The sequence below is a fragment of the Triticum urartu genome, chromosome 5A (genome assembly GCF_056163025.1).
Source record: "Triticum urartu cultivar PI428250 chromosome 5A, HENAU_Tu73, whole genome shotgun sequence".
In the NCBI taxonomy this organism is placed as follows: domain Eukaryota; kingdom Viridiplantae; phylum Streptophyta; class Magnoliopsida; order Poales; family Poaceae; genus Triticum; species Triticum urartu.
In genome coordinates, this window is record NC_141877.1 from 382,264,022 (window position 1) to 382,335,624 (window position 71,603).

At 45.0% G+C, this 71,603-nt stretch overlaps 5 protein-coding genes and 1 long non-coding RNA gene across 9 annotated transcripts; 2 read left to right on the forward strand and 4 right to left on the reverse strand.

Moving 5' to 3' along the window:
• Window positions 1–10,715: 10,715 nt before the first annotated feature.
• On the reverse strand, window positions 10,716–10,971 carry LOC147971479 (uncharacterized). The gene is made up of 2 exons (XR_015604689.1): window positions 10,836–10,971; window positions 10,716–10,805 (listed from the first exon to the last, which is right to left on the reverse strand). It is a non-coding gene; the product is annotated as an uncharacterized LOC147971479 (long non-coding RNA).
• A 29-nt stretch (window positions 10,972–11,000) lies between these two features.
• LOC125509105 (uncharacterized) lies at window positions 11,001–13,143 on the forward strand. Its single transcript, XM_048673985.2, has 3 exons — window positions 11,001–11,436; window positions 11,552–11,683; window positions 12,247–13,143. The coding sequence occupies exons 1-3, from the start codon at window positions 11,135–11,137 to the stop codon at window positions 12,860–12,862; spliced, it is 1,050 nt and encodes a 349-aa protein (XP_048529942.2). The 5' UTR covers window positions 11,001–11,134; the 3' UTR covers window positions 12,863–13,143.
• A 420-nt stretch (window positions 13,144–13,563) lies between these two features.
• Window positions 13,564–16,531, reverse strand: CB5LP (cytochrome B5-like protein). Of its 3 annotated transcripts, XM_048673987.2 has the most exons (6): window positions 16,224–16,524; window positions 15,438–15,565; window positions 15,322–15,359; window positions 14,978–15,055; window positions 14,784–14,875; window positions 13,564–13,927 (listed from the first exon to the last, which is right to left on the reverse strand). In XM_048673987.2, exons 2-6 carry the CDS (start codon window positions 15,517–15,519, stop codon window positions 13,861–13,863), a joined length of 357 nt encoding a protein of 118 aa, XP_048529944.1. In that variant the 5' UTR covers window positions 15,520–15,565; window positions 16,224–16,524; the 3' UTR covers window positions 13,564–13,860. The 3 variants fall into 3 exon arrangements, with proteins under 3 accessions (XP_048529944.1, XP_087382259.1, XP_048529945.2); XM_087526133.1 differs by lacking the exon at window positions 13,564–13,927 and having other exon boundaries at window positions 14,526–14,875; window positions 16,224–16,531; XM_048673988.2 differs by lacking the exons at window positions 13,564–13,927; window positions 16,224–16,524 and adding an exon at window positions 15,872–16,208 and having other exon boundaries at window positions 14,526–14,875.
• Window positions 16,532–19,280: 2,749 nt separating this feature from the next.
• LOC125509108 (L-type lectin-domain containing receptor kinase IX.1) lies at window positions 19,281–23,690 on the reverse strand. 2 transcript variants are annotated; one of them, XM_087526135.1, is made up of 3 exons: window positions 23,301–23,690; window positions 21,069–22,358; window positions 19,281–20,204 (listed from the first exon to the last, which is right to left on the reverse strand). In XM_087526135.1, exons 1-3 carry the CDS (start codon window positions 23,357–23,359, stop codon window positions 19,535–19,537), a joined length of 2,019 nt encoding a protein of 672 aa, XP_087382261.1. In that variant the 5' UTR covers window positions 23,360–23,690; the 3' UTR covers window positions 19,281–19,534. The 2 variants fall into 2 exon arrangements, with proteins under 2 accessions (XP_087382261.1, XP_048529946.2); XM_048673989.2 differs by having other exon boundaries at window positions 21,069–23,689.
• Window positions 23,691–26,131: 2,441 nt separating this feature from the next.
• NFS1 (nitrogen fixation S (NIFS)-like 1) lies at window positions 26,132–30,147 on the forward strand. Its single transcript, XM_048673991.2, has 2 exons — window positions 26,132–27,702; window positions 29,854–30,147. The coding sequence occupies exon 1, from the start codon at window positions 26,260–26,262 to the stop codon at window positions 27,637–27,639; it is 1,380 nt and encodes a 459-aa protein (XP_048529948.1). The 5' UTR covers window positions 26,132–26,259; the 3' UTR covers window positions 27,640–27,702; window positions 29,854–30,147.
• A 1,337-nt stretch (window positions 30,148–31,484) lies between these two features.
• On the reverse strand, window positions 31,485–33,122 carry LOC125509110 (BTB/POZ and MATH domain-containing protein 1). The gene has a single exon (XM_048673992.2). The coding sequence runs from the start codon at window positions 32,806–32,808 to the stop codon at window positions 31,741–31,743; it is 1,068 nt and encodes a 355-aa protein (XP_048529949.1). The 5' UTR covers window positions 32,809–33,122; the 3' UTR covers window positions 31,485–31,740.
• Window positions 33,123–71,603: the final 38,481 nt, after the last annotated feature.

Here is a 71,603-nt window from a genome sequence, read left to right on the forward strand (position 1 = left end):
TATAGTAGTGATTTATTATTCTTATACTAACGGATCCCGCGAAGGTTTTGTTGAGTTTTATGTGAGTGAAATTTTCAAGTTTTGGGTTATCTTACGATGGATGAAGGAATAAGGAGTAGAAGAGCCTATGCTTGGGGATGCCCTGGCATCCCAAGCTATTATCCAAAAATGAGCAACCAACTAAGCTAGGGGATGCCCCCGAGTGGCATCCCCTCTTTCTTCTAACAACCATCGGTATTTTACTCGAAGCTATATTTTTATTCATCACATACTATGTGTTTTGCTTGGAGCATCTTGTATGATATGAGTATTTGCTTGTTTTACTTTGTTTTTTAAGTCTTGATCCCTTGCTGGACACGCCTATTTGAGAGAGCCAACATTATGTCATGACTTGTTAGAATTTCTCTCTATGCTTCACTAAATTTTTTTATGAGCCATGGACTTGCTCTAGTGCTTCACTTATATCTTTTTGGGCACAGTGTGCTTTAGTATTTTTGAAGAAATGCTCTCTTGCTTCACTTAGATTTGTTTGAGAGTTAGTAAAATTTTCAAGAAATTCTCTCTTGCTTCACTTAAATTAATTTGAGAGAAAGAAAAATTATGCTCATGATCTTCACTTATATTTGTTTGAGCTTGTTAAAAGCAACACTTGAAAATTAGTCCCAAAGTGATAGATATCCAAGAAAGATATAATAAAAACTTTCATGAAGATCATTGGACAAAATAAACTTGATTCTTAGTAATAGTTTTGAGATATGATGATGTGATATGTGAGTCATCTTGATGAGTAATTATGCTTTAGTAAGAATATTGGTGTTAAGGTTTGTGATTCCCTATGCAAGCATGAAAGTCAACAATTATGCAACGAAATTATATCCTACTTATGGTGCATTATTCGGTGTTAGTTATGCTTAATGCTCGCTTATGAGATTATTCATTTCTTGGTTGGTCGCTTCTCAATATTTTACTAGCCTTCATTTTGCACTAAGTATGATCACTACTTGTGCATCCAAAAAACTTTAAACCAATTTTGCCACATGAGTCCATTATATCTACCTATATGCGGTATTATTTTGCCGTTCTAAGCAAATTTGCATGCGCCATCTCTAATTTTCAAAAATAAACTTCTCTTTTGTGTGTTTGTTTCGCTCGCGGGGCGGTGAGGGGTGGCTAATATTATCCATGCTAGATGTGTTATTCTCAAGATGAGTTTTTATTCACTTGTCATTGCACAAGAGTAAGGCAAAGTTATTAGGGATGCCCAGTCCCGAAATGAAAAATGAATTTACTTTATGTTGTCAAATAATAAATTCCTTGAAAAGTGTTGGTATGGAGGGCAACCGTGGATACGGCTAGCCATGGAAAGTGAAAGTATGATGGAAAAAGGAATAAACTTTATTTTCTGTTTGGGAACCGCCTATGATATATCTAAGCATGGAAAGTATTGGGAACTCTAAGTCATTTTCATTGGTGGGATGGATACACCTCCCAAAATGTTTTTATCTCTAAGTTTTTTGCTTTGAGCTCTGACACCTCTACAAATCCCTACTTCCCTCTGCGAAGGGCATTTCTTTTACTTTATGCAATTTTTATTTTTGAATTTGAGTCTCCGTCTTCTCTTATAAAAGCACCAACTAGGAGGCAATATGATCGTACTTGAGTATTGGATGTAGCTAATATGCGAGTGTGTTTCATGAATGGATCAATGGTTGAGCATGATGGGTTAGGGATAGCTTATTTTAGCGTTGATATTTTGAAAGACATGGTTGCTTGTTGATATGCTTGAGTATTTAAATTATCATGTCAAAACTAGACTATTGCTTTGAACAATAGAAAAGTCCAAATGTCCATGCTATAAAGAAATAAATATGATATGACATGTTAGGCAGCATTTCACATCAAAAATTATGTTTTTATCACTTCCCTACTCGAGGACGAGTAGGAGTTAAGCTTGGGGATGCTGATACGTCTCCAACGTATCTATAATTTTTTTATTGGTCCATGTTGTTGTATTATCAATCTTGGATGTTTTATAATCATTTTATAGTCATTTTATATCATTTTTTGGTACTAACCTATTGACATAGTGTCAAGTGCCAGTTGCTATTTTTTCATGTTTTTTACATCACAGAAATCAATATGAAATAGAGTCCAAATGCCACAAAACTTTATGGATAATTTTTATGGGCCAAAAAGAACACAACGGGCCCTGGCTGTGCTTGGGGGTGCCCCGAGGGGAGCACAACCCACCAGGGCACGCTAGGAGGCCCAGGCGCGCCCTGGTGGGTTGTGCCCACCTCGGGTGCCCCCCGGACCGCCTCTTTGCTCTATAAATACCCCAATATTCCCAAAACCCTAGGGGAGTCGACGAAATATTGATCCAGCCGCCGCAGAGTCCAGAACCACCGGATCCAATCTAGACACCATCTCGAATGGGGTTCACCACCTCCATTGGTGCCTCTCCGATGATGCGTGAGTAGTTCTCTGTAGACCTTCGGGTACGTAGTTAGTAACTAGATGGCTTCCTCTCTTTCTTGATTCACAATACAATGGTCTCTTGGAGATCCATATGATGTAACTCTTTTGCGGTGTGTTTGTTGGGATCGATGAACTTTGAGTTTATGATCAGATCTATCTTTTTATATTCATGAAAGTATTTTAGTTTTTTTGATCTCTTTTATGCATGATTGCTTATAGCCTTGTATTTCTTCTCCCGATATTTAGGTTTTGTTTGGCCAACTTGATCTATTTGTCTTGCAATGGGAAGATGCGCTTTGTAGTGGGTTCAATCTTACGGTGCTTGATCCCGGTGACAGAAGGGGAACCGACACGTATGTATCGTTGCTACTAAGGATAAAACGATGGGGTCTATCTCTACATAGATAGATCTTGTCTACATCATGTCGTCATTCTTATTGCATTACTTCGTTTCTCCATGAACTTAATACACTAGACGCATGCTGGATAGCGGTCGATGTGTGAAGTAATAGTAGTAGATGCAGGCAGGAGTCGGTCTACTAATCTTGGACGTGATGCCTATGTAATGATCATTGCTGGATATCGTCATGAGTATTTGAGGTTCTATCAATTGCCCAACAGTAATTTGTTCACCCACCGTTTGTTATTTTTCTCGAGAGAAGCCACTAGTGAAACCTACAGCCCCCGGGTCTCTTTCTCATATTATTTGCCTTTGCGATCTATTTTTCTTTGCGTTTATTTTTAGATCTATTAATCCAAAAACCCAAAAATACTTTGCTGCAATTTATTGTCATTTATTTATTTGGCGTTCGATCTATCAATCTACTACAAATTTATCTCACATTCGTTTGCCTATCTTGAGGCGCCATACCCCGGAAGGGATTGACAATCCCTTTAACACGTCGGGTTGCGAGAAGTTGTTATTTGTGTGCAGGTGATGTTTACGTTGTGTTGCTTGGTTCTCCTACTGGTTCGATAATCTTGGTTTCATATCTAAGGGAAATACCTACCACCGTTGTGCTACATCATCCCTTCCTTTTTGCGAAAGTACCGACGTAGCTTCAAGCGACATCACCTATTAAGATTCTTTAGCACAGAAACATGATTATGCAGAGGTTCGCACACATCAATCAACACTCTTGCTCAATTGAGATTGCTAGAAAACTCATTTGAGTCCACATCACCAGATTCTACTATGCCTAACCATCAAACTAAACCCGCCTGGTAGATCATGGATATGAATCCAAATTTGAATTTAGACGGTTCAATTGTTGATGGCTTTGTAAAACCATCGTAATGAGCCAATATCACGGGGCAACCGCGAAAGGTCCACGACCCTCCATCCACCACTTTATCTCAGTTCCCAAGACATGAAAATTGAGCAGTATAGAGATTTGAACCAAGTGATCTAACTTAACCTCTTTAGCACAATCCCAATCAGTTATCATATTTTTGTAAAACCAGTACTCACTATTTTTTTTTCTCCATGTGCAAACGTAGAAACACAAGCAAGCGAGTGAATTCTGTCGGCAAAGGTTCCCCCTCTTCAAGGCCGACATTGTCAAGGTCTTTCTCCCTGATCCCTAGTCTACTCATCGTCTCTTCTACACCATGCTTCTGAGGTTCTTCTGATCCTGTTGCAGAAGAACTCACCACACCAAAACCCTAGCTTGTTGTGGCGACAAGACCAGGGAGAGACGCGACCGTCCACAACCTCGCACGAGCCCTACCAAGGCCGGTCAGCGATGGCAGCAGCAGAACGGGGACAGGGAAGGAAGGCTTGGTGCCGCGAGGGTAAAACCCTAACGAGAGGGGAATATGTCAGGACTATGCATGCACGTAATTAAAAAGGAGGATGGAGGCGTTCGGTAATGTTACTAAAAACATAACGCTTGACAGTTAGTGCAGTCCTATAAATAATGATAATTATATTTTGGATACACCGATTATGTAAAATCTAATGATGCAATTTGGCTATTACTCCGCAGTGAATGTCACTACCTTTTCTTCTTGTTGTTCAGGGTAATGTTTAGCACCTTCTTAACTACTACTTCCGATCCATAATAAGTGTCGTAATTTTAAACGTCGACCTAACCTTGGTTCAAAACCTCGGCACTTCTTTTGGATCGGAGGGAACAGTAAATATCATATTGCTAGACATACGAGGTGCAGTCGAACAGGTAGTTGAAACACCCGCATAACTGTCAAGCAGTTACCGCTTGAGCTTGGTTCGTTGTTAACAGAAAGGCCAATCATATCGTACCATTTCCTTTTCTTTTTTGAGAATATCGTACCATTTCCTGCCATGCTACACCCGAAGGGAAAGCTCCAAGAGAAGAGAAAGAAAGAGCGCGCGACAGACGGCACATGCACGGGCAAAGGCAACGCGGAGGAAGAAGACGGCGTCGGGCCGGGCGGGGCGCCATTTTCCATCGTCTACCCTACGCGGTTCCCGCCGGGTACGTCCCTGCCCCCACATGCACTTGGGGAAATTGAGGAGTTCAGAGAATCACACGCACGCGGCCGGGCGCCCGCGTCTGCCCGATGCACGATGCATGCACCCGTACGCGGTAACTAGCTTTTGAATTGTTAATCAATCAGCTAAACCTCCAACCGATAGCGCATCCAAAACCTGGGGCCGGTTAGGTTTGGTGAGAGTCTCCTCGGATGCGATCGATCGGTCGAAAGGCCCTCTCGGTTTGCTCCATCATTGCGGTAGGCATTCAAGGGCCCGATGGAGTATACTACTACTCCCCGTAGCAGCCTGACAGCAAGTTGGCGCTTGCATGTTGCCGCCAATGGGAGAGAGCAGCAGTACAGTAGTATATGTCTTAGCGCACATGTGATACATCTGCAGCTCGGTGCACCTAGCTAGTATGTATATATACGTTACTACGGTCGATTCCAACCGCCGTATGGATCGGAGTACATTGCTTAGTACTTTTTGTGTTAACTAGGGCGTACTCTACCACCACATTGTTCAAATCATACAATACGCTGATTCATTGGTCGATGGTCCCGGCGGGTGAGGGTGAGAGACGCCGTGGAAACCGATGATATTTCATGTGAGATAGATGGTCCTGCCATTCCAATGTACTTATAGTAGTAGAACCGTACACATACAACCAATGAATGAGTTGGAGGAGGCAGGTGTGCTACGACAAGTATTCCTGCGGTTCTATACATATACAGCCAATGAATGAGTTGGAGGAGGCAGGTGTGCTACGACTAGTATATACTTATAAAGCATTGCTCACCAGCAGTATGTATGCTGAGAACAACATAGTGCACATTGCCGCTATCATGTAAAGCGTGCAAGTGCTTACTAATTCGCGAGCTAGCACCTTTTGCCAGCACACGTTTTGGCCCCATTCACGAAAGCAAGAGTAGTGAGACGCTTTAGAATGAAAAATGCCTTTCTTGGCCTCCCGCTTTAGAAAAATGCCGGTCTTGGAACCTCATCAGCAAATTAGACCTGTTCTCGCTGTCTCTTAAAGAAAAAGGATCAAAGGAGATAGGAGTAGCTCTTTGATTCCTGAGCTACTACTACTAGCAAAGACAAGAGAAGAAACCCGCGTTGATGTAGCCAGTGCACCTTCCAGTGACGGGGCTGTGCCGGGGAAACATAGGTAGTTAGGGCTTAGGGCAGGGCAGGGCGGGCTACTTATTGTTTTTGGCAGTTTGCCCCCACCCACTCATCGCATCAGCGACGCTCTGTCATTGTCGTGCTGAGAGGCCATGGGTTCAAATTACTTTTGTTTTATGTGTTGCACATGTGGTTTCAGCTGAGCTTATCCTATCCCGTACCTAGCCCCGCCTGATAGTCTACCTCCCATCATCATGTGTGTTAGGGCGTTTCTGTTACTTAGGAGGGTGGAGGTACTACTACCAAGTTCTCTAGGATATTGCGCGCTAGTATCACCTATCATCCTTCCAATAGAATTTATGTTCGCCTCTCAAGCTACTAGAGTAACAAAATCATATACTGCTACAATATACGTATTCTTCAATCAATAGTTTTTTGTGCTTTCACTCCAGTTCCCAGGAAGTTTCTACATGCCAAACAAAATCCAAGATAGTAGCATGAACTCTACATCAAATGCCTTCAAAATCTAATCAAACCCAAGGTAAACACACACACACACACACACACACACACACACACACACACACACACACACACACACACACGTATCTTGTGAGGATCTAGCTAGCCATGCATAGCCACGAATGAATGATGCGACCGATGGGCACGGCCGGGCTTTCTCTCTCCCCTCCCCTCTCCGACGTCACGGGCGTGACGCTAACGCGCCTGAGGCTTGAAGATTCCTCCGTCCGGTCAGCTTCGAGGTTGCTTCGCCGATGGGGATTACGGGATGCTAACTCTGACTTCTCCCCTCATCATCAAAGCCCCAAATTCTTTTTAGTCCCACTAGACTAGAGACGGGCGCGCGCTTTACGACCAAAGACGTTAACCTTTTCTTTCCATTTCTAATATGCATGATCACAGATTAAGCTGACATAAGTTGCCATGTGTCATGACGCAAAACGGAAACTTTCTCCGCCCAGTTGAACATCTGCACCACGTACTCGCTCTGAATTGACAAGATCATGATCCGTATGATCTGTACGTACACGCTTCCAAGAACTCATCTTGTTAGTGACAGTGCCAGTTTTCCATTCCGCCGGAACTAACTAGCCTACGCGCGCGGAGAGCACTACTACAATTGAAGAATAAATATGCTGACGAAATTAAGATAGTGCAGAATAATGAATGAATTCAAGCTGGACCTGAAAGAGCCCAAGGGACCGGACCTGAATAACGGCGGAAGAAATGCTTGAGCGCACATGACCACCCAGCATAACATGGTTGAAGATTACGGTATCAACAGCAACATAAGAATATTGACGAAGAAACAACGCATTTTTTTAGATGAAGATAAACAATAGCAGTACACATAAACTAATTCCCCATGGCTAACGACCACTCTGGGGTTACGATATTGATCTGCGGTTCTGGTAGTACTTTATAGTTTCCGTATCTATAAAGATATCGTCCATTGGATCGATATGGTATATGATTGTAATGCGGTTCCTGGTTGAGGCATGCAAAGGGGCAACATTGAACTGGTCAGCATCATCGGCAACCGAGCTTAATATTCCACATCTCCTTCTCCTCCCTGGCCTAAGATTGTTGCGGCGTTGGCGGGCCATGTGAGCGGGTTGATGGCTACCACTCACCAATTATGTTCGACCGACCCGTTAGGAGATGATGGATGGGATTGTTACATTCAAGCTCAGGAGCACCGTTTTATTGATTAACACTGTCGTAAGTAATAGAAATAGAACAGATAATTACTGGAGTACATACCATTAATCAGTGTACCCGAGGAGTTGTGAAGGAGTCATATTATTGAAATCATATGTGTGAAAAAGTCATATGAAATCACCATATAAGACCAGTAATACAAGATTACGTGTAGGAACATCACACTGATCGGAGTGGAGTGTAGTGCCCCGCAAAAAGAAAAAAGAGAAAAAGAGTGGAGTGTAGTGTAGTGGAGTGCTGTCAAAGAGTCATACGAAACAACTTAATTAAGACCATGTCGATATTCCTTTCAGAACGTAGGTAGATTCACCTATCCTCAAATTCTCAACGTTCGAATATAATACCATTCATGAACGTAGCGCTGCCAGCCAGTGAAAACAGCAGGTGTATTGTAAAAGAGACAGAATATATAGACATAGACCATTTTAATGACCCATATGAGCTTGGTACACGCTTCCAAGAACTGATCTTGTTAGTAACAGTGCTAATTTCCATTATGCGGGAAGGAATTAATTAGCCTACGCGCGCTCGGAAGCACTGCTTCCATTGAAGAATATGCGACAAAATTAAGATAATGCAGATTAATGAATTCAAGCTAGATCTAGAAAGACCTCAAGGGATCGGACCTGAATAACGGCGGAAGAAATGCTTGAACGCACAGGACCACATAGCATAACATGGTTCAAGATTACAGTATCAAAAGCAACATAAGAATATTTATATGTATGTAGACCTATATGAAGAAACAACGCATTTTTTAGATGAAGATATTAATCCGATCCCCATGGCTAACAACAACTCTTGGATTACAATATTAATCCGTGGTTCCGGTAGTCCTTTATGGTTTCCGTCTCTATAAAGATATCGCCCACTGGATCGATATATAGTACTGTATATGATTGTAGGAGCAACTGCTAATGCGGTTCCTGGTTCAGGCATGCAAAGGGACAACATTGAATTGGTCAGCATCATCGGCAACTGAGCTTAATATTCCACATCTCTCTCTCCTTCCCCTGTCTGGCCTAAGATTGTTGTGGATGCCTATACTCGCCAAGCCAATCGTGTTCGACCCGTTAGGAGATGAAGATGATGATGGGGTTGTTACATTCAAGCTTAGGCCCTGTTCGGCACTGCCCCAGCTCCGCAGAATACAAGGATCTGCGGAGTACCTCTTTGCCCATTCCATAATTTTCAACTATAGCTCCGGCCGCTCCGGGAGGGAGTCGTGGAGTGGAGAGCCTCCGAACGGGCTTTTAGTAGCAACATTTCCTGATTAACACCGGCACATACACACATACTGTAACAGACAATCACTATTTATTACCAGTGTACTGGATATAGAATTTGTTATGGAAGCCTTCTACCCTCTCGCCAGAGGGCCGCATGGTATTATCCCATGTTGCGCATACAATTCTTGGAGTACGACGGATGGAGGAGATAGAGATGATCTTAACAGAATACAAAGCTATCTTTGCTCTATAACAAACTAGCAACAACTCTTATATGCGCCGGCCTAACAGCCATCCGTGAATATCTTCAACACCCGGAGGGGTTGCCAAGAAGTCATATATTTTTTTAAAAAAAGAGGAGGACCCCCGGCCTCTGCATCTGGGCGATGCATCCGGCCACTTTATTAATTATTCTCAAAAGACCTTACAAAATCATACAACAGTAAGACTAAAGCCACCGTCTAAGTAACAATTTTATTAGTAAGGAATCATATGAAATCACTGTATAAGACCAGTAATACTACAAGATTTTGTACCAACATGACATTGATCAGTGAGTCAGGGTGGAGTGTAGTGGGGTGCTGTCGAGGAGTCGTACGAAACAACTTAATTAAGACCCTCTCGATATTCCGTTCCCAAAGGAAAGTGGATTTTACCTACCCTCTGCACGCTGGGAACAAACTCTCAACAGCCGATCGAAGATATACTATGTTGTATGTACTACCATGAACGTAGCAGTGCCAGAGAAAACAGCTGGCGTAAAAGAGACAGAATATACTGCTGGAAGAAGAGATATCAGCTGCCATGCATATTTTCCCTGGCTGATCTTGTTGAGATATCAGCCGCATCATCGACGGCATTGCTGTCAGTGTGGAACTGAGCGAAAAAGCGGGCTCACGGTCTCGCCACAAGATCACAAATTCACAACCAAAAGTGTCGGCCAAGAAGCATCGCCGAGCGCGCGGGAAAGCGACGGTTGGAACCAACCTTGCATGCATGCGTCCATGCCATGCACCATTCGGCCCATCATATCCCCGGTATGAACAAGACAAGGCCACCACGTCACATATGCCTGCCTTGAGCGTGTATGGGTGCCTATCAGCCTATCACGGCGATTTACTTTGCATGTATGTGGCCTCTAGGAGTGGCAAAGGAAAGAAGACATATGTATGCATGCGTACGCGTCCATCCACGTACAGTCATGCATGTAGCCGCCGTGGTTTGCAACATGAAGTCGGGGCTTTTCACAAGGCGCGCCGTCTTGTTTCGGAAAGCCGGGCATCAACAACGTCTGCCGTTGCTATTAAGAAGAATCCAAACGCGTGTATAGCCAATAGGTCTCGAGATTGAATTGCCTGTCCCATTCTTATTTCCTTTTGATGATGTCGTGGCTTTGCGGTTTTTAGAACACTAAAACACACGAAAGCATGAATATAGCCCGTAAGATTCTATATGAGAATTTTACAGAAAATTTAAGAGAAAGACAGTCCATGGCATGGGACCACCTCTTGTTGGAAATCCTTGGGGCAGTGCATATAAATTTGGGGGATTACTCCTCTGTTATCCATAAGAAAATTGGGTGGTTTCCCGCCTCCCCCAGGAAAGATTCCAGTCATGAATTAAATTTCTCTGAAATAGTATCTATGAAAATCCCTGACTCTACTGTGAAAACAAAGCCAAAGGGAAATTTCTTTTGCTATTCAACATTTTTGCTGCTGTGGTGCAGGTGCAGTTGGCCCAAACTAATAAACCATTGTCCATTGTCCAAGCTCCTGCAGGGCCCGGGCTTTGCTAGCAACCGTCTATCTAGGAATCCATTAACTCCGGCCCGGTTGGGCATGCCACTGGCCAATCAGATCACTCCCTACTAAGCTCGCCGCGGTCACTGTCCTCTTGTTTCTGCTCCCGGACGCGGTTCCTCCCCCCATTAAATACACCTCCTCCCTTCTCCCCGATCACATCCTCATTTCGCCTCTCCTCCGCTCTCTCCACACACACACACGCACACACTCACACACACCCTTCCGATCTTGCATTTGCTCTGAGAAATCGGAGAGGAATCCTACACCGGCGAGAAAGAAGCTCCGAGCAGAGAGAGATGGAGGCCGTGCATGAGGGCAATGGAGGAGGGAGCGGCCTGGTGGTGACGGAGCTGAGCCACATCAAGGAGCTGGTGAAGCAGCTGGACGTGCACCTGGGGGGCTCACCCGACCTCTGCAAGCTGCTCGCCCAGCAGATCTTCGCCGTCACCGAGCGGTCCATCGGCATGATCAGGTCCGGCCACTTCAACGGCCCCAAGCGCTCGGCCGCCGGCGCCGGCCTCGACTCGCCGCCGCTCTCCGCCACGCCCAGCCCCCTCAGCGGCGTCTCCAACACGCCCTTCAAGCCCAACAAGAAGAGGTGAGCCAAAACCCCTTGCAGCTGCAGAGAAATTGTTTCAGGATTCATCAATCATAATCTTTCCTTCTTTTTTTTGCTGGATTATTGAGTGATTGGTTTGTTCTTGGATTCGCAGGAAGACGTCGGAGAAAGGGGGGCGTCAGATCAGGGTGAGCTCGGCCGGAGAAGGGGCGGACGCCCCGGTCGACGACGGCCGCAGCTGGAGGAAGTACGGCCAGAAGGAGATCCTCGGAGCCCAGCACCCGAGGTTGGTCTCGCCGCATTTCGGCCAAAGTTCATCTCTCATTTCAAATAGTAATCCGCACCTGTTTTCCGAAGTGGCAACGCAATCATGGAGATCTCTCCTTTGGATTTGGAACACTGTTCCCGAATTCATGGCGTCCACATGTCAGATACGAATGGGAGTACCTAGAACTCATCTAGATGAGACGTAATTTGGTCTCATTCACCTGGAAAACACGAACGGATACAACCCACGTCAGCACACACGCATCTTATAGCACCATATCCAATGGCTATAAAAGATGAATGAGATCAAATTAAATCTCATCTAGATGAGTTCTAGCAAAACTGATAGGAATAGGGTAGCGAGCGCACGGCGTCCGGTTGGATATGTTCCGAAAGGAGCTGCTCCTATTGGACGAGTGATGGCGTGATGATAGTACTTTGCGCTAGTAGTAATTTTGTTCTGGCTTCAGAATCGCAAACTTTTCTGAGAAAAGGAAAAGAGTTCAGGGCTGAGAACTGGACGTGCCGCCATGGTGTTCTTTTTTGCGCCGTGCCTGACCTGGATCGTGCACAATTTTGCAGGGCATACTACCGTTGCACGTACCAGAAGACCCAGGGATGCGCGGCGACGAAGCAGGTGCAGCGCGCCGACGACGACCCGGCGCTCTTCGACGTGATCTACCACGGCGAGCACACCTGCGTTCACAAGACGGCGGCGGCGGCGGCGGGCATGGTGCAGCCGGCCGGCAAGAACCCGGATGCGGAAAGCCTTCTGCAGAGCCTGAGCTCGAACCTGACGGTGAAGACGGAGGGGCTCACGGCGGCGGGAGCGCAGGGCTGGAGCGCCACCACGCCCTTCAGCTTCTCCTCGCCGGCCGTGAGCGGCATGACGCCGCCGGAGCAGCAGCACCACCCGTTCTCCACGCCGTCGACGCCGGAGAACTGCTTCGTGTCGATGCCCACGTCGCTCGAACCCTCGCCGGCGACCTCGGGCTCGAACCACATGTGCATGACCCCGTTCCATGCGCAGTCCGAGCTCCAAACAATGGTGTCTGCGCTCGTGGAGGCGACGAGCATGCCGCCGGCCGACACGGAGGAGGCCGCCTTCTCCTACTGGGGCTTCGACGACTCTGCCTTGGACGTTAACATCCTCGACGAGGACGTTGACAACTTCGATATTTCTGCCTTCTTCGCATGAGATGTTTGCAAAGAGAGAACGCAAACAAAGAAACAGAGAAGATGAGCAGTGGTAGAGATTAGAGAAGCAGCTGGAGGTGACTGACCACCCTCTGAGAGACAGAGGAGGGAAGAACACGCCAGTTCTTCCTCAGTTCAAGTTTAAAATTTAGGACATAAGATTAGTGCTCCCCCTCCTTCACCCCCATTCTTTTTTCCCCATTTCCTTTTTGCCACCAGGGCGTTGCATTGTATTATATTGTTATGTCAAGGAAAATAAAAATCTGTCGTTGGTGTTCTGCATCTCGTACAATTCACCATCTCTTGGGAATCAGTAAGACAGTAACTGTAATTTCGATAGAGATATTGGACATAGAATGCCACTCTATTATATAGAAGTTAAAAAGGAGTAATCAGTTGTAACACGAAATAAAACGAACACTTTTGTTACGCTTGTCTTGCACGATCTCACAAAAAAGCCAGCAAAATGAATGATCACCTCTTACTAATTACTACTGTGTTCATCAAGATGAATTCATGGAGGCATGGACACCATGAGCCACATGAAAATTCATACGTGCCCCCTTAAGCCCAACAGTGTGAAATTCTTTGACAGCTGAGGCAAGACCAGAGGAAAACTTGACTGAGCAAAAGCTTTCTTTGAATGGAGTAAAGCCTCTCACTGTCATGCAAGGAATCAATACGAAAAGTTGGCCCGGTTCCTTGTCTGCCCTGAGAAAGTTCCATAAATAAGTATAAGAAATCGTATCATCTCAAATGAAGAGATAAATCTCGGAAAACATTCAGGACACAGAAATAGTCCATGGTCGGGTCACACACTGCTACTAGTATGAATAAGCAGGAGGTCAAACATGAAACCAGAACCACACAGCTGGGGGCCCTGGAGCAGTCATGATCACGATTAGGAAACGGTTCCGTTCGTCGTCGTCATCTTCAGAAAATTGCAGACGAGCGCATGGGTTCACACTTGGGAGCTTTTACGGCCTCTCCTCCCCATCATCAGTCTTCCAATTTGCCGATGCAGAAATCCTCGATGATGTCGAAGACTCGTGTGCCATGCTGCGGGCTGAAAGCGCGTCGGGTTAGTATAGTTATGTGGAATACAGTTCTTAATACAATGATGTGCGAGCTTCACGCGCTCCTGAAAAGTAGTATAACGGAATAGAAATAGAAGTAGGAAAATCAGATGTAGCTCTCCTTGACAAAGCTAGCGAATAAGAAACGTTCCCATCAGGATAAGAAGCATCCACATCAGTGTTGTTGTTTGAACTTAATTTTCTCCTTTGGACCATCCACCATCTAGATCTATTAATTTACTTGTGCAAATATCTTTTGTCTTGCTTTGGATAACAACATCCACATGTTCTCAGATATCATGGGTATGGACCAAGAAAGGTTTTTTTAGAGGACTACACACACAGTTTCAGTGATAACAAAAGAAATACATGGGCACTATTCAAGGTAACAAAATCATTGCACCATAACTTGGAATATGCGAGCAACAGCAAATCATGGAAGGGAAGAATGAGAGCAAAATTGCCTTTGCATGCTGTTGCAACTGGGAAACCAGAAATACCCTTTATATGCATTTATTAAGTTGGGCCAATTAAGCAATTTAAAATGTGATATACATTCAAAAATTTAAATGGGGGTAAAAAGATCCATAAGTGAATGTGATATACATTCAAAAATTTAAATGGGGTAAAAAGATCCATAAGTGTAACCCTGTCACTTACTGAATTACCATCCATACAAAAATATCACTAAATTACTAATGATCTTCAATAAGTTTAACCTCGAAAGGTGCAGTAAATGAACACCCGAGCAGTCAGGTGATACATCAGTAACATCAACGTGAATCATCATTTAAGAACAATGTTGACAGGATATGATGTAAACAATATTTATGAGATGTTACAAACCCGAAAAATCCCTCTGTCGAATCGCCACCAGCATTGTTTAGAATGGCATCACCACCTGGATGTTCCTCCACGTATGGAGTTACATCGTAAACCTGGATCATGGCAAATATGAGAACATAAATTTCCCAATTTCAAACTAGATGGTAAAGCGAGATGATGGCAGTTGGTAAACTAGTAGAATGTTTTGTTCCAACCTTGTCCTTGATTATGATCCAACAATCCTTCCTTGTGTTGTGTGTTGACACCTCTTTCTTTGAATAGCTCGTAGATGTCTGAATATGAAATATCAGTAAGCAAATACAGAAAATGCCATGCATTTTGGATTAACCTAGAGCAAACTTGTCATTAGATTAGCAACCATAAGCAACACTCTAAAGCATAAAGGCATACGTTCAAGACAAAACTGCATGTTAAAGCAAGTGCATTTTGGATTAATCAACGGCAATCTTGTCAGCGCAGATAAACAAACGTAACTGGCAATTCCAGGAAAAAGTTGCTTGTTAAACTACAGTATTCAAATACGAAGGATGAAATTCACCGTTCCATTTCCGGCTGAACGTGCATCCTTTCCTTCACCTGCATTGCAACATTTACTCAGCGCCAATAAAGTGAAGTCGCCTTCGCTTAAGATTACGAGTCAGGCCCCCCTTTTACCTTTGTTTTTGGATCTTGGGATAACAAAGAGTGCTCCCAGTACAAGAAGCACAACAAGTGAGATGAGGATGATAATTTCCATGGTGCACCTCAGGAACTACTGAACAATGTATTACTGAGGAAGTGTTCTGCAGAGCAAAAAATCAGCCTCAATCCCTGACCAAAGATTACAGCAAACATGGCAACACTGACAGGAAGTAATAATACCACGAACAGAATCTTTATCATCCGAATAGCAAAATGAAAGAGAGACAGTGTTACAAACTCACTTTTCTAGGTCTAGATTGTTCAGGGTTACTGACAGGGAGTAATACTACTGCTAGGCGGTAGCTGCGGCCTAGACTGCTTGCTGCCTTTGCTACTGCCATGCCACAGTGTGCTACAGAAGAGCTAAAAAATGGTATCATTGCATCTACCCAGATCTCGTGTCCTACCTCAGACGATCAGGCCCAGGCTTCCAAAGCCGGGCGCTTCCATCAAGGAATCCAGTATTTCTTCTGCGCTGAATACTCAAAGTCGAAGTTTCCTCACTAGTATTTCCATTCCGAATAGGCGGATCTGACGAACTCGGGCTATTTGATAAAACGAAATGCCCCACTTTCCATTTGCCCTATAAGGCTCTTCTCACAGTAATCTCCCCTTTGCCCCATGCTCTCTCTCTCTCTCTCCCTCCTTTCTCTCCCTCTTACTCTCACGGCTGATGGATAAGAGAGGGAAAAAACAGAGGAGAAGGTGGATTGATGGAGAACCAGGAGAAGAGATAACTAATCTGTGGAAAAGACTCACCTTGTGGCGCTGCCGCTGTCCTTGGTCGTCGCTGACGTCGCCTGAGATCCGGCGGACAGAGGGGTGCCTACGGGCCTCGATCGCGGAAGGGGAGAGGGGTGCAGCCGGGGACGGAGAGGAACACGGGCTAGGCGGGATAGGGGTGAGGAAAGGGGTGCGTCGACTGCGCCTTGGCCGTATGTCGAGCCGGCGGCCGGCGTTGATGCTGGTTCTGCGCTGCTGGACTGTAGTACCGGATAGGCTGGAGACGATCAGGCGAACAGAGAGACGTCTGTTGTTTCGATCTATCAACTCCACGGGCAAAAAAGTAAAAACAGGCAGTACTCCCTTCCTCCGAAAAAACTTATCCCTTTAATAGATGTATTTAGCACTAAGAGCATCTTCACTCGACCCCCCAACAGGCCTCTCGAGACCCCTTTTTATCGCCGGCTCGAAAAAATCGGCTCAGTCACGCTCCCAAAAGCCTAAATTTCGTCGGTTAGGACCGAAATTGACGCCGACGAATTCAGGCCAAATTCGGTGCGCTAGGGGGCGTCCAGTGGCGCCGGGGGAAACAATTTTGACGCGAAAACTAGTGGACTCGCCAAGTCAGCGACGCCGAGAACCCCGGCACCCCGACGCCGCTCGTCGCCGTCAAGGCCGAGCCTCAAGAGAAGACGCAACGGCAGCCTCGTCATAAATGAGGGTCGTCGCCGCCAACCTTCTCCTCCTCCCCGCTCCCATCTTCGCCTAGTCAGGCCGAAGAAGGAGCCGGCGACGCCGTCTGTCGTCGTCAAACAGGAGCACATCGACATGGCCGCCGACCTCGAGACCGGCCTCAAGTGGGCTCGGGACAACTACATCCGAGAGAAAATGGAGCGCTAGCGCCGTACCTTTGAGGAGATCGCCGCCTGTCGCCGCAGCCGGGAAAAGGACGACGTCGTCATCCTCGACGACAGTGACGAGGAGGCGCCATCCAACCCCGTCTGCCTCGGTGACCCAGGACAGGGCTGCAGCAAGGACGACGGCATCCAAGAAGGAGGCAGCAGCGACGACGACGACGACGACGACAACAACAATGACTGCGACGACTACACCGTATTATGCCGCCTCCTCGGCATGCAATACGCTCGAGGTGGCGGCGGCGGCATAGTTTTTTTTTAGTTTTATGCCTTTTAAATTTGTACAGCTGAATGAAAACCGCTTGAATTTGGTCCTATTTCGTGACATTTTCGTCAAAATTTAGCCAAATTTTAATTTCAAATAACGGCGTCTGGGGCGAACTTGGGGAGGCAGCTGGGAACCCCCCCCCCCCCCATGGCGAATTTACCGCCGGTTGGCCCCCAAGCGGCTCTATTTCAAGCCCCTGGGGGGCCGAACGGCTGGAGATGCTCTAATTATCCCTCAAATGAATGTATCTAGCACTAAGTTAGTGCTAGTTAGTGCTAGATATATTCATTTGAGGGAGACAAGTTTTTTGGATGAAAGGAGTATGAATTTAGTTTAACTACCCCTCCATCCCATAATATAAGAACGTTTTTGGTCAAAAACACTCTTATATTATGGGAAAGAGGGAAGATGATACCCATGTGTTGGACAGAGGTAGTATTACTACTTCTAAAAGTTTACAGAGGTGCTAATCCATTATATCAAATATAAATATTTGGATCAATAATATGAAAAATATCAATAAACACACATATGCTTTATGGTATTTAATTATTTATGTGAGCTTTTTCACATGCATGTTTACCTGTTGAAGTGAGTTTTTTCATGCATGTTTACATGATGCTAAGGGTGGCATATGTGCACATGATGCTGAGGGTGGCATATGTGCGCGTTAAAGATTCCCCGGAAGCTCAAAGTCTTCGCTTGGCTGCTCTTCAAAGACCGCCTCAACACCAGGATCAACCTTGCACACAAACATATAATCGCCTCAGATATACTCCCTCCGATCCTTTTTAGTTCACATATAAGATTTGTCTGAAGTCAAGCCTCGTAAACTTTGACCAACTTTATAGAAAAGAATATCAACATTCACAATGTGAAATCAATACCAGTAGATGCGTCATGACTTAAAGTTTCATATTGTATAACTTTAGCATGGTAGGTGCTGATATTTTTTTCTTATAAATATGGTCAAACTTTGTGAAGTTTGACTTCAGACAATTCTTATATGCAGAGTAAAAAGGACCGGAGGGAGTATGCCCTCGGTGTGCGAGCCTGCCAAAAGACTCCAACCACCTGTTTATCACATGTCCTCTCGCCAATAGGATCTGGCAACGTCTTGGCCTTCTGCCCCAGTCTGACGATATCACAGACCTCTAGGATGTCACTACCCCTCCTCACCTCCCCGCCTCCACATGGCCCTCGATCCTCCTAACCCTGCTGTGGATGATCTGGTCTACTCGCAATGACATGGTATTTAGGACGATTGATCAAAGTTCTGTAATAACTCTTAGAAACCTTATTTTCGTCCTGGATCTCTGGTCTCATCGTCTTGTGCTCCCACAGGACAGGAGGACGTCTTCTCATGACGCTCCTACCTCTCTACACGGTACACCGTGCCTATGTAATGTTGTACTTACTGCCTCGGCAGTCCTTTGAGTAATATATTCAGGTGGGGGAGCTCCCCCCCCCCCCCCCCCCCCCCGCCGGTGATTCTCAAAAAAAAAGGGCGCGTTAAGAGAAATATCTAACTGAAGATTGACTATTTAGATATTGAATATTAGCAGTAAACCAAGTAAATTGGGCGTCTTATCAAATTAACAAAGTAAAGTACAGACATGTTATCCATATCATTTTTAATGAAATGCAGGGCCACTGCTTCCATTGCGAGTAGGAGTAACGTTTACAGATTAAAAGAAGAGGAGAGAGTAGAGCATGAAATTTAAATTACAACATGCAGTAATCTTAGTCTAGAAATGATTTTATATCATTTAAAAATGCTAAACCACTTCTAACAATTCTGAGAAAAAACCTAAAATTCAAGCATATGAAATTGGGCTTAATAAAATTATTTCAACCTAGCTTGACTCTGAAAATGATGAAATCTTTTAAAAACCCTTTTCTAGGTGATTAATCAAGATCTCCATCCTGCAGCCTTAAACGGAAAACATTCTAGTCACATATTACATATGAAACCATGAGAAACTAAGTGTAATAATACTAGTGGGAAGCTATGTGAATTCAATCACTCCTAGACAAAGAGAGCAGATTTTCCAACTGAGCGTGATTGTTTAAATGTTACACATTGATTCTGTTTCGTGTCTACCTAGAAAGCATCAACTTCACAATGAGAACCCAGTCTGGAGGTAGCATCAGTTACTCGGTTATGCATCAGAACCAACTGCAGTGCAGCCACTGGAGGACGTCCACACCGACAGATCGGTGTAACCATGTTCCAAGTCCAACATGGCAAGAACAGGCTCAGCCCTGTACATCTGCGGCCGAAGCTCCGGCAGCTTGGCATCCTCGGACTGCAGGACATGCATCGCCTGTGCCATAGACGGCCGCTCGCTCCGGTCGGGGTGAGCGCACCAGAGCCCGACGACCAGCACGCGCTCCATCTGCCGCTCGTCCATCTCAGCACCACCCCTCAGTCTCTTGTCCACCACTTCAAGTATAGTGTTCTTGCTGTGCAGGTCCCAGACCCATCTCAGCAGCACAAAGAACTTGTCCTCTGACTCCGCCACAGGGTGCCGGCCAGACACCACCTCCAGGAGGACGATGCCGAAGCTGTACACATCCGACCCAGTGCTCGGCCTTCTTGTGTTGACAAGCTCAGGATCGATGTATCCGGCGGTTCCCATCACGACTTTGGTTGTCTCGGACTTGGCTCCATGGTCCACGAGCCTTGCCAAGCCAAAGTCCCCCAGCTTGGTGTTGTATGATGCGTCGAGCATGATGTTGCTTGGCTTGATGTCGCCGTGCACGATGCTCTGCTCCCACTCTGAATGGAGATAGCGCAGAGCAGAGCCGAGGCCAATGATGATATTGTACCTGTCAATGGAAGGTTATCGTTAACCAAGTGAAGTACTTAATTTCAGTTGGTTAGACTTTACAATGTTGACCTGAAAATAAGCCAATATACCCCTTCATAATAAAAAGGTCAGTCAAGTGTAACATCAGGGAAGCCATAGAGTGGCAGGGAGTAATTGTTGGTAATGGACTAATGAGTCCTTACCGTCGTAGCTTAGTGCTCTGATGAATACTATTGAAATAATCTTAATACCAATTTATTGTCCTCTTGGTATCGAGGTTAAAGCTGTTGGTTCCTTTTTTTTTTGCAAATGGTTCACTTTCTCTTTTGGGTTCTCACATGTTTCTGTTGGTTTTCATCTAGCCTAACCTAACTATAGCTTGGGATGAAAATTGTTGTTGGCAAATGGTTCCCTTCTCAAGATGCCAATAGGTAGAGGCGTAGAGTGCTATCTGTTATGTAAGCCCTATACAGAATAATCTGATGCTGAGGCCTACAGCAAAACAACTATGTGCTAAATTAGATAGCATATTCAAAGTTTAACTTGACAGTAGCATTGATATGGATGGAAACATTGATCTGCAGACTAATAAGTACTCCCTCTGTCCGAAAATAGTTGTCATCAAAATGGATAAAAAAAGATGTATCTAGAACTAAAATACGTCTAGATACATCCTCTTTTGTTTATTTTGATGACAAGTATTTCCGGACGGAGGGAGTAGGATTTATGTGCATTTTCATCACTGGACTCCAATTATCATTTTGGAAAGAATTTATGGTCTTAGACTTCAATTAGTTCTTCTACGAACTGATCAATTAATCTCAAGTACAATTATGCTTATGAATATAAGAAATTCTGCAAGAAACCAGATAATTCCTCATACCTTTCAGGCCATTTTAGCAGCCCGCCTCTATTATATATATGCTTGTCAAGACTTCCTTCGGATACCAGCTCATAGACAATCAAGAGCCCCTTGCAACTGTCACACCACCCAATTAACTGGACAAGGTTCCGATGCCTGAGCCGACTTATGATCTTGATCTCAGCCTCAAACTCCTTCCTCCCTTGAACAGATGATTCAGAAGAGAGCTTCTTTATCGCAACATGGCGATCCTTGTCATCAATCCGCAGGCAGCCCTGGTAAACATGGCCGAATCCACCTCTCCCTAGCTTCTTTTCTTCTGCAAAGTTGCCTGTCGCAGCAGCAAGCTCACTATAATGGTACCTCCTAGGGCCAACCCCTTTCTCGAATTCAGCCTTATCATTTTCATCTTCAAACTCACCATCGGAGGTTTGATTTGCTTTCTTCCACACTCGCTGCTTCCGTAGAAGAAAACCCATGAAAGAACACACCAACACAGAAAATATTGCAACTGAAAATGCTATAGTAGCCTGTACTTTTCCTTGTGATTTGGAGCTCACAGTTTCAGGAGCTGCTCCTGGTAGCAATGTTGACGAACTCTTACCTGCTAGGGTTGAGTTGAATGACCATGATAGAACCCGGTGTACCTCGATGGAGCTACCAGTAGACGCTGAGAAGCCAATTGCCACCTCCTCTGGCAAGCATAGTTTCATGTCAATACTTGTGTTGATTCGGTATGAGGTTTCACTGATCCAGAGAATAACTGACAATTTCTCTGTGCTATTCTCATAGCTGATCTCCGCGGTCATTGTGGTACCTAGTGTAAGTTTCTTATCAGGTGAGGTCGACACAACCGAAACAATGGAGTTGACATCGATACCAACATGGTTGTCATCGTCGTCCACTCGCAGGTTCCTGAAGGTGTCAAACTCGACCGCCACAATACGGTCACTACCGGTTGCATTCTTGTTGTTCCTGCCATTGAAAAGTCCCAGATTCCCACCATAGCTCCCCAGAGGGATGCCCGACGGGTAGTGCCCAAGGAAGAAGGCCATCCCATCGGCGCTGTAATCCGTGTTGACCGGCCTAATTTGGAAGGAGAAAGAAGTGTTAAAGCTGGCCACCTCACCGGTGGCCTTGTCCCAGAGCGGCATCGGCTGCGCGTACCATACGCGACCGATGCTGTGGTTGTTGCCTTCACTGATATCGTTCATGGTCAGCTCCATGAAAGGGGCGTGGAAGAAGGCATCGCCAGCGCAGGCAATATCCGCATCTGGGGCGCAGTAGGAGCCAGGATCGGAGAAGTTGAAGCTGAAGGAGAGTGAGGTAGCAAAAGGGACATGAATGGAAAACAGTAAGGAGCAGAAGCTAAACACCATGATTACAAAGTGGTGAGAACTCATTGCTGCTGCCACTGTTGGTGTTTGGGAGGACAACTACATTTGGTAGGAGAATTGAACAGAACGAAACCAAAAGCTTTTGCAATGGAGCCGGCCAGCAAGGCCTTGTTTTCTACATGGTAGCCTGGACCTTTTCAAACCACCCAAAGCTTGCAACAATGTTCCAGCTGGTCCATTTGGCAGGTTTAGAAACTGCAAAGACGTAAAGTAATACTAATAACCTGATCGTGCAATGCAGCTGAGCACCCAAACAAGCCATACAAAAACTACAAACAAACAAATAAAAAAACATGGGCAGTGCAGTGTAGAGGTGGGAGAAAATTCGCCATTTGGGAGTACTTCCTGCATTAGTGCTTAACCCCGTTTTTCCATGGACAAACGTTCGCTGGCTTGTTAACTTGCAACCAACTTTTGTTAAAACCTGATGAATGAAAAGAATTTTCCGACGCCTTATAAAGAACAGAACATAGTGATCTCAGAAGCAAAAACTAAACATCTGTTTTAGGATTTTTGATCTCTTCAGACTACATTTACACCCAAATTTTATTCCCCCCTTAACATGAAACAATTTCTCGATGCAGGTCCGGCCATGTTGAGCAAGGTCCCTTTCATATACTAGTATAGTACCACAAATATATGTTCCACCATACCGCGTCCTTGATGTGTTTATTACTGATATATAATCCCTTTCCCTCTGCTAAGTGAATCAGCAAAAAATGGCTAATTGTGAACATAAATAACGAACTTGTTTAACAGCAATAAATCAAGAAATCCCCCAGCACTTGGTACGAAGGGGAGATTGAGTATCGTCTTCTGAAGTTCATGGTTTGGCCGGTGGTTGACCTTAGCGTACCTGGCAATCAGCGACGGGAAGCGTCCGCAGGCGCTGGTTGCGCGCGTCCATGAGACCATAACCAGGCCGGGACCGCGCCGGAGTAGAGGTCATCCCTCTCCAGCCGCCACCCGGCCCTCGCTTGCTTCTTGCTGGCGTAGTGGCGTGCGCCGCCGCCGCCGCGGCCTCGCCGGTAAACCATCCCACGCCGCCGCCATCGGTGCTACTGCAGCACTGTGGTGACACCGCCTATGGGCCCTTGCACACAGTTGGGCTGAGATTTTGTATCGAGTTCGATTGGGCTCAGATTAATAGATGGATTGGCCGAGAATCATATCTGAAAATTGGTTGGCCGCGTCTGTAATATTTTCTTGAGAAAAGGCCTCGTACCAGGATTCCTGTGCATGGGCAGCCCGACCCGATGACCCAGGCTCGGCCCTTCATTTGCAGCCCCAGAGTTGTCTCAAAAAAAAAAAAAATTGCAGCCCCACAGAATTTGGGTTGAGGCTCAGGCTTCGATATTTAGCCCAAAGTAAGCCCGGCCGGCCCGAACAACATTCGTTGTGAGATCTGAAACACGCTTGACCCCGAGCAAACTCCCGTGAACTACGGCCGTACAAACAACCTTTCAATCATTCCCACCCTCTCCTCCTAACTTGGGTTACTCCGGGGGCCGTACAAAACTCTAGCAACACTTTCTCTAAGCCCGCCTCTTCTTCATCTGCGGCCCTTTCACTCCATGCCTCCATCACTTTCTTACCCCAGACAATCGTCACCATGCACAGCAGTGCTCATTATGGCATCAGCCACGAGTCGACGACGTCCTTCCACATGAGATCCAGGCGAGGAGGAGGCGCACACCCGCACCAGATCCAGCGAGGATGTGCTCTCGCATTCAGCATCCCCACTACGACGCTCCTGCAACCTCCTTCCTCGTGACGGCGACCTCATAATAGCATGCGCTAGGCGCTGCCCCGACCCTCATGGTGCTCCATGCACATACGAGTTCGCCTGAGACGTGCTCCTAAGACATTCAGCCTTTCCTTGCGGTGCTCCATCGACAACGTTCACCTTGGTCGACCGCATACAGGAGGTCACCGTCGCTGCCCATCACCAACGTCAGCTGGCCTAGTAATTTTGTCGTGCACCATTGATGTCTCATAGAAAACAACAGCGCAAGATCTATTCATGCGTCCTCAACACATCCAACACACGCATGTGCAGTTCTTAGTTTTCGTTGAATCTGATGCGTATATGCCAAACCGGTTTTTTATTATAGATAAATTCCCCTAACTTGCATTCGTGACAATTGCTATTTTTAAAAATTTAGTTGATAGAAAATGTGTTTTGTGTCTGTATTGAGATAATTTTGACTTCTTAGTTCATTGTTAATTGCTCAATGTGCATTGTATCTCAGGCTTCCGCGTTGGGCTCGATCTCCGGGTTTTTTTGCCAGGCCGGGTTCGGGCTTAAGGGATGAGTTGCCTTCATGCTTCGGGCGAGGCTCGTGCTTGTATTTTGACTTTTGAAGGTCAGGCTTTTGCAAGCCTGACCCGGCCCGACAAATGCCCATATTTACCTAGGTACCTCTATTTCTCGCATGCTGTGAGTGGAGCTTTGCCTTATACACGGGGCACATGGGGCAGCCCAACAACATAGTACTGAGTGTGACGTTTGTTGATTCCGCTGGTTTGCTTTGTTTCTTTTCTCTTTTGGGGTTTTTACTTCCTTTATATTTTAAAATGTTTTAAATATAACTATATTTCATGAATTGCTTTGATTTTTAAAAAATATACTCCATGAATTAAAATTATTCATAAAATGCAAAAATTGTCCGTGCAGTTTTAAAAACTTTATACCATTCAAAAATATGTTCACGTCATTTCATAAATATTCATGACATGTAAAAATTTGTTTGTGTAGTTATATTGAAATGCTCACAAGTTTATAAATATGTTTACTACGAGAATTTATAAATATGTTCATGAATTTACCGTAAAATTATTGAAATGCAAATTTTAGTTTACTTAATTGTTAAAAAGCTTAATACCATTCGAAAAGGTGCTCATGACATTTATAAAATGTTTACACATTTAAATGTACGGTTGTCCTTTGTGGCGTTGAACGTGGCATCACGCATAGACTTTCGCCTACCACCGGTGCCAAATCAACGACTAACTCTACAAGATCGAGCTGGCCAAGCCCAACCGCACCACCTGTTCCCTCGCGCGAAAAGGGCAATGGGCGGGCGGCGTGGGCCGGAGTCCACGCCCAACCGTTGCTGCTAGCTGGATGTAGTCGATCGTCTACAAAAGGGAAACGATTGCCGCGCAAGCACACAACGACGGGCAATCAGGGCTACCACAACCACTGGATGACGAAGGTGCCAACGACCTTGGAGGCCATGCCTATGAGGTCACCGTCAGGTACCTCATTTAGTTTAGTTTAGATTTAAATTTCATTATTTGGTTGTAAATACATCAAAATTTACAAACACAAGCATATCATCTTGAGATTTTATGAAGTTATTGTAGACGTCCCGTAGTTGACGAAAATGTGCGACACTGAGACTTATCCTGATGTGCCAAGGTCTTTCTAACCATTCAACTATAGACTGGTTCGTGTGTTTTTTCTGGTTTAAAAGGTTGATGCATAGTGAAGATGCCCTAGAGTTTTTTGATTTTCTTTGAGGCAAGATGCCCTGGATAGGGGGGTTTGCCCAGAACACGCCCACCGCAATGAAACCTGGGCCGAACCGGCAGCGAAGGGCTGCTCATCAGGATGTGATTCGTCGGCTCGTTGCGTGCCCAATTTCCCTAGCCCAGCCTCCACCGCCTATCCACCACCACGTCGACGCTCCCCCAACCCCAAGGCCGCAAACCCTCCCCGTCTCGTCTCCGCAGAGCCATTCTCCCCAAATCGCCCCTCCGCAGAAACGGGAGCAGCGCGGCGGCACCCCTGAACCCTACCTCTCCCCACCATGGCCCTCCCCCGCCGCCTCCTCCCCCTCTTCCTCCGCCGCGGCGGCCGCCTCCCCTCCTCCCCCGCCCCCACCCCCGCCCGCGCCCTCTCCACGGCCGCCCTGCCGGCCGACGCCCCCGCCGCGGAGGAGGATGCCGACGCCATCACCATCAAGGGCGTGCGCATCTCCGGCCGCCCGCTCTACCTGGACATGCAGGCGACCACGCCCGTCGACCCGCGGGTGCTCGACGCCATGCTCCCCTTCTACCTCTCCCGCTACGGCAACCCGCACTCCCGCACCCACCTCTACGGCTGGGAGTCGGACGCCGCCGTCGAGGAGGCCCGCGCGCGCGTCGCCAGGCTCATCGGCGCCGACCCCAGGGAGATCTTCTTCACCTCGGGCGCCACCGAGTGCAACAACATCGCCGTCAAGGGCGTCATGCACTTCTACCGCGACCGCCGCCGCCACGTCATCACCACCCAGACCGAGCACAAGTGCGTCCTCGACTCCTGCAGGTACCTCCAGCAGGAGGGGTTCGAGGTCACCTACCTCCCCGTTCGCCCCGACGGCCTCATTGACGTCGGGCAGCTCGCCGATGCCATCCGCCCCGACACCGGGCTCGTCTCCGTCATGGCCGTCAACAACGAGATCGGCGTTGTCCAGCCGCTCGAGGAGATTGGCCGCATCTGCCGCGAGAAGGGCGTGCCCTTCCACACAGACGCGGCGCAGGCTCTCGGGAAGATCCCAATTGATGTCAACCAGATGGGGATTGGACTCATGTCGCTGTCTGCTCACAAGATTTATGGGCCCAAGGGTGTCGGTGCGCTCTACCTGCGCCGCCGCCCTCGCATTCGCGTGGAGCCACAGATGAGTGGGGGTGGCCAGGAACGTGGCATCCGCAGTGGCACGGTGCCCACGCCAATTGTTGTTGGATTTGGTGCTGCCTGTGAAATTGCAGCCAAAGAGATGGACTACGACGAGAGGCGAGTTAGTGCTCTGCAGCAGCGTCTGCTTGATGGCATCCGTTCCAAGGTTGATGATGTTGTCATCAATGGTAGCATGGAGCACCGGTACGCGGGCAACCTGAACTTGTCATTTGCATATGTCGAGGGCGAGAGCTTGCTGATGGGGCTGAAGGAGGTGGCTGTGTCAAGTGGCAGCGCATGCACCAGTGCTAGTTTGGAGCCTTCCTATGTGCTCCGGGCGCTTGGTGTGGATGAGGACATGGCACACACCTCCATTCGATTTGGCATTGGCCGCTTCACCACCGAGGAAGAGGTCGACAGAGCAACTGAGCTCACTGTCCATCAGGTGCTTAAGCTCCGGGAGATGAGTCCACTCTATGAGATGGCTAAGGCAGGCATCGACATCAAGAGCATCCAGTGGTCGCAGCACTGAGACTCTTATCACAATGCTGTTCGCTGGACTGCTTTAGATGTGCTCGGATGGACACATACATAGGTATATGGCCTTTAGCTGTTCTTTTTATATCCTGTTTTTTTTATAAGGGAATATGTACTATACCTGCTAGTGGAAGTGTGTGACCTTGAACACTCGTTGAATCCGGTAGGCCACTGCTGGCCAAGTTTTGAGAATGTTACCGTGTGTGCAATGTTTTCTCAGTAATAAGCTACAATCATTTGTTTGTGGCAGTTTGTTTTCTATGCAAAGTTACTGCAGATTACTTTGAGAACCTGATTAATAGAACATAGTATGCAATGATGGTTAAATTGCAAGGTTAAGTGCAGCAGAACGTGAAATCTTTGGTTGTAGATCCTTTCATTGCCATATTATTTCTACATTGGGATGTTGCAAATTTTGTGCTGATAAAGAAATGGACAAGACAATGTCTTGCTTGAAGGATATCTCTAAATGACAAAAGTTATCTCCAATCTGAACATCTGAAATCAATATGTTGTTCACTTGATGACTTGATGTCTTAGTTTGTTTGCTTTGCAACAAGTCATTGTGAACTTCAAGGGCATGCTTACTTTGCAGACTGATTTTGTAGAGCACCGTACACCAAAATGACCTGATCATATGACAATATGACATTGTAACTGAACTGGATTTCGCCAATATAACTCAAATGTGACATGGTTTTCTGTGTTTTATAGATTTGTCTGTTTATTTGTCCCATTCATCCTTTGTTCTGTATGCTCTTTATGCTTCTGTCTGATTTTTGCATATCCATTTTAGTTCTTCGGTTTCCTTCTCAACTCTTTATTTATTTATTTCAAATTGAGTTTTAGATAGGTACTCCCTCCGTTCCAAAATAGATGACCCAACTTTGTACTAAGCTTTGTACTAAAGTTAGTACAAAGTTGAGTCATCTATTTTGGAACGGAGGGAGTAAGTTTATAACTACCAATATCATACTTACTCCCTCCGTCTGGGTTTATTAGGCCACATCTTATTTTGTGCTAAATTTTGACCTGCAAATTTAACTCACAAAATGTATACTATATGTCACAAAAATTATATTGCTGGGAAGCTCTTTCAAATACAAATCCAATGGTGTACTTTTTGTATCATACTAATATCAGTATGAATTCATCAATATACTAAAAATTATATTGCTGGAAAGCCTTACATTATGGGACGAAGGGAGTATATTTTATATATTTTTTGCAATATAGATGATCAAAATCTGACACAAAATACAAGGGGCCTAATAAACCCGGAAGGAGGTAGTACATTCTATGTTCCTTCCAGTCTGGTGTTTTGCTTCTCACATATTATTGCTATTCGCATCAATGAAACTAATCTTAATAATACTAAGAGCATGGCTTCATACTAATTTACCATATGAATTCATCTAGACAAATTCTGTGTGTATATGTTGTTCTCCTGTTCCTTGGGTTGTACTCCCTCCGTCCGGAAATACTCGTCATCAAAATGGATAGAAGGGGATGTATCTAGATGTATTTTAGTTCTAGATACATCTCTTTTTATCCATTTTGATGACAAGTATTTTCGGATGGAGGGAGTATACTTGTGTATTCTCCAATTTTAATCATACTCTTGGTTGTGTTCTTCACCAATGTTCTGGTGCATCCAGTATCCTTATCTCTTTCTGCATCAGCGTTTTCTCTACCTTTGGTACATTTTTGGTGCCGTTTTGTTGTAGAAAATTCTAGGCTTAGCAAGGTAGTACATAATTCTCATGTTCACATATTGTAACTGTTCTTTCAATGATCTACTCCCTCCGTTCCTAAATATAAGTCTTTGTAGAGATTCAACTAGATGGACTACATACGGAGCAAAATGAATGAATCTACACTTAAAATGCATCTATATACATCCGTATATGATTCATAGTGAAATCTTTACAAAGACTTATATTTAGGAACAGAGGGAGTACATCAAAATGGTATGTTCAGAGTATATAACCATGACTTGGCCAGTTGGTCTCGTAACTGGATCAGTGTTGCAGGTATTTCTGCAATACTAAGATCAGTTTTCAGTAGTTATGGTTGTATGGAAGGCATTCTTAAAAAGAAAACTCATGCTTCAGTAATTTCTACTGTTTAGTACTGGGAAGATCTACAGTTGCCATATACTCTGATTCTGTACAACTGTCTAATACAGTACATGGTTGAATTATTTCAGGCACGTTTGGTAGTTGAAGATAGTGTTGGCATCCTAATCATAATGATAGATCTGCGAAGATGATCGATGAGTATTATGTAAGGAGGCATGTTTGGCAGCACTCAAAACAATCTGGCGAGAGTTAGATTTGTTCTCTAGCTGGAATGTATCAAAACACGAAATAATGATATTTGCTGTTGTATCTTTTGAAGGACAGTTTGAACTAGTTACAGCGCTGTGTATGTATTATTGCTGCAGATATGGTTTTGGTATTCTCTCAGTTTGTTATGACAAGAGATATGTACTCTTTGGTTCTGATTTTTTGTTATTCTGGTAACATCTCAATAATCCGGTGGGGGCAACGTTCAACTTGTGTTGTGGGTGGCTTCGAGCTTGAGTTGCCATATCATTTGATCCGTTCCATTCCATTCACTGCATCTATTGTGAATACTAGTAGAAGCCAATAGTTTTCATCTATACTACTCGCATCCAAATGAAACTGTGTAGGCCTAATGAAGTAGTCGTGATTTCAGTTCAGAATAAGTAATGTACGTGGTCGGTGTCTGGAGTATTTAAGGAAAAAAACGAAGGGAATTTGGCAGATGTCCAGTCGAGAGGATCCTTTCTGAAATAGTTTCAGAAATACTGTATTTCAGTTGTGTGGAAATTTCAGAGTAAACCACCTACCCAGGCCACTTATGATGTTATTACTCTGTTTTATGGTCCGTATACAGCACATAGGAATTCTATAACATGAGTAATTTAGCGAATACCAAGCGGGGCTCGTCTGAAGTGCGCTCTAGGGCGCGCGGATTGCATCAGCGTTCACATATTTGGTATTTCTCTCTTTGGGACCTCTGTCTCACTGTTCGTTCCGCAGCTTCTGCTACCCATAGACAATCAGCGTTCATTCCTCTCCGCCGACGAAGATGTGCTGCAGTCCGAACATCAAGCTTGGCAGCAAGATTGTCGCACCTTTTGTCCTAACCAAGGACTGGATATGCTGGCAACTAAATGTCATTGCTCGGCTTGCTCTATACACTGTCAAGGCAGGCCAACCAGGGCATGTGATTTTCCTCAAAAGTAGTATTATTGAACATGTTCATAGAGAAGCTCATGAACTTGCAAGAATGGCCAGATGCCCTGTATTGCTTCAGGATGTAACTGTAGTTACAATCTAATAAAGAGGTCACTATGATTTAAAAACAAGGGCACATCTTTGAAATATCAGTCATTTCCAGTGGTAAGAGACACAAGAGAAGTGAGAATATTGGAGGAAGGACACTGGTATATGAACATGTGCTGTTTCTCCCAAGCACTCAATAGCTTGCTGCCAGTTGCATTAACAGCCAAACTAACTTCTATCAAAAAACTGGACAGCCAAACTTAACAGCTGCTGACTGTATAAATAAGAGAATTACAAGTTGCTCCATGCACTGGAATCATTGTAAACTGTTCCCACTTGCCCCCAACAATAGAGTAGTGCTAGGCGCCCGGTGGTTTTTTCACGACGACACTAGTTAACAACCACCATGTATCAAATTACTACTTGAAAAATGAGACACAGGGTCACAATGAGGTTGGACGTAAAAGGTCGTGTCCAGAGAAATTCCGCCAATAATACGACAAATGTAGCATAATTTTCATTTCAACTTGCCACTGTTGCTTAAACTAAAAGGCTAGATATAAACAGGCACAGAAGAACAGCATACAACTGGGATACAATTGTTGGCATGTCTTCTCTAGAAATCGAACGGTAACCTGAAGCCATGATAGCTACGTTAGGACTACTCTACTGCAAAATAGTACTAAGCACAAAGGATAGTCAACGAAGGGAATGCCAATATAACAGGCTTGGAATAACCAAACATTTCTGTATCACCATTCCATTATCATGCCTAATATACTCTAGTTTACTCTAGCTTTCTTGTGTGAACCAGGTTCGACGATGGTCGGTTTTCCATGCTCTATCTTGAACCTATTCCGCGCTTCCACCAAGAGAGTCGGAAAATTCTGCATCAAATGGAGGTACTCACTTGACGTCGCGACCATCTTGAAATTGTCACCATCAGTGAGGAAATCAAAGCACCTAGCTTTGAGTTTGGGGCAGACATGGGCCTCCGCAAGTTCCAACATTGAAACCACAGTGTCCGTCGTGATACCATTGCAACATAGTTTGTCCTCACAGATCTTCTTTAGCCCCTCCACCCCATACCTATCAGCGGCTACAAGCAGATGCTGGTACTGTGCCATGGGGGAAGAAATATCTGTCTTGCCAGCATCAGGAAGCGAACTATGATATATGTAATGGAGCATTGATCTGAAGGTCGAGGCCTCCATGTCATGAATAGTGATAGATGCCATCTTGCTCTCAGCCATCACACCATAGAGCTCAGCTCTGAAGACTGGCGATCGGGTAGCAAGCACGAGGCGATGTGCACTGAAGCTCTCCCCACCAACATCGAAGGAAACATCGGTGAGATCTTGTTTATCCCACATCATGGCAAGATCATGACCCAAACTCGGGAGCTCCTGCTTCAGCGATGAAGTTGGAGATGTCCAGTTGATGTCAACAGAGCACAACACCACAAAGTAGTTGTCGACCACACAGTTCGCCTTAACCTTATCTCTCCTTGCTATCAGATTGTAACATCCAATCAACCCAGGGATAGAGCCGCCTATGTTCGTCGGCGTTCCCGTCCCCATGGAAGGCGCTGGTGAGCCGGTCTTGTCAAGTAAAACCATGCGTGCAGACACCTTGGGATCGCCTTCCAGATCGGGGTTAGGCCGCACTGTGATAAGGACTAGGATTTCGGGGCTCGACTGTAGAAGCATGTAAACAGCTTCGCATTTGCACCCAGCAACGACGGTGCTCGCGTGTACATGACGATGATCCTCGGGCGACGAGAGTCTTACCCGGAAATGGAAGATGCGACTGTCTCTTGTTGGGAGTATTTCGCAATCTGATGGGGCCATGATGAACCCTCGAGGATTTGACCTCGATCGATTCTAATGGGGGAACCGGCAGCGATATGCAAATCCGGGAGGCAGCGGCGTCGGCGTCGGCGACTTTACATGGATCTTCGCAGGCTGCTGCCGGCGGGGATTGTGGGTGGCGGCAGGAAGGGAGATGGATCCTCTAACATCACAAGGGATGTCACATAGCTACAGTGTAATCTCAGTGCAAAATAAAGAAGGAATATCATGGGCACTGTAGCAAAGATACTGCGTGCAATTACTGTTCATAAAAAATAAAATCTGAAATTAATTTTATTATACCGTAATTTTGTTTGTATGTAATTTTTGTAAATGTATATAGTAGATTTGGAATTTGCAAATTAATTCAAGTCATTTTAGGCTTAATCATATGGATGTGAAGAAGGGATGTTAGGGTATTGTAGCTTCCCTAACATCCCTTCGTGATGTTAGAGGATCTCGTTCCGGCAGGAAGAGGGGTGCGATGGGGACCGGGGAGAGGAACTGAGAGTGGTGGAGTGCGGCTAGGGTTGGGAATGGTGGTATTCGAGCGTTGTGCGGGAGTGGCTGCGTGTTGAGCAGACCTGTCCATACGGGTCGGCCCGGCGCCGCATGGCCCGGCCGTAAAAGGGCCTGGCACGGGACGGGCTGTGTCGACCCTTTTATAAAAAGGGTAAGGCACATTCCATTCATGGGTTCATCACAAGCTTTCTTGAGGATCTAAGGCACATTAACGCACGAGAACCACAACGGACCGGTGTGAAAGCCCCAAGGCCAACCCAGTGGCAGGCTCCGGCCACGGGATGTGTGAAGATCAATGTAGATGCTGCGGCACCAAGGCATGCTAGGTTTGGGGCCGTGGGGGCGATTTACAGAAGCCCGGATGGAATATTTTTGGGAGCTTCAGCATTGGTTATGAGGCACATCGGGGATCCGGAGACGCTAGAAGCAATGGCGATCAGAGAAGGACTAGCACTTGCGGAGGACCTTTACCAAAGGCATATTCATGTTGCATCTGATTGCAAGAAGGTAGTCGACTCTCTGAAGAAGGAGGACGCTTCTCCATAGGTGCTATTGTGCATGAAATAATAAGCCACTCTTTAGAATTTGATATGTGTAAGGTTAGCCATGAATTTAGGAGCTCAAGTTATGAAGCTCACAACTTAGCGAAGAATGCTCTATCTCTCGGGGATGGACGTCGTGTGTGGCTAGGCCACCCCGGAGATCTTCCCTTCATCCCTGTAAACATTGTGACGAACTAATAAAAAGCTTCGTGAGTTGTCTCAAAAAAGGGGTAAAGATTCTAAAAAAAACTTCAAACCGCCCCTCCTAACAGAAATCAAACTTCGCTCTTTGGATTTTAATTGTAATTTTGTTTTTGAAAGTTGTTCTTCAAACGGTGAAGCTCATAGTTTAGCTAAGCATGCACTCTCTCGATGCGGGGCGTCACGTTTGGTTGGTTAACCCTTACAATCCGAATTGTATCCCACTCCATGTGGATTATGATCAATAAAGCTTAGCTATGCCCTAAAAAAAGTATCCTGCATCGATCCATGGACCAGTCTGGACGTCCGTTTTCCTGCAAACCAAAAGCAAGCTAGGGGGCTTGGCCGGAGTTCGGGCATCATCCACGTAGGACTCCGACACCCCTGGCCCACCAAAAAACCCACCCAAAATCCCGCGTCGCCATCCTTCCCTCTTTCTCTGCATCCGTTTTCTTTCCAATCGACGCTGACGCTCTACCATCCCGGTGTTGGGGAACGTAGTAATTTCAAAAAATTTCCTACGCACACGCAAGATCATGGTGATGCATAGCAACGAGAGGGGAGAGTATTGTCTACGTACCCTCATAGACCGAAAGCGGAAGCGTTATATCAACGCGGTTGATGTAGTCGTACGTCTTCGCGATCCGACCGATCCAAGCACCGAAACTACGGCACCTCCGAGTTTCAGCACACGTTCAGCTCGATGACGATCCCCGGACTCCGATCCAGCAAAGTGTCGGGGAAGAGTTCCGTCAGCACGACGGCGTGGTGACGATCTTGATGTTCAACTGTCGCAGGGCTTCGCCTAAGCACCACTACAATATTATCGAGGATTATGATGGAAGGGGGCACCGCACACGGCTAAGAAAACGATCACATGGATCAACTTGTGTGTCTATGGGGTGCCCCCTGCCCCCGTATATAAAGGAGTGGAGGAGGGGAGGGCCGGCCCTCTCTATGGCGCGCCCTAGGGGAGTCCTACTCCCACCGGGAGTAGGATTCCCCTTTTCCTAGTCCAACTAGGAGTCCTTCCATGTAGTAGGAGTAGGAGACAAGGAAGGGGAAGAGGGAAGAGAAGGAAGGAGGGGGCGCAGCCCCTCCCCTTAGTCCAATTCGGACTAGGCCTTGGGGGGCGCGCGGCCTGCCTCTCCCTCTCCCCTAAAGCCCAATAAGGCCCATATACTTCTTCCCCCGTATTCCCGTAACTCCCCGGTACTCCGAAAAATACCCGAACCACTCGGAACCTTTCCGATGTCCGAATATAGTCGTCCAATATATCGATCTTTACGTCTCGACCATTTCGAGACTCCTCGTCATGTCCCCGATTTCATCCGGGATTTCGAACTCCTTCGGTACATCAAAACTCATAAACTCATAATATAACTGTCATCGAAACCTTAAGCGTGCGGACCCTACGGGTTCGAGAACAATGTAGACATGACCGAGACACGTCTCCGGTCAATAACCAATAGCGGAACCTGGATGCTCATATTGGCTCCCACATATTCTACGAAGATCTTTATCAGTCAGACCGCATAACAACATACGTTGTTCCCTTTGTCATCGGTATGTTACTTGCCCGAGATTCGATCATCGGTATCTCAATACCTAGTTCAATCTTGTTACCGGCAAGTCTCTTTACTCGTTCCGTAATACATCATCTCGCAACTAACTCATTAGTTGCAATGCTTGCAAGGCTTATGTGATGTGCATTACCGAGAGGCCCAGAGATACCTCTCCGACAATCGGAGTGACAAATCCTAATCTCGAAATACGCCAACCCAACATGTACCTTTGGAGACACCTGTAGAGCTCCTTTATAATCACCCAGTTACGTTGTGACGTTTGGTAGCACACAAAGTGTTCCTCCGGTAAACGGGAGTTGCATAATCTCATAGTCATAGGAACATGTATAAGTCATGAAGAAAGCAATAGCAACATACTAAACGATCGAGTGCTAAGCTAATGGAATGGGTCAAGTCAATCACATCATTCTTCTAATGATGTGATCCCGTTAATCAAATAACAACTCTTTTGTTCATGGTTAGGAAACATAACCATCTTTGATTAATGAGCTAGTCAAGTAGAGGCATACTAGTGACACTCTGTTTGTCTATGTATTCACACATGTATTATGTTTCCGGTTAATACAATTCTAGCATGAATAATAAACATTTATCATGATATAAGAAAATAAATAATAACTTTATTATTGCCTCTAGGGCATATTTCCTTAAGTCTCCCACTTGCACTAGAGTCAATAATCTAGTTCACATCGCCATGTGATTCAACACTAATAGTTCACATCACCATGTGATTAACACCCATAGTTCACATCGTCATGTGACCTATACCCAAAGGGTTTACTAGAGTCAGTAATCTAGTTCACATCGTTTATGTGATTAACACCCAAAGAGTACTAAGGTGTGATCATGTTTTGCTTGTGAGATAATTTTAGTCAACGGGTCTGTCACATACAGATCCGTAAGTATTTTGCGAATTCTATGTCTACAATGCTCTGCACGGAGCTACTCTAGCTAATTGCTCCCACTTTCAATATGTATCTAGATCGAGACTTAGAGTCATCCAAATCTGTGTCAAAACTTGCATTGACGTAACTTTTTACGACGAACCTTTTGTCACCTCCATAATTGAGAAATATTTCCTTATTCCACTAAGGATAATTTTGACTGCTGTCCAATGATCTACTCTTAGATCACTATTGTACTCCCTTGCTTAACACAGTGTAGGGTTTACAATAGATCTGGTACACAGCATGGCATACTTTATAGAACCTATGGTTGAGGCATAGGGAATGACTTTCATTCTCTTTCTATCTTCTGTCATGGTCGGGCTTTGAGTCTTACTCAATTTCACACATTGTAACACAGCCAAGAACTCTTTCTTTGACTGTTCCATTTTTGAACTACTTCAAAATATTGTCAAGGTATGTACTCATTGAAAAACTTATCAAGCGTCTTGATCTATCTCTATAGATCTTGATGCTTAATATGTAAGCAGCTTCACCGAGGTCTTTCTTTGAAAAACTTCTTTCAAAACACTCCTTTATGCTTTGCAGAATAATTCTACATTATTTCTGATCAACAATATGTCATTCACATATACTTATCAGAAATGCTGTAGTGCTCCCACTCACTTTCTTGTAAATACAGGCTTCACCGCAAGTCTGTATAAAACTATATGCTTTGATCATCTCATCAAAGCGCATATTCCAACTCCGAGATGCTTTCACCAGTCCATAGATGGATCGTTGGAGCTTGCACATTTTGTTAGTGTTGGGTAACGTTGCAGAAAACAAAAAATTTCCTACGGTTTCACCAAGATCCATCTATGAGTTCATCTAGCAGCGAGTGATTGGATGCATCTACATACATTTGTAGATCGCGAGCGGAAGCGTTCGAAGAACGGGGTTGATGTAGTCGAACACGACGTGATTCAAATCACCGGAGATCCTAGCACTGAACGGACGGTACCTCCGCGTTCAACACACGTACGGAGCGGATGACGTCTCCTCCTTTCTTGATCCAGCAAGGGGGGAGGAGAGGTTGATGAAGATCCAGCAGCACGACGGCGTGGTGGTGGATGCAGGGCGTCACAGTAGCAGGGCTTTGCCGTGTACTACGAGGGAGAGATGTAACAGGGGAGAGGGAAGCATCAAAGGCTGAGGTATGAAGTCCTCCCTCTCCTCAACTATATATAGGAGGGCCAAGGGGGGTGGTGCGCCAGCCTAGGAGATCCAATCTCCTAGGTGCGGCAGCCAAGGGGAGGTTTCCCTCCCCCCCCAAGGCACCTAGAGGTGCCTTCCACCATTGGGACTCTTCCCTTAAGTGGAACCCTAGGCGCATGGGATTTTGGGGCTGGTGCCCTTGGCCCATCTAGGCCAAGGCGCACCCCCTACAGCCCATGTGGCCCCCCGGGACAGGTGGCCCCACCCGGTGGGCCCCCAGGACCCCTCCGGTGGTCCCGATACAATACCGATAACCCCGAAACTTGTCCCGATGGCCGAAACAGCACTTCCTATATATAATTCTTTACCTCCGGAACATTCCGGAACTCCTCGTGACGTCCGGGATCTCATCCGGGACTCCGAACAACATTCGGGTTACTGCATACACATATCTTCACAACCCTAGCGTCACCGAACCTTAAGTGTGTAGACCCTACGGGTTCGGGAGACATGCAGACATGACCGGGACGACTCTCCGGTCAATAACCAACAGCGGGATCTGGATACCCATGTTGGCTCCCACATGCTCCACGATGATCTCATCGGATGAACCACGATGTCAAGGATTAAACAACCCCGTATACAATTCCCTTTGTCAATCGGTATGTTACTTGCCCGAGACTCGATCGTCGGTATCCCAATACCTTGTTCAGTCTCGTTACCAGCAAGTCACTTTACTCGTACCGTAATGCATGATCCCGTGATCAACTACTTGGTCACCTTGAGCTCATAATGATGATGCATTACCGAGTGGGCCCAGTGATACCTCTCCGTTATATGGAGTGACAAATCCCAGTCTCGATCCGTGTCAACCCAATAGACACTTTCGGAAATACCTGTAGTGCACCTTTATAGTCACCCAGTTACGTTGTGACGTTTGATACACCCAAAGCACTCTTACGGTATCCGGGAGTTACACGATCTCATGGTCAAAGGAAAAGATACTTGACATTGGAAAAGCTCTAGCAAACGAACTACACGATCTTGTGCTATGCTTAGGATTAGGTCTTGTCCATCACATCATTCTCCTAATGATATGATCCCGTTATCAATGACATCCAATGTCCATAGCCTGGAAACCATGACTATCTGTTGATCAACGAGCTAGTCAACTAGAGGCTTACTAGGGACATATTATGGTCTATGTATTCACACGTGTATTACGATTTCCGGATAATACAGTTATAGCATGAATAAAGACAATTATCATGAACAAAGAAATATAATAATAATACTTTTATTATTGCCTCTAGGGCATATTTCCAACAGTCTCCCACTTGCACTAGAGTCAATAATCTAGTTACATTGTGATGAATCGAACACCCATGGAATTCTGGTGTTGATCATGTTTTGCCCTAGGGAGAGGTTTAGTCAATGGATCTGCTATATTTAGGTCCGTATGTACTTTACAAATCTCTATGTCTCCATCTTGAACATTTTCACGAATGGAGTTGAAGCGACGCTTGATGTGCCTTGTCTTCTTGTGAAACCTGGGCTCCTTGGCAAGTGCAATAGCCCCAGTGTTGTCACAAAAGAGTTTGATTGGCCCCGACGCATTGGGTATGACTCCTAGGTCGGTGATGAACTCCTTCACTCATATTGCTTCATGTGCTGCCTCCGAGGCTGCCATGTACTCCGCTTCACATGTAGATCCCGCCACGACGCTCTGCTTGCAGCTGCACCAGCTCACTGCTCCACCATTCAACATATACACGTATTCGGTTTGTGACTTAGAGTCATCCAGATCTGTGTCGAAGCTAGCGTCGACGTAACCCTTTACGACGAGCTCTTCGTCACCTCCATAAACGAGAAACATTTCCTTAGTCCTTTTCAGGTACTTCAGGATATTCTTGACCGCTGTCCAGTGTTCCTTGCCAGGATTACTTTGGTACCTTCCTACCAAACTTACGGCAAGGTTTACATCAGGTCTGGTACACAGCATGGCATACATAATAGAACCTATGGCTGAGGCATAGGGGATGACACTCATCTCTTCTATATCTTCTGCCGTGGTCGGGCATTGAGCCGAGCTCAATTTCATACCTTGCAAAACAGGCAAGAACCCTTTCTTGGACTGATCCATTTTGAACTTCTTCAAAATCTTATCAAGGTACGTGCTTTGTGAAAGACCTATGAGGCGTCTCGATCTATCCCTATAGATCTTGATGCCTAATATATAAGCAGCTTCTCCAAGGTCCTTCATTGAAAAACTCTTATTCAAGTAGGCCTTGATGCTGTCCAAGAGTTCTATATCATTTCCCATCAAAAGTATGTCATCTACATATAGTATGAGGAATGCTACAGAGCTCCCACTCACTTTCTTGTAAACGCAGGCTTCTCCATAAGTCTGCTTAAACCCAAACGCTTTGATCATCTCATCAAAGCGAATGTTCCAACTCCGAGATGCTTGCACCAGCCCATAAATCGAGCGTTGGAGCTTGCACACCTTGTCAGCATTCTTAGGATCGACAAAACCTTCCGGCTGCATCATATACAATTCTTCCTTAAGGAAACCATTAAGGAATGCCATTTTGACGTCCATTTGCCATATTTCATAATCGTAGAATGCGGCAATTGCTAACATGATTCGGACGGACTTTAGCTTCGCTACCGGTGAGAAAGTCTCATCGTAGTCAACCCCTTGAACTTGTCGATAACCCTTAGCGACAAGCCGAGCTTTATAGATGGTCACATTACCATCCGCGTCTGTCTTCTTCTTAAAGATCCATTTATTTTCTATGGCTCGCCGTTCAACGGGCAAGTCAGTCAAAGTCCATACTTCGTTTTCATACATGGATCCTATCTCGGATTTCATGGCTTCTAGCCATTTGTCGAAATCCGGTCCCGCCATCGCTTCTTCATAGTTCGAAGGTTCACCGTTGTCTAACAACATGATTTCCAAGACAGGGTTGCCGTACCACTCTGGTGCGGAACGTGTTCTTGTGGACCTTCGAATTTCAGTAGGAGCTTGATCAGAAGTATCTTGATCATCATGAATAACTTCCTCTCTAGTCGGTGCAGGCACCTCAGGAACATTTTCTTGAGTTGCGCCATTTACCGGTTCAAGAGGCAATACTTCATCAAGTTCTACTTTCCTCCCACTTACTTCTTTCGAGAGAAACTCTTTCTCTAGAAAGGATCCATTCCTGGCAATAAAGGTCTTGCCTTCGGATCTGAGGTAGAAGGTATACCCAGCAGTTTCTTTAGGGTATCCTATGAAGACGCATTTTTCCGACTTGGGTTCGAGCTTTTCAGGTTGAAGTTTCCTGACATAAGCATCGCATCCCCAAACTTTTAGAAACGACATCTTAGGTTTCTTCCCAAACCATAATTCATACGGTGTCGTCTCAACGGATTTCGACGGAGCCCTATTTAAAGTGAATGCGGCAGTCTCTAAAGCATAGCCCCAAAAAGATAGCGGTAAATTGGTAAGAGACATCATAGATCGTACCATATCTAATAGAGTGCGATTACGACGTTCGGACACACCATTACGCTGAGGTGTTCCAGGCGGCGTGAGTTGTGAAACTATTCCATATTTTCTTAAGTGTGTGCCAAATTCGTGACTCAAGTATTCTCCTCCACGATCTGATCGTAGAAACTTGATTTTCCTGTCATGTTGATTCTCAACCTCACTCTGAAATTCCTTGAACTTTTCAAAGGTTTCAGACTTGTGTTTCATTAAGTAGACATACCCATATCTACTCAAGTCATCAGTGAGGGTGAGAACATAACGATAGCCACTGCGAGCCTCAACACTCATTGGACCGCACACATCAGTATGTATGATTTCCAATAAGTTGGTTGCTCGCTCCATTGTTCCTGAGAACGGAGTCTTGGTCATTTTTCCCATGAGGCATGGTTCGCACGTGTCAAATGATTCATAATCAAGAGACTCTAAAAGTCCATCTGCATGGAGCTTCTTCATGCGTTTGACACCTATGTGACCAAGGCGGCAGTGCCACAAGTATGTGGGACTATCATTATCAACCTTACATCTTTTGGCACTCACACTATGAATATGTGTAGTAATACGCTCGCGATTCATTAAGAATAAACCATTGACTATCGGAGCATGACCATAAAACATATCTCTCATATAAATAGAACAACCATTATTCTCGGATTTAAATGAGTAGCCATCTCGTATTAAACGAGATCCTGATACAATGTTCATGCTCAAACATGGCACTAAATAACAATTATTGAGGTTTATAACTAATCCCGTAGGTAAATGTAGAGGTAGCGTGCCGACGGCGATCACATCGACCTTGGAACCATTCCCGACGTGGATCGTCACCTCGTCCTTCGCGAGTCTCCGTTTATTCCGCAGCTCCTGTTGTGAGTTACAAATATGAGCAACGGCACCGGTATCAAATACCCAGGAGTTACTACGAGCACTGGTAAGGTACACATCAATTACATGTATATCAAATATACCTTTGGTGTTGCCGGCCTTCTTGTCCGCTAAGTATTTGGGGCAGTTCCGCTTCCAGTGACCCTTCCCTTTGCAATAAAAGCACTCTGTCTCAGGCTTGGGTCCATTCTTTGACTTCTTCCCGACAGCTTGCTTGCCGGGCGCAGCAACTTCCTTGCCGTCCTTCTTGAAGTTCTTTTTACCCTTGCCCTTCTTGAACTTAGTGGTTTTATTCATCATCAACACTTGATGTTCCTTCTTGACTTCTACCTCTGCTGATTTCAGCATAGCAAATACTTCAGGAATGGTCTTTACCATCCCCTGCATATTGAAGTTCATCACAAAGCTCTTGTAGCTTGGTGGAAGCGACTGGAGGATTCTGTCAATGACCGCGTCATCCGGGAGATTAACTCCCAGCTGAGTCAAGCAGTTATGTAACCCAGACATAGTGAGTATGTGCTCACTGACAGAACTATTTTCCTCCATCTTCCAGCTGAAGAACTTATCGGAGACTTCATATCTCTCGATCCGGGCATGAGCTTGAAAAACCATTTTTAGCTCTTCGAACATCTCATATGCTCCATGTCTCTCAAAACGTTTTTGGAGCCCCGGCTCTAAGCTGTAAAGAATGCCGCACTGAACGAGGGAGTAGTCACCAGTACGTGTCTGCCAAGCGTTCATAGCGTCTTGGTTCTGTGGGACGGGTGGATCACCTAGCGGTGCTTGTAGGACATAATCTTTCTTGGCAGCTATGAGGATGATCCTCAGGTTCCGGACCCAGTCCGTATAGTTGCTGCCATCGTCTTTCAGCTTGGTTTTCTCTAGGAACGCATTGAAATTGAATACGACGTTGGCCATTTGATCTACAAGACATATTGTAAAGATTTTAGACTAAGTTCATGATAATTAAGTTCATCTAATCAAATTATTAATGAACTCCCACTCAGATTAGACATCCCTCTAGTCATCTAAGTGTTACACGATCCGAGTCGACTAGGCCGTGTCCGATTAACACGTGAGACGGACTAGTCATCACCGGTGAACATCTTCATGTTGATCGTATCTTCCATACGACTCGTGTTCGACCTTTCGGTCTCTGTGTTCCGAGGCCATGTCTGTACATGCTAGGCTCGTCAAGTTAACCCTAAGTGTTTTTGCATGTGTAAAACTGTCTTACACCCGTTGTATGTGAACGTAAGGATCTATCACACCCGATTAACACGTGGTGCTTCGAAACGACGAACTGTAGCAACGATGCACAGTTAGGGGAGAACACTTCTTGAAATTGTTGTAAGGGATCATCTTATTTACTACCGTCGTTCTAAGTAAACAAGATGCAAAACATGATAAACATCGCATGCAATCAAATAATAATAGTGACATGATATGGCCAATATCACATAGCTCCTTTGATCTCCATCTTGGGGCTTCATGATCATCCTGTCACCGTCATACTCATCGACATGTAAGTTGTGATTCCTTGTACAATAGCATGAAAATCTCATACATCACATATAGATCATTCATCATTCATCACAACTTTGGCCATATCATATCACAAAGCACTTGCTGCAAAAATAAGTTAGACGTCCTCTAATTGTTGTTGCAGATTTTACGTGGCTGAAGTAGGGTTCTAACAAGAACGTTTTCTTACCTACGTGAAAGCCACAACGTGATTTGTCAACTTCTATTTACCCTTCATAAGGACCCTGTTCATCGAATCTGCTCCAACTAAAGTAGGAGAGACAGACACCCGCCAGCCACCTTATGCAACTTGTGCATGTTAGTCGGTGGAACCGGTCTCACGTAAGCATACGTGTAAGGTTGGTCCGGGCCGCTTCATCCCACAATACCGTTGAAGCAAGATAAGACTAGTAGCGGCAAGAAAGTTGACAACATCTACACCCACAACAAATTGTGTTCTACTCGCGCAAGAGAACTACGCATAGACCTAGCTCATGATGCCACTGTTGGGTAACGTTGCAGAAAACAAAAATTTTCCTACGGTTTCACCAAGATCCATCTATGAGTTCATCTAGCAGCGAGTGATTGGATGCATCTACATACCTTTGTAGATCACGAGCGGAAGCGTTCGAAGAACGGGGTTGATGTAGTCGAACACGACGTGATTCAAATCACCGGAGATCCTAGCACCGAACGGACGGTACCTCCGCGTTCAACACACGTACGGAGCGGATGACGTATCCTCCTTTCTTGATCCAGCAAGGGGGGAGGAGAGGTTGATGAAGATCCAGCAGCACGACGGCGTGGTGGTGGATGCAGGGCGTCACAGTAGCAGGGCTTTGCCGTGTACTACGAGGGAGAGATGTAACAGGGGAGAGGGAAGCATCAAAGGCTGAGGTATGAAGTCCTCCCTCTCCTCAACTATATATAGGAGGGCCAAGGGGGGTGGTGCGCCAGCCTAGGAGATCCAATCTCCTAGGTGCGGCAGCCAAGGGGAGGTTTCCCTCCCCCCCAAGGCACCTAGAGGTGCCTTCCACCATTGGGACTCTTCCCTTAAGTGGAACCCTAGGCGCATGGGCTTTTGGGGCTGGTGCCCTTGGCCCATCTAGGCCAAGGCGCACCCCCTACAGCCCATGTGGCCCCCCGGGACAGGTGGCCCCACCCGGTGGGCCCCCGGGACCCCTCCGGTGGTCCCGATACAATACCGATAACCCCGAAACTTGTCCCGATGGCCGAAACAACACTTCCTATATATAATTCTTTACCTCTGGACCATTCCGGAACTCCTCGTGACGTCCGGGATCTCATCCGGGACTCCGAACAACATTCGGGTTACTGCATACACATATCTTCACAACCCTAGCGTCACCGAACCTTAAGTGTGTAGACCCTACGGGTTCGGGAGACATGCAGACATGACCGGGACGACTCTCCGGTCAATAACCAACAGCGGGATCTGGATACCCATGTTGGCTCCCACATGCTCCACGATGATCTCATCGGATGAACCACGATGTCGAGGATTAAACAACCCCGTATACAATTCCCTTTGTCAATCGGTATGTTACTTGCCCGAGACTCGATCGTCGGTATCCCAATACCTTGTTCAGTCTCGTTACCGGCAAGTCACTTTACTCGTACCGTAATGCATGATCCCGTGATCAACTACTTGATCACCTTGAGCTCATAATGATGATGCATTACCGAGTGGGCCCAGTGATACCTTTCCGTTATATGGAGTGACAAATCCCAGTCTCGATCCGTGTCAACCCAACAGACACTTTCAGAAATACCTGTAGTGCACCTTTATAGTCACCCAGTTACGTTGTGATGTTTGATACACCCAAAGCACTCTTACGGTATCCGGGAGTTACACGATCTCATGGTCAAAGGAAAAGATACTTGACATTGGAAAAGCTCTAGCAAACGAACTACACGATCTTGTGCTATGCTTAGGATTAGGTCTTGTCCATCACATCATTCTCCTAATGATGTGATCCCATTATCAATGACATCCAATGTCCATAGCCAGGAAACCATGACTATCTGTTGATCAACGAGCTAGTCAACTAGAGGCTTACTAGGGACATATTATGGTCTATGTATTCACACGTGTATTACGATTTCCGGATAATACAGTTATAGCATGAATAAAGACAATTATCATGAACAAAGAAATATAATAATAATACTTTTATTATTGCCTCTAGGGCATATTTCCAACAGTTAGCACCTTTAGGATTCACAAAACCTTCTGGTTGTATCATATACAACTCTTCTTTAATAAATCCATTAAGGAATGCAGTTTTGTTTATCCATTTGCCGGATTTCATAAAATGCGGCAAATGCTAACATGATTCGGACAGACTTAAGCATAGATACAAGTGAGAAACTCTCATCGTAGTCAACATCTTGAACTTGTCGAAAACCTTTTTGCGACAATTCTAGCTTTGTAGATAGTAACACTACTATCAGCGTCCGTCTTCCTCTTGAAGATCCATTTAATCTCAATGGCTCGCCGATCATTGGGCAAGTCAATCAAAGTCCAGACTTTGTTCTCATACATGGATCTCATCTCAGATTTCATGGCCTCAAGCCATTTCGCGGAATCTGGGCTCATCATCGCTTCCTCATAGTTCGTAGGTTCGTCATGGTCAAGTAACATGACCTCCAGAACAGGATTACCGTATCACTCTGGTGCGGATCTCACTCTGGTTTACCTATGAGGTTCGGTAGTAACTTGATCTGAAGTTACATGATCATCATCATTAGCTTCCTCACTAATTGGTGTAGTAGTCACAGGAACAGATTTCTGTGATGAACTACTTTCCAATAAGGGATCAGGTACAGTTACCTCATCAAGTTCTACTTTCCTCCCACTCACTTCTTTCGAGAGAAACTCCTTCTCTAGAAAGGATCCATTCTCAGCAATGAATAACTTGCCTTCGGATCTGTGATAGAAGGTGTACCCAACATTTTCTTTTGGGTATCCTATGAAGACGCACTTCTCCGATTTAGGTTTGAGCTTATCAAGTTGAAACTTTTTCACATAAGCATTGCAACCTCAAACTTTAAGAAACGATAGCTTAGGTTTCTTGCCAAACCATAGTTCATACGGTGTCGTCTTAACGGATTTAGATGGTGCCCCATTTAACGTGAATGCAGCTGTCTCTAATGCATAACCCCAAAACAATAGTGGTAATCGGTAAGAGACATCATAGATCGCACTGTTGGGGAACGTAGCAGAAATTCAAAATTTTCCTACATGTCACCAAGATCTATCTATGGAGAGACCAGCAACGAGGGGAAGGAGAGTGCATCTACATACCCTTGTAGATCACTAAGCGGAAGCGTTCAAGTGAACGGGGTTGATGGAGTCGTACTCGTCGTGATTCAGATCACCGATGATCCTAGTGCCGAACGGACGGCACCTCCGCGTTCAACACACGTACAGCCCGGTGACGTCTCCCATGACTAGATCCAGCAAGGAGAGAGGGAGAGGTTGAGGAAGACTCCATCCAACAGCAGCACAACGGCGTGGTGGTGATGGAGGAGCGTGGCAATCCTGCAGGGCTTCGCCAAGCACCGCAGAAGAGGAGAAGGACTTGGGAGAGGAGAGGGCTGCACCAAAGGCATAAGGGGTGTCTCAAGAGGCCCTCCTACCCTCACTATATATAGGGAGCCCAAGGGGGGGTGCGCCAGCCCTAGGAGATCCAATCTCCTAGGGGGCGGCGGCCAGGGGAGGTTTCCCTCCCCCCCAAGGCACCTAGGAGGTGCCTTCCCTCCTTGGGACTCTTCCTTAGGGTTCCCCCTTCACCCTAGGCGCATGGGCCATAAGGGAAGTGGCGCCCCAGCCCACTTTGGGCTGGATCCCTTCCCACTTCAGCCCATGGGACCCTCCGGGATAGGTGGCCCCACCCGGTGGGCCCCCGGGACCCTTCCGGTGGTCCCGGTACAATACCGGTGACCCCGAAACTTGTCCCGATGGCCGAAATAGGACTTCCTATATATAAATCTTTACCTCCGGACCATTCCGGAACTCCTCGTGACGTCCGGGATCTCATCCGGGACTCCGAACAACATTCGGTAACCACATACAAACTTCCTTTATAACCCTAGAGTCATCGAACCTTAAGTGTGTAGACCCTACGGGTTCGGGAGACATGCAGACATGACCGAGACGTTCTCCGGTCAATAACCAACAGCGGGATCTGGATACCCATGTTGGCTCCCACATGTTCCACGATGATCTCATCGGATGAACCACGATGTCAAGGACTTAATCAATCCCGTATTCAATTCCCTTTGTCTGGAGGTATTGTACTTGCCCGAGATTCGATCGTCGGTATCCCTATACCTTGTTCAATCTCGTTACCGGCAAGTCTCTTTACTCGTTCTGTAACACATCATCCCGTGATCAACTCCTTGGTCACATTGCACATATGATGATGTCCTACCGAGTGGGCCCAGAGATACCTCTCCGCTTACAGGGAGTGACAAATCCCAGTCTCGATTCATGCCAACCCAACAGACACTTTCGGAGATACCTGTAGTGCACCTTTACAGTCACCCAGTTACGCTGTGACGTTTGATACACCCAAAGCATTCCTACGGTATCCGGGAGTTGCACAATCTCATGGTCTAAGGAAATGATACTTGACATTAGAAAAGCTTTAGCATACGAACTACACGATCTTTGTGCTAGGCTTAGGATTGGGTCTTGTCCATCACATCATTCTCCTAATGATGTGATCCCATTATCAACGACATCCAATGTCCATGGTTAGGAAACCATAACCATCTATTGATCAACGAGCTAGTCAACTAGAGGCTCACTAGGGACATGGTGTTGTCTATGTATCCACACATGTATCTGAGTTTCCTATCAATACAATGATAGCATGGATAATAAATGATTATCATGAACAAGGAAATATAATAATAACCAATTTATTATTGCCTCTAGGGCATATTTCCAATAGTCTCCCACTTGCACTAGAGTCAATAATCTAGTTCACTTCGCCATGTGATTAACACTCACAGGTCACATCGCCATGTGACTAACACCCAAGAGTTTACTAGAGTCAGTAGTCTAGTTCACATCACTATGTGATTAACACTCAATGAGTTTTAGGTTTGAGCATGTTGCTTGTGAGAGAGGTTTTAGTCAACGGGTCCGAACCTTTCAGATCCGTGTGTGCTTTACAAATCTCTATGTCATCTCCTAGATGTAGCTACCACGCTCTATTTGGAGCTATTCCAAATAACTGTTCTACTTGGAGCTATTCTAAATTGTTGCTCCATTATATGCATCCGGTATCTCTACTCAGAGCTATCCGGATAGGTGTTAAGCTTGCATCGACGTAACCCTTTACGACGAACTCTTTTTACCACCTCCATAACCGAGAAACTTCCTTAGTCCACTAGTTACTAAGGATAACTTTGACCGCTGTCCTGTGATCCATTCATGGATTACTCTTGTACCCCTTGACTGACTCATGGCAAGGCACACTTCAGGTGCGGTACACAGCATAGCATACTGTAGAGCCTACGTCTTAAGCATAGGGGACGACCTTCGTCTTTTCTCTCTATTCTGCCGTGGTCGAGCTTTAAGTCTTAACTTCATACCTTATAACTCAGGCAAGAACTCCTTCTTTGACTGATCCATCTTGAACACCTTCAAGATCATGTCAAGGTATGTGCTCATTTGAAAGTACCATTATGCGTTTTGATCTATCCTTATAGATCTTGATGCTCAATGTTCAAGTAGCTTAATCCAGGCTTTCCATTGAAAAACACTTTCCCAATAACCCTATATGCTTTCCAGAAATTCTACATCATTTCTGATCAACAATGTGTCAACAACATATACTCATCAGAAATTCTATAGTGCTCCCACTCACTTCTTTGGAAATACAAGTTTCTCATAAACTTTGTATAAACCCAAAATCTTTGATCATCTCATCAAAGTGTACATTCCAACTCCGAGATGCTCACTCCAGTCCTCAGAAGGATTGCTGGAGCTTTGCATCCTTATTAGCATCTTTTCAGCATTGACAAAACCTTTCGGTTGTATCACATACAACCTTTCCTAAAAAAAATCGTCGAGGAAACAATGTTTTGACATCCTATCTGCAAGATTTCATAAATAATGCAGTGATCGCTAACATAATTCTAACAGACTCTTAGCATCGCTACGAGTGAGAAAATCTCACCGTAGTCAACTCCTTGAACTTGTCAGAAAACATCTTAACGACAAGTCGAGCTTTCTTAATGGTGACATTTACCATCATTGTCCGTCTTCCTTTTAAAATCCATCTGTACTCAACAGCCTAACGACCATCGAGCTATTCTGCCAAAGTCTACACTTTGTTTTTCATACATGGATCCTCTCTCGGATTTTATGGCCTCGAGCCATTTATCGGAATCCGGGCCCACCATCGCTTCTCCGTAGCTCGTAGGTTCATTGTTGTCTAGCAACATGACTTCCAAGACAGGATCACGTACCACTCTTGAAGTAGTACGCATCCTTGTCATCCCACGAGGTTTGGTAGTGACTTGATCTGAAGTTTCATGATCACTATCATAAGCTTCCACTTCAATTGGTGTAGGTGCCACAGGAACAACTCCTGTGCCTTGCCACACACTAGTTGAAGAGACGGTTCAATAACCTCATCAAGTCTCCACCATCCTCCCACTCAATTCTTTTGAGAGAAACTTTTCCTCGAGAAAGGACCCTATTCTAGAAACAATCCCTTATTGCTTTCGGATCTGAGACAGGAGGTATACCCAACTATTTTGGGTGTCCTATGAAGATGTATTTATCCGCTTTGGGTTCGAGCTTATCGGCCTGAAACTTTTTCACATAAGCGTCGCATCCCCAAACTTTTAAGAAATGACAGCTTAGGTTTCTCTAAACCATAGTTCATACGGTGTCATCTCATCGGAATTACGTGGTGTCTTATTTAAAGTGAATGTGGTTGTCTCTAATGCCTAACCCATAAACTATCGTGGTAATTCGATAAGAGACATCATGGTATGCATCATATCCAATAGGGTGCAGTTATGATGTTCGGACACACCATCACACTATGGTGTTCCAGGCTGTATCAGTTGTGAAACGATTTCCACAATGTCTTAATTTTGTGCCAAACTCGTAACTCAGATAATCATCTCTATGATCATATCATAGATCTTTTATCCTCTTGTCACGACGATCTTTCAACTTCACACTGAAATTACTTGAACCTTTCAATAATTCAGACTCGTGATTCATCAAGTAAATGTACTCAACATCTACTCAAATCATCTGTGAAGAAAGAACATAACGATATCCACTACATGCCTCAGCACTCATTGGACTGCACACATCAAAATGTATTACTTCCAACAATTTGCTTTCTAGTTCCATTTTACTGAAACCGAGGCTTTCAGTCATCTTGCCCATGTGGTATGATTTGCATGCCTCAAGTGATTCAAAATCAAGTGAGTCCAAACGGTCCATTTGCATGGAGTTTCTTCATGCATACACACCAATAGACATGGTTCGCATGTCTCAAACTTTTCAAAAAATGAGTGAGTCCAAAGATCCATCAACATGGAGCTTCTTCATGCGTTTTATACCGATATGACTTACGTGGCTGTGCCACAAGTAGGTGGTACTATCATTACTATCTTTTGGCATGAACATGTGTATCACTACGATCGAGATTCAATAAACCATTCATTTTAGGTGTAAGACGATTGAAGGTATTATTCAAATAAACAGAGTAACCATTATTCTCCTTAAATGAATAACCGTATTGCGATAGACATAATCCAATCATGTCTATGCTCAACGCAAACACCAAACTCGATGGTAGAGGGAGCGTGCGATGCTTGATCATATCAACATTGGAAACACTTCCAACACATATCGTCAGCTCACCTTTAGCTAGTCTCCGTTTATTCCGTAGCTTTTATTTCGAGTTACTAACACTTAGCAACCGAACCGGTATCTAATACCCTGGTGCTACTAGGAGTACTAGTAAAGTACACATTAACATAATGTATATCCAATATACTTCTATCGACCTTGCCAGCCTTCTCATCTACCAAGTATCTAGGGTAATTCTGCTCCAGTGGCTGTTCCCCTTATTACAGAAGCACTCAGTCTCGGGTTTGGGTTCAACCTTGGGTTTCTTCACTAGAGCAGCAGCTGAATTGCCGCTTCATGAAGTATCCCTTCTTGCCCTTGCCCTTCTTGAAACTAGTGGTTTCACTAACCATCAACAATTGATGCTCCTTCTTGATTTCTACTTTTATGGTGTCAAACATCGCGAATATCTCAAGGATCATCATATATGTCCCTGATATATTATAGTTCATCACGAAGCTCTAGCAGCTTGGTGGTAATGACTTCGGAGAAACATCACTATCTCATCTGGAAGATCAACTCCCACTTGATTCAAGCGATTGTTGTACTCAGACAATCTGAGCACAAGCACAACAATTGAGCTTTTCTCCTTAGTTTGCAGGCTAAGAAAATCGTCGGAGGTCTTATACCTCTTGACGTGGGCACGAGCCTGAAATCCCAATTTCAGCCCTCAAAACATCTCATATGTTTTGCGATGTTTCAAAAACCGTCTTCGGTGCCTCAACTCTAAACCGTTTAACTGAACTATCACGTAGTTATCAAAACGTGTATGTCAGATGTTCGCAACATCCATAGACAACGTCCGAGGTTCAGCACACTGAGCGGTGCATTAAGGACATAAGCCTTCTAATAAGCAATGAGGACAATCCTCAGTCTACGGACCTAGTCCGCATAATTGCTACTATCAACTTTCAACTAATTTTTCTCTAGGAACATATCTAAACAGTAGAACTGAAACGCGAGCTACGACATAATTTGCAAAATCCTTTTTGACTATGTTCAGGATAATTAAGTTCATCTTATGAACTCCCACTCAGATAGACATCCCTCTAGTCATCTAAGTGATTACATGATCCGAGTCAACTAGGCCGTGTCCGATCAACACGTGAGACGGACTAGTCAACGTCGGTGAACATCTTCATGTTGATCGTATCTTCTATACGACTCATGCTCGACCTTTCGGTCTTTTGTGTTCCGAGGCCATGTCTGTACATGCTAGGCTCGTCAAGTTAACCCTAAGTGTTTTTTGCATGTGTAAAACTGTCTTACACCCGTTGTATGTGAACGTAAGGATCTATCACACCCGATCAACACGTGGTGCTTCAAAACGACGAACTGTAGCAACGGTGCACAGTTAGGGGAGAACACTTCTTGAAATTGTTGTAAGGGATCATCTTATTTACTACCGTCGTTCTAAGCAAATAAGATGTATAAACATGATAAACATCACATGCAATCAAATAGTGACATGATATGGCCAATATCATATTGCTCCTTTTGATCTCCATCTTCGGGGCTCCATGATCATCATCGTCACCGGCATGACACCATGATCTCCATCATCATGATCTCCATCATCGTGTCTTCATGAAGTTGTCACGTCATCTATTACTTCTACTACTACAGCTAACGGTTAGCAATAAAGTAAAGTAATTACATGACGTTTATGTTGACACGCAGGTCATAAATAAATAAAGACAACTCCTATGGCTCCTGCCGGTTGTCATACTCATCGACATGCAAGTCGTGATTCCTATTACAAGAACATGATCAATCTCATACATCACATATATCATTCATCACATCCTTTGGCCATATCACATCACATAGCATACCCTGCAAAAACAAGTTAGACGTCCTCTAATTGTTGTTTGCATGTTTTACGTGGCTGCTATGGGTTTCTAGCAAGAACGTTTCTTACCTACGCAAAACCACAACGTGATATGCCAATTGCTATTACCCTTCATAAGGACCCTTTTCATCGAATCCGATCCGACTAAAGTGGGAGAGACAGACACCCGCCAGCCACCTAATGCAACTAGTGCATGTCAGTCGGTGGAACCGGTCTCACGTAAGAGTACGTGTAAGGTTGGTCCGGGCCGCTTCATCCCACGATGCCACCGAATCAAGATAAGACTAGTAACGGCAAGCATATTGAACAAAATCAACGCCCACAACTACTTTGTGTTCTACTCGTGCATAGAATCTACGCAATAGACCTAGCTCATGATGCCACTGTTGGGGAACGTAGCAGAAATTCAAAATTTTCCTACGTGTCACCAAGATCTATCTATGGAGAGACCAGCAACGAGGGGAAGGAGAGTGCATCTACATACCCTTGTAGATCGCTAAGCGGAAGCGTTCAAGTGAACGGGGTTGATGGAGTCGTACTCGTCGTGATTCAGATCACCGATGATCCTAGTGCCGAACGGACGGCACCTCCGCGTTCAACACACGTACAGCCCGGTGACGTCTCCCATGCCTTGATCCAGCAAGGAGAGAGGGAGAGGTTGAGGAAGACTCCATCCAACAGCAGCACAACGGCGTGGTGGTGATGGAGGAGCGTGGCAATCCTGCAGGGCTTCGCCAAGCACCGCAGAAGAGGAGAAGGACTTGGGAGAGGAGAGGGCTGCACCAAAGGCATAAGGGGTGTCTCAAGAGGCCCTCCTACCCTCACTATATATAGGGAGCCCAAGGGGGGGTGCGCCAGCCCTAGGAGATCCAATCTCCTAGGGGGCAGCGGCCAGGGGAGGTTTCCCTCCCCCCAAGGCACCTAGGAGGTGCCTTCCCTCCTTGGGACTCTTCCTTAGGGTTTCCCCTTCACCCTAGGCGCATGGGCCATAAGGGAAGTGGCGCCCCAGCCCACTTTGGGCTGGATCCCTTCCCACTTCAGCCCATGGGACCCTCCGGGATAGGTGGCCCCACCCGGTGGGCCCCCGGGACCCTTCCGGTGGTCCCGGTACAATACTGATGACCCCGAAACTTGTCCCGATGGCCGAAATAGGACTTCCTATATATAAATCTTTACCTACGGACCATTCCGGAACTCCTCGTGACGTCCGGGATCTCATCCGGGACTCCGAACAACATTCGGTAACCACATACAAACTTCCTTTATAACCCTAGCGTCATCGAACCTTAAGTGTGTAGACCCTACGGGTTCGGGAGACATGCAGACATGACCGAGACGTTCTCCGGTAAATAACCAACAGCGGGATCTGGATACCCATGTTGGCTCCCACAAGTTCCACGATGATCTCATTGGATGAACCACGATGTCAAGGACTTAATCAATCCCGTATTCAATTCCCTTTGTCTGGCGGTATTGTACTTGCCCGAGATTCGATCGTCGGTATCCCTATACCTTGTTCAATCTCGTTACCGGCAAGTCTCTTTACTCGTTCCGTAACACATCATCCTGTGATCAACTCCTTGGTCACATTGCGCATATGATGATGTCCTACCGAGTGGGCCCAGAGATACCTCTCCGCTTACACGGGGTGACAAATCCCAGTCTTGATTCGTGCCAACCCAACAGACACTTTCGGAGATACCTGTAGTGCACCTTTATAGTCACCCAGTTACATTGTGACGTTTGATACACCCAAAGCATTCCTACGGTATCCGGGAGTTGCACAATCTCATGGTCTAAGGAAATGATACTTGACATTAGAAAAGCTTTAGCATACGAACTACACGATCTTTGTGCTAGGCTTAGGATTGGGTCTTGTCCATCACATCATTCTCCTAATGATGTGATCCCGTTATCAACGACATCCAATGTCCATGGTTAGGAAACCATAACCATCTATTGATCAACGAGCTAGTCAACTAGAGGCTCACTAGGGACATGGTGTTGTCTATGTATCCACACATGTATCTGAGTTTCCTATCAATACAATTATAGCATGGATAATAAACGATTATCATGAACAAGGAAATATAATAATAACCAATTTATTATTGCCTCTAGGGCATATTTCCAACACGCACCATATCTAATAAAGCACGGTTTTGATGTTCGGACATACCATTACACTGTGGTGTTCCAGGTGGCGTGAGTAGTGAAACTATTTCACATTGTTTTAACTGAAGGCCAAACTCGTAACTCAAATATTTTATTTCCGCGATCATATCGTAGAAACTTTTATTTTTGTTACGATGATTCTCCACTTAACTCTGAAATTCTTTAAACTTTTCAAATATTTCAGACTTGTGTTTCATCAAGTAGATATACTCATATCTGCTCAAATCATCTGTGAAGATCAGAAAATAATGATACCTGTCGCGAGCCTCAATATTCATCGGACCACATACATCAGTATGTATGATTTCCAACAAATTTGTTGCTCGCTCCATTGTTCCGAAGAACGGAGTCTTAGTCATCTTGCCCATGAGGCATGGTTCGCAAGCATCAACTGATTCATAATCAAGTGATTCCAAAAGCCCATCAGTACGGAGTTTCTTCATGTGCTTTACTCCAATATGACTTAAACAGCAGTGCCATAAATAAGTTGCACTATCATTATTAACTTTGCATCTTTTGGCTTCAATTTATGAATATGTGTATCACTACGATCGATTTCCAACGAACCATTTTCATTGGGTGTGTAACCATATAAGGTTTTATTCATGTAAACAGAACAACAATTTATTCCCTTACTTAAATGAATAACCGTATTGCAATAAACATGATCAAATCATATTCATGCTTCAACGCAAACACCAAATAACACTTATTTAGGTTCAACACTAATCCTGAAAGTATAGGGAGTGTGCGATGATGATCATATCAATCTTGGAACTACTTCCAACACATATCGTCACCTCACCCTTAACTAGTCTTTGTTCATTCTGCAACTCCCGATTCAAGTTACTAATCATAGTAACTGAACTAGTATCAAATACCGAGGGGTTGCTATAAACACTAGTAAAGTACACATCAATAACATGTATATCAAATATACTTATGTTCACTTTGCCATCCTTCTTATCTGCCAATCACTTGGGGTAGTTTCGCTTCCAGTGACCAGTCCCTTTGCAGTAGAAACACTTAGTCTCAGGCTTAGGACCAGACTTGGGCTTCTTCACTTGAGCAGCAACTTGCTTGCTGTTCTTCTTGAAGTTCCCCTTCTTCCCTCTGCCCTTTTCTTGAAACTAGTGGTCTTGTCTACCATCAACACTTGATGTTTTTCTTGATTTCTACCTTCGTCAATTTCCGCATTACGAAGAGCTTGGGAATCGTTTCCGTTATCCCTTGCATATCATAGTTCATCATGAAGTTCTACTAACTTGGTGATGGTGACTAGAGAATTCTGTCAATCACTATCTTATCTGGAAGATTAACTCCCACTTGATTCAAGCGATTGTAGTACTCAGATAATCTGAGCACATGCTCACTAGTTGAGCGATTCTCCTCCATCTTTTGGCTATAGAACTTGTTGGAGACTTCATATCTCTCAACTCAGGTATTTTCTTGAAATATTAACTTCAACTCCTGGAACATCTCATATGCTCCATGACATTCAAAACGTCTTTGAAGTCCCGATTCTAAGCCATTAAGCATGGTGCACTAAACTATCAAGTAGTCATCATATTGATCTAGCCAAACGTTCATAACGTCTGCATCTGCTCCTGCAATAGGTCCGTCACCTAGCGGTGCATCAAGGACATAATTCTTCTGTGCAACAATGAGGATAAACCTCAGATCACGGATCCAATCCGCATCTTTGCTACTAACATCTTTCAACACAATTTTCTCTAGGAACATATCAAAATAAACACAGGGAAGCAACAACGCGAGCTATTGATCTACAACATAATTTGCAAAATACTACCAGGACCAAGTTCATGATAAATTTAAGTTCAATTTAATCATATTACTTAAGAACTCCCACTTAGATAGACATCCCTCTAATCCTCTAAGTGATCACGTGATCCAAATCAACTAAACCATGTCCGATCATCACGTGAGATGGAGTAGTTTCATTGGTGAACATCACTATGTTGATCATATCTACTATATGATTCACGCTCGACCTTTCGGTCTCCGTGTTCCGAGGCCATATCTGTATATGCTTGGCTCGTCAAGTATAACCTGAGTATTCCGCGTGTGCAACTGTTTTGCACCCGTTGTATTTGAACGTAGAACCTATCACACCCGATCATCACATGGTGTCTCAGCACGAAGAACTTTCGCAACGGTGCATACTCAGGGAGAACACTTCTTGATAATTTACTGAGAGATCATCTTATAATGCTACCGTCAATCAAAGCAAGATAAGATGCATAAAAGGATAAACATCACATGCAATCAATATAAGTGACATGATATGGCCATCATCATCTCGTGCTTGCGATCTCCATCTCCAAAGCACCGTCGTGATCACCATCGTCACCGGCGTGACACCTTGATCTCCATCGTAGCATCGTTGTCGTCTCGCCAAGCTTGTGCTTCCACGACTATCACTACCACTTAGTAATAAAGTAAAGCATTACATCACGATTGCATTGCATACAATAAAGCGACAACCATAAGGCTCCTGCCAGTTGCCGATAACTCGGTTACAAAACATGATCATCTCATACAATAAAATTCAACATCATGTCTTGACCATATCACATCACAACATGCCCTGCAAAAACAAGTTAGACGTCCTCTACTTTGTTGTTGCAAGTTTTACGTGGCTGCTACGGGCTTAAGCAAGAACCAATCTCACCTACGCATCAAAACCACAACGATAGTTTGTCAAATAGACTCCGTTTTAACCTTCACAAGGACCGGGCGTAGCCACACTTGGTTCAACTAAAGTTGGAGAGACAGTTGCCCGCAAGCCACCTATGTGCAAAGCACGTCGGGGGAACCGGTCTCGCGTAAGCGTACGCGTAATGTTGGTCCGGGTCGTCTCGTCCAACAATGCCGCCGAACCAAAGTATGACATGCTGGTAGGCAGTATGACTTATATCGCCCACAACTCACTTGTGTTCTACTCGTGCATATAACATCAACATAAATAACCTAGGCTCGGATGCCACTGTTGGGTTTCGTAGTAATTTCAAAAAAAATCCTACGCACACGCAAGATCATGTGATGCATAGCAACGAGAGGGGAGAGTGCTGTCTACGTACCCACGCAGACCGACTGCGGAAGCGTTGACACAACGTAGAGGAAGTAGTCGTACGTCTTCACGATCCAACCGATCAAGCACCGAAACTACGGCACCTCCGAGTTCGATCACACGTTCAGCTCGATGACGATCCCCGGACTCCGATCCAGCAAAGTGTCGGGGAAGAGTTCCGTCAGCACGACGGCGTGGTGACGATCTTGATGTACTACAGCAGCAGGGCTTCGCCTAAACTCCTGCAATAGGTCCGTCACCTAGCGGTGCATCAAGGACATAATTCTTCTGTGCAGCAATGAGGATAAACCTCAGATCACGGATCCAATCCGCATCTTTGCTACTAACATCTTTCAACACAATTTTCTCTAGGAACGTATCAAAATAAACATACGAAAGCAACAACGCGAGCTATTGATCTACAACATAGATATGCTAATACTACCAGGACTAAGTTCATGATAAATTAAAGTTCAATTAATCATATTACTTAAGAACTCCCACTTAGATAGACATCCCTCTAATCATCTAAGTGATCACGTGATCCAAATCAACTAAACCATAACCGATCATCACGTGAAATGGAATAGTTTTCAATGGTGAACATCATTATGTTGATCATATCTACTATATGATTCACGCTCGACCTTTCGGTCTCAGTGTTCTGAGGCCATATCTGCATATGCTAGGCTCGTCAAGTTTAACCTGAGTATTCTGCGCGTGCAAAACTGGCTTGCACCCGTTGTAGATGGACGTAGAGCTTATCACACCCGATCATCACGTGGTGTCTGGGCATGACGAACTTTGGCAATGGTGCATACTTAGGGAGAACACTTTTATCTTGAAATTTAGTGAGAGATCATCTTATAATGCTACCGTCAACTAAAGCAAGATAAGATGCATAAAAGATAAACATCATATGCAATCAAAATATGTGACATGATATGGCCATGATCATCTTGCGCCTTTGATCTCCATATCCAAAGTACTGTTATGATCTCTATCATCACCGGCATGACACCATGATCTCCATCATCTTGATCTATATCAATGTGTCGTTACATGGTCGTCTCGCCAACAATTGCTCTTGCAACTATTGCTATCGCATAGCGATAAAGTAAAGCAATTATTTGGCGCTTGCATCTTATGCAATAGAGAGACAACCATAAGGATTTTGCCAGTTGTCGATAACTTCAACAAAACATGATCATCTCATACAACAACTTGTTGGGGAGCGTAGTAATTTCAAAATTTTCCTACGCACACGCAAGATCATGGTGATGCATAGCAACGAGAGGGGAGAGTGTGATCTACGTACCCTTGTAGACCGACAGCAGAAGCGTTAGCACAACGCGGTTGATGTAGTCGTACGTCTTCACGGCCCGACCGATCAAGCACTGAAACTACGGCACCTCCGAGTTTTAGCACACGTTCAGCTCGATAACGATCCCCGGACTCCGATCCAGCAAAGTGTCGGGGAAGAGTTCCGTCAGCACGACGGCGTGGTGACGATCTTGATGTACTATCGTCGCAGGGCTTCGCCTAAGCACCGCTACAATATTATCGAGGATTATGGTGGAAGGGGGCACCGCACACGGCTGAGAATATGATCACGTGGATCAACTTGTGTGTCTAGGGGTGCCCCCTACCCCCGTATATAAAGGATCAAGGGGAGGAGGCCGGCCGGCCCCTATGGCGCGCCAAGGAGGAGTCCTCCTAGTAGGAGTAGGACTCCTACTAGGAGGGGAAAAGAAGTGGGGAGGGAGAAGGAAAGGGGGGCGCCGCCCCCCCTCTCCTAGTCCAATTCGGACCAGGGGGGAGGAGGCGCGCGGCCCACCTTTGGCTGCCCCTCTCTCTCCACTAAGGCCCATATGGCCCATTACTTCTCCCGGAGGGGTTCCGGTAACCCTCCGGCTCTCCGGTTTTCTCTGAAATTATCCGGAACACTTCCGGTGTTCGAATATAGCTGTCCAATATATCAATCTTTATGTCTCGACCATTTTGAGACTCCTCGTCATGTCCGTGATCACATCCGGGACTCCGAACTAACTTCGGTACATCAAAACTCATAAACTCATAATATAACTGTCATCGAAACCTTAAGCGTGCGGACCCTACGGGTTCGAGAACAATGTAGACATGACCGAGACACGTCTCCGGTCAATAACCAATAGCGGAACCTGGGTGCTCATATTGGCTCCTACATATTCTACGGAGATCTTTATCGGTCAGACCGCATAACAACATACGTTGTTCCCTTTGTCATCGGTATGTTACTTGCCCGAGATTCGACCGTCGGTATCTCAATACCTAGTTCAATCTCGTTACCGGCAAGTCTCTTTACTCGTTCCGTAATACATCATCTCGCAACTAACTCATTAGTTGCAATGCTTGCAAGGCTTATGTGATGTGCATTACCGAGAGGGCCCAGAGATACCTCTCCGACAATCGGAGTGACAAATCCTAATCTTGAAATATGCCAACCCAACATGTACCTTTGGAGACACCTGTAGAGTACCTTTATAATCACCCATTTACGTTGTGACGTTTGGTAGCACACAAAGTGTTCCTCCGGCAAACGGGAGTTGCATAATCTCATAGTCATAGGAACATGTATAAGTTATGAAGAAAGCAATAGCAACATACTAAACGATCGGGTGCTAAGATAATGGAATGGGTCATGTCAATCAGATCATTCACCTAATGATGTGATCCCGTTAATCAAATAAGAACTCTTTGTTCATGGTTAGGAAACATAACCATCTTTGATTAACGAGCTAGTCAAGTAGAGGCATACTAGTGACACTCCGTTTGTCTATGTATTCACACATGTATTATGTTTCCGGTTAATACAATTCTAGCATGAATAATAAACATTTATCATGATATAAGAAAATAAATAATAACTTTATTATTGCCTCTAGGGCATATTTCCTTCACAACTTATATCTCATCACGTCTTGACCATATCACATCACAACATGCCCTACAAAAACAAGTTAGACGTCCTCTACTTTGTTGTTGCAAGTTTTACATGGCTGCTACGGTCTTAAGCAAGAACCAATCTTACCTACGCATCAAAACCACAACGATAGTTTGTCAAGTTGGTGCTGTTTTAACCTTCGCAAGGACCGGGCGTAGCCACACTCGGTTCAACTAAAGTTGGAGAAACTGACACCCGCCAGCCACCTGTGTGCAAAGCACGTCGGTAGAACCAGTCTCGCGTAAGCGTACGCGTAATGTCGGTCCGGGCCGCTTCATCCAATAATACCGCCGAACCAAAGTATGACATGCTGGTAAGCAATATGACTTATATCGCCCACAACTCACTTGTGTTCTACTCGTGCACACCATCAACGCATAAAACCTAGGCTCGGATGCCACTGTTGGGGAACGTAGTAATTTCAAAAAAATTCCTACGCACACGCAAGATCATGGTGATGCATAGCAACGAAAGGGAAGAGTATTGTCTACATACCCTCATAGACCGAAAGCGGAAGCGTTATATCAACGCGATTGATGTAGTCGTACGTCTTCGCGATCCGACCGATCCAAGCACCGAAACTACGGCACCTCCGAGTTTCAGCACACGTTCAGCTCGATGACGATCCCCGGACTCCGATCCAGCAAAGTGTCGGGGAAGAGTTCCGTCAGCACGACGGCGTGGTGACGATCTTGATGTTCAACTGTCGCAGGGCTTCGTCTAAGCACCACTACAATATTATCGAGGATTATGGTGGAAGGGGGCACCGCACACGGCTAAGAAAGTGATCCCGTGGATCAACTTGTGTGTCTATGGGGTGCCCCCTGCCGCCGTATATAAAGGAGTGGAGGAGGGGAGGGCCGGCCCTCTCTATGGCGCGCCCTAGGGGAGTCCTACTCCCACCGGGAGTAGGATTCCCCTTTTCCTAGTCCAACTAGGAGTCCTTCCATGTAGTAGGAGTAGGAGACAAGGAAGGGGAAGAGGGAAGAGAAGGAAGGAGGGGGCGCAGCCCCTCCCCTTAGTCCAATTCGGACTAGGCCTTGGGGGGTGCGCGGCCTGCCTCTCCCTCTCCCCTAAAGCCCAATAAGGCCCATATACTTCTTCCCCCGTATTCCCGTAACTCCCCGGTACTCCGAAAAATACCCGAACCACTCGGAACCTTTCCGATGTCCGAATATAGTCGTCCAATATATCGATCTTTACGTCTCGACCATTTCGATACTCCTCGTCATGTCCCCGATCTCATCCGGGATTCCGAACTCCTTCGGTACATCAAAACTCATAAACTCATAATATAACTGTCATCGAAACCTTAAGCGTGCGGACGCTACGGGTTCGAGAACAATGTAGACATGACCGAGACACGTCTCCGGTCAATAACCAATAGCGGAACCTGGATGCTCATATTGGCTCCCACATATTCTACGAAGATCTTTATCAGTCAGACCGCATAACAACATACGTTGTTCCCTTTGTCATCGGTATGTTACTTGCCCGAGATTCGATCGTCGGTATCTCAATACCTAGTTCAATCTCGTTACCGGCAAGTCTCTTTACTCGTTCCGTAATACATCATCTCGCAACTGACTCATTAGTTGCAATGCTTGCAAGGCTTATGTGATGTGCATTACCGAGAGGGCCCAGAGATACCTCTCCGACAATCGGAGTGACAAATCCTAATCTCGAAATACGCCAACCCAACATGTACCTTTGGAGACACCTGTAGAGCTCCTTTATAATCACCCAGTTACGTTGTGACGTTTGGTAGCACACAAAGTGTTCCTCCGGTAAACGGGAGTTGCATAATCTCATAGTCATAGGAACATGTATAAGTCATGAAGAAAGCAATAGCAACATACTAAACGATCGAGTGCTAAGCTAACGGAATGGGTCAAGTCAATCACATCATTCTTCTAATGATGTGATCCCGTTAATCAAATAACAACTCTTTTGTTCATGGTTAGGAAACATAACCATCTTTGATTAATGAGCTAGTCAAGTAGAGGCATACTAGTGACACTCTGTTTGTCTATGTATTCACACATGTATTATGTTTCCGGTTAATACAATTCTAGCATGAATAATAAACATTTATCATGATATAAGGAAATAAATAATAACTTTATTATTGCCTCTAGGGCATATTTCCTTCACCCGGCCACCCCGTCAAGCCCTTCCCCGGAACTCCGTGATATCCACTGCTACACCCAACCTTCACGCCGCTTGTCCTCTGCCGTCGGTCCACACCTCTCGTCCATCCGCCGCATAGGTATCTTCCGCCCTACGGTAGTCACCACGCCTACCAAGTGTTTGGTGAAATTCCCATGCTAATTTTTTTTGTCATTTCTTTGAAGCAATAGATTCAGACATGAAGTACATATACGAGCACTACATTGAGTCTCCGATGACTCGTCCAACGAGGAGGACTACACAGATGAAACAACAATGATGCAGGCGGTCCTTGCAGATGCGAAACGTGCGGGAGAGCATGCTCTTAATTTTAAGGGATGATTAAGGGTCATCGAGTGCTCAACTGAAACAGGGCTCGAGGCCACTTGATGCTGATGGACTAATACTTTACCCCCGATGCCCTGTTTTGCTACCATGTTGAGTCCAAATTACATGTTAATTTTTGTGGTCATTTTGTGCCTACATGATAGTCTTTGTGGAGATTTACCGCGTTCGCGCACCCCTTTTTGTCATAATTCCTTATGAAATATTTTTGGAGCAAATAAATGCGTATGGAAGGGATCCCAAGGGATTATGGTGGAACCACGTTATTTAATGTGATAATCATCTACCATAAAAGAATAAAGCAAGGGGCAAGGGGACTAGAGGAGAGGCATCGGCGGCGTCTCCAGAGCAAAAGACGACCAACCATACAAGTGTGCTTGCTCGTATGGGCGGTCGTATGAGGCGCCTAGGGAACCACGTCATCGATTATTTCCACCCTGTGGAATCGGATTGGAGATCAGACGCGAGGAGACATAAGAAACTCATCCAGAAGGAGGAACCCTAGCCTCCGGAGTGATTCGGAGGGGGAACCGGCAAAGGGGGAGATCGCCGTCTTCACCACCAAGCACAAGGGGCGCTACAACATCATCACCACTATCATCATCATCATCATCATCCACATCCACCTCGTTGTAACCTCAGGAACCCTAGTGGATCAACTTGTTTTACATGTTTAATCCTTTCATGTTTGCCATCACTGACTCTGTGATGTTTGTCGGCTCCATGTGTGAGTAATTCCCCTAGCTCTCGGGGACATGGATGAACCCTAGCGTGTAATAGATCATTTGATATTATGATTTAATATCCTCCTTGCATCCTTATGTTAATAGTCTTCTTGATGTTAGGTGGAGTCGATCATCCAACATATGACAACATTAGACGGAAGGTTATTACTGTTGGTGGACCAGCTAATCGTGGAAGTAGGTGTGTGATAGGCCCTATATCCCTTCGTCCCGTACCGTTGCAAACAAGGGGTAAAACAAAGAGTGGGAAAGAACAGTCGTGGTGTATGTGATACGGGGCTGCCGCGTGTATGCATGTATTTGTACTAGTTATATCCTTAAATGGAAATATGCAAAGTGGCTTAGGAATCCGACATAGCATTGTGTCTAGGCACTACTTTAGAAGCACGCTAGTGGGCAATCCAGACTCCCTGGGAACACTTTAATTGATGCATTTAAAAAATGTTTGTCAAAACATTTTTCGTAAATTTCAAAATTGTATCCAAATTACAAAAAATGTTTGCTCATTCAAAAAAATCTCATGAGTTTGCAAATATATTCACATTTTCTAAAAATATCCATGAATTCATAAAAAATACCAGCGAATTCAAGAAATGTTCACGATTTAAAAAAAAAGTTCACACATTTGTAAAATTATTCCTATTTCATAATATTGTCCACAGATTTGAAAGATGTTTGTAAATGAGAAAAAAAAAGAAAAAAAAAGAAAAAACAAACATGAATAAAATAATAAGAAACAACAAAAAAGAAAAAAAAGGAAATTAAAAGAAAAACGGAAAAGGAAAAGGAAAAATTAAATTAAACTAAATAACCATACAAAAACAAAAGAAAAAAAGACCGCATTAGGGAAGGTTATAGAACCATCCCAAAACCCATGAAAAAAACTCAAAATGGGCCGACCCATACAGCGGAGAGGCGCTCAGGGCATACCTGCTAGGTCCATTTTGATCGTTAAAACATTCCACTACGAAAACTATTTGGTTTGGCCGCCTAGGACTAGGAGTGGGCTAAGGGGAGCTCCTAGTCAGCCCTTTAAGCGCCAACTAGGGGTTCTGGCGCTCACACAACCACCTCTTGGGCCGGGCCCAAAAATGCGTGCGCTCTCTCGCTCCCTCCTGGCTCGGTCAGGTTGGCTCGCTCATGACTGGACGCGGTAGATGGTCAACCGTTGATTAAAAAAAACGTGAATTCAAAAATGCACATGATTTTTTTAATATTTCTTAAATTTGAAAAAACATCAAAGTTGAAAAAAGTTAACTGAATTTGAAAAAAACCATCAAATTCGACAAAAGCTCATCGAATTTGGGAAAAGTTCATCAATTTTGAAAAAAATCATCAATTTGAGAAAAGCATCGATTTTGAAAAAAAGTTCATCAATTTTGAAAATAAATTCATCCAGTTCAAAAAAAGTTCCTCGATTTTGAAAAAAGAGCACCGATTTTTTAAATCATCATATTTGAAAAAAGGTTCATCAATTTTGAAAAAGTTCATCGATTTTGAAGAAAATGTTCATGAATTTGAAAAAGTTCATTGATTTTTAGGAAAAAGTTCACGCATTTTGGAAAAGGAACAACGAAAAAAGAAAAAAAAAGACGGGAGAAAAGATGAAAATGAAGCAATAAGGCACGTCGCGTGAAGTGGCTAGAGTGGTTACTGCAGCGAACTTCGAACCACGACGGCTCCGGTTTGAATCACAGCAAGAGCACATTTTTTGCGGGATTTAAAGAATGATACATGGGCCGGCCCATCTCGCGACACGGGTTATGCGCTTCATGCACCCGTTAGCAAAATGGCCTATAACGAATGGCTAAAGAGTCAAATGGGAAGCACCGTGTGTTAAGGGCTGGTTTTATATCTTTACCTACTAATAAAATGCCAATTTCTTTTGCCCGTTCATCGCCAGCAATTTTACAGAATAGTCCCTATTGATTTAGATATTTAACCCGCAGTCCCTGTTTAAGTGGATATCCGAGAAAATGTTTCGTCTTTACAAAAAAATCCTACATTTGTAAGTATTCAGACTGCTATCCTTTATTTTGTGTTTATCTTATCTAGCCACGGCATAGGACAAGGTGAGATGCGGCGCCCTTGTCGGTGGCGGAGACGGCTACAACCGCGACGGAGGACGAGAAGACGGACATTGTTGGAAAACGTAGTAGAAAACAAAAAATTACCCAACAAACACCCAGGAACAATACGAAGATGCATATAGGGTTTGGATCAACGATCATTACCGACTCCTGAGTGTGGCGGAAATAGATAAGTCAGTGTAGATCGTACTTGGAGTCCCTCGAACTGTTGATGACGATCCCGCAAACCGCCCTCAAACGGAAGATCGAAAGCACGGTCTCTCTACTTGGTTACAAGCATACAGTCTTCATGATCCGGCAGTGCTTCGTCGTCCAGAGCTAATCGTCGCCGGAGAATTAGAGGGAGGAGATTAGAACCACACTGGGCTTAAAATATGAGGATTAGAGGAACTAGGTCTAGCTCTAATTAGTCAACTAGGACCAATTAGAACTAAAACTAGATGAATTAGAGAAGGCTCCAAAACTTGTATCTAAATTGTGGCCAATACCTCAAGTATATATAGGTTAGAGGGGGAGAAGAGGGCAGCCACCAAGGAGGGACTTTCCTCCTTGGGGATCCGGCAAGGGAGGGGAGGAGGAGTCCTCCCCCTTCCCCCATTCAGCCTCATTCCATGGCAAAGGGGGTGCCTTCCCCACTTGGGCCTTGGTGGCCCAAGTTGCCCTCCACCACGTGGACTTTTTAGGCTCATTGATGTTAAATTAAATATAAAAGCCCTCTAACAATAGAGCATATTATATATAATTTAACATCTTCGGAAACATTTTCCACCTACATATTATTTATCGATAATACCCGGTATTGCCCGGTAAACTCTGAAACCCTTCTGGTGACCCGAAATGCCCCCGGTTCCTGTCGAAACTATTCCAAATAAACAATTCCACTAATAAATCCTCGATATTTTCATCCTACTAACACTCACTATATCGTGATTACCTTAAGCTTGTGACCCCGTAGGGAATCAGAGACATGAACTAAACCCCTTCGTTCAATGACCGATAGCGGAACCGTGGACGTCCATATCAATCTCTATGATTACATGAATGACATTCGAGTGAACCTTTGGTTATAATGTGATGTTCCCTTTGCTTCACTATACTTCACAAAACCCGAGATGCATCGGTATCCTCCTAAGCCATACACATGCTCACTATACCGTCGATCTCGTTGCCGTTTTTGCTCTTCTTTCTTGTTAAAGTGTTTCAACATCCCCGTGACATAGTCACCCATGTCTGGCCAGATGATGATGGATGCCATCACACCGAGAGGGCCCTAAGAATATCTCTCCATCGTCGGAGGATCAAATCCCACTCTCGAGCTATCTAGTCCCTTATCAAACTTTTTGATGAACCTGTAAGTTGTCATTATGATCACCATGTTACATATGACGTTTGAGCAACCCCAAAGCTCACCGCATGGTAGGAAGTGACTACAATGCTCTCATGGTCCGAGGAACTAAAACACATGATAACACTCTGTTGGGGATATAACTACTGAGTATAAACCGCCCAGGAGGGGCCGGGTTATACCTGTAATGAGTTATCCATATTGAAGCCCATGAAGACAAGTAGCATGGCGCTTTACTATAGGAGATCTAAAAGCTTAGGGTCCAAAGGTGGATTAGGGCCCGTAGACATAAACCGCCATAAGGTGTGTAACTTGTGTTGTAAGATAGGAAAGGATAGAAACCGAGCCGGACACGCTTATGAGCCGGCCGGGATTCTGTAATCCGCCGGGCGTCAACCTGTGTATATAAAGGGACGACCCGATGGTGTTTCAAGGACAAGAAACAACAACTCGAGAGCCAGGCAAAGCGTATTCGCTCCCTGGTCATCGAAACCCTAGCAATCCCATCATAACTGGAGTAGACTTTACCTTCACCGCAAGGGGCCGAACCAGTATAATTCCTTGCGTCCTTTGTCTGCTTTAACCCCTTTAAGCTAACTACGTTGCGATGGCTCCATGACTAAGTCCTCACACTAGGACATCTGCCGTGACAATCCCACGACACACTCCATGTTATAACAATTGATTTCAGCCGATATTATCTCAAAGTATAACAAACAAGATTGGATTGATTCAATATGATCATTCTTCTAACGTCATACTATCAATGTTGTTTCAGGACTAGCATTACACTTAACGATATCCTGAAATCTGAAAAACATGATCACCAACAACACTTGAGCCAGTCTTAGAGGCAAGACTAGGAACCTATTCTTTACCATTTATCATTCCACATATGCATATAAGTTTTCCACTGAATCACATATTCCAGGATCATAGCAGTTATAGCATGAAATATAAACTCTTAATTATGAAAATGGAAATATAGTAATACAATATTATTGCCTTTAGGGCATATTTCCAATAGATGTTGTCAGTGCTTTCTCAGGTAAGGGAGGCTACCCTTGCTGTGCTCGTGGGCCTTGATGGAGGATGGAAGGGGGATATCTTCTGGTGGATACGTTGGCTGCTAGCGCCGTTGTGACATGTCCGCCTCCGCCAGTCCTCTCCGGCCTCCTCCACCATAACCTTATCAATCTTCTGTGTTGTGATTTAGTCCCACCTTGCTCCTTTGCATACAATCTAATCAATTTATATACGCAGGTGACTTTGCTGCATCAGAAATCAACAAGCGTACAAGGGGGGACAGAACGAAGGAATTAATCCCTCAAGAGGGAAGAGGGAGCAAAGGAATACACAATTCGTAGCTTCGAATAGAACTCCAAATCGGACAAGCACACACTACTAGGGAAAACCTTATACACAGAATCTTAGCAGCAACGTGGTTTAAAAACAGACGCTACTGCTAATTAGCAGTAGCGAGCTCCAGAGAGCAGCGCTACTAATATCTAAGTAGTAGTAGCGCTCTATGTGGAACAAGCGCTACTACTATATTTACCACGGTGTTGCCTCCCGGCTAGATATAGTAGTAGCGACCTTCCGGGGGACGCACTACTGCTAAAGTACTTAGTAGCAATGTTTTTCTTAAAAACTCGCTGCTGCTAAGTATCACCGCAACTAATTAAGTTTAGTCCCATACTGCTAAGCGAACAAGGTATTTACCACCTTAAAAATGTTACTTCTCAACCTATCTCGAGCACTTGGTCTTCATTGAACTATATGTGTATGATTTGTAGCTGCAATATGAATCCTCTCCTGTACCTATACAGGTACAGTGAGGATTCATGTTGACTATTTAGATTCTACACAAAAATATCAATGATGACCAATGTATATTTTTGATGTTTTCACATTGCTTATGAAGGAAATATGCCCTAGAGGCAATAATAAAGTTATTATTTATTTCCTTATATCATGATAAATGTTTATTATTCATGCTAGAATTGTATTAACCGGAAACATAATACATGTGTGAATACATAGACAAACAGAGTGTCACTAGTATGCCTCTACTTGACTAGCTCGTTAATCAAAGATGGTTATGTTTCCTAACCATAGACAAAGAGTTGTTATTTGATTAACGAGGTCACATCATTAGTTGAATGATCTGATTGACATGACCCATTCCATTAGCTTAGCACCCGATCGTTTAGTATGTTGCTATTGCTTTCTTCATGACTTATACATGTTCCTATGACTATGAGATTATGCAACTCCCGTTTGCCGGAGGAACACTTTGGGTGCTACCAAACGTCACAACGTAACTGGGTGATTATAAAGGAGCATTACAGGTGTCTCCAAAGGTAGATGTTGGGTTGGCGTATTTCGAGATTAGGATTTGTCACTCCGATTGTCGGAGAGGTATCTCTGGGCCCTCTCGGTAATGCACATCACTTAAGCCTTGCAAGCATTGCAACTAAATGAGTTAGTTGCGGGATGATGTATTAAAGAACGAGTAAAGAGACTTGCCGGTAACGAGATTGAACTAGGTATTGGAATACCGACGATCGAATCACGGGCAAGTAACATACCGATGACAAAGGGAACAACGTATGTTGTTATGCGGTCTGACCGATAAAGATCTTCGTAGAATATGTAGGAGCCAATATGGGCATCCAGGTCCTGCTATTGGTTATTGACCGGAGACGTGTCTCGGTCATGTCTACATTGTTCTCGAACCCGTAGGGTCCGCACGCTTAAGGTTACGATGACAGTTATATTATGAGTTTATGCATTTTGATGTACCGAAGGTTGTTCGGAGTCCCGGATGTAATCACGGACATGATGAGGAGTCTCGAAATGGTCGAGACATAAAGATTGATATATTGGAAGCCTATGTTTGGATATCGGAAGTGTTCCGGGTGAAATCGGGATTTTACCGGAGTACCGGGAGGTTACCGGAACCCCCCGGGAGCTATATGGGCCATAGTGGGCTTTAGTGGAAAGGAGAAAGGAGCAGCCCAAGGTGGCCGCGCGCCTCCCCCCTCCCCTAGTCCTATTAGGACTAGGAGAGGTGGCCGGCCCCCTCTCTCTCTTTCCCCCCTCAAGGAGTCCTATTCCAACTAGGATTGGGGGGGGGGGAATCCTACTCCCGGAGGGAGTAGGACTCTCCTGGCGCGCCACCCTTGGCCGG

Excerpts from the sequence above, each read along its gene's own strand:
- LOC125509105 (XM_048673985.2), top strand. The coding sequence starts at position 11,135 with ATGGAGGCCGTGCATGAGGGCAATGGAGGAGGGAGCGGCCTGGTGGTG. Across the intron at positions 11,437-11,551 it reads TTCAAGCCCAACAAGAAGAG|GAAGACGTCGGAGAAAGGGG; the intron begins GTGAGCCAAAAC and ends TTGGATTCGCAG. Across the intron at positions 11,684-12,246 it reads CTCGGAGCCCAGCACCCGAG|GGCATACTACCGTTGCACGT; the intron begins GTTGGTCTCGCC and ends ACAATTTTGCAG.
- LOC125509110 (XM_048673992.2), bottom strand. The coding sequence starts at position 32,808 with ATGGCCCCATCAGATTGCGAAATACTCCCAACAAGAGACAGTCGCATC.
- NFS1 (XM_048673991.2), top strand. The coding sequence starts at position 26,260 with ATGGCCCTCCCCCGCCGCCTCCTCCCCCTCTTCCTCCGCCGCGGCGGC.
- CB5LP (XM_087526133.1), bottom strand. The coding sequence starts at position 15,519 with ATGGAAATTATCATCCTCATCTCACTTGTTGTGCTTCTTGTACTGGGA. Across the intron at positions 15,056-15,321 it reads GTTCAGCCGGAAATGGAACG|ACATCTACGAGCTATTCAAA; the intron begins GTGAATTTCATC and ends TTTCATATTCAG. Across the intron at positions 14,876-14,977 it reads GGATCATAATCAAGGACAAG|GTTTACGATGTAACTCCATA; the intron begins GTTGGAACAAAA and ends GCCATGATCCAG.
- LOC125509108 (XM_048673989.2), bottom strand. The coding sequence starts at position 22,450 with ATGAGTTCTCACCACTTTGTAATCATGGTGTTTAGCTTCTGCTCCTTA. Across the intron at positions 20,205-21,068 it reads CTGCTAAAATGGCCTGAAAG|GTACAATATCATCATTGGCC; the intron begins GTATGAGGAATT and ends TTCCATTGACAG.